At 50.8% G+C, this 69,871-nt stretch overlaps 1 protein-coding gene, 1 long non-coding RNA gene and 1 pseudogene across 5 annotated transcripts; 2 read left to right on the top strand and 1 right to left on the bottom strand.

The window, feature by feature from the left end:
• Positions 1-295: 295 nt before the first annotated feature.
• LOC149124645 (peptidyl-prolyl cis-trans isomerase A pseudogene) lies at positions 296-2,462 on the bottom strand (annotated as a pseudogene).
• Positions 2,463-15,958: 13,496 nt separating this feature from the next.
• Positions 15,959-24,646, top strand: LOC149124644 (uncharacterized). 2 transcript variants are annotated; one of them, XR_016213351.1, is made up of 3 exons: positions 15,959-16,092; positions 23,733-23,791; positions 24,511-24,646. It is a non-coding gene; the product is annotated as an uncharacterized LOC149124644 (long non-coding RNA). The 2 variants fall into 2 exon arrangements; XR_016213352.1 differs by lacking the exon at positions 15,959-16,092 and adding an exon at positions 23,473-23,604.
• A 10,446-nt stretch (positions 24,647-35,092) lies between these two features.
• On the top strand, positions 35,093-66,169 carry ALOX5AP (arachidonate 5-lipoxygenase activating protein). 3 transcript variants are annotated; one of them, XM_002720606.6, is made up of 6 exons: positions 35,093-35,184; positions 35,800-36,087; positions 43,238-43,337; positions 53,070-53,140; positions 56,568-56,649; positions 65,696-66,169. In XM_002720606.6, exons 2-6 carry the CDS (start codon positions 36,018-36,020, stop codon positions 65,856-65,858), a joined length of 486 nt encoding a protein of 161 aa, XP_002720652.1. In that variant the 5' UTR covers positions 35,093-35,184; positions 35,800-36,017; the 3' UTR covers positions 65,859-66,169. The 3 variants fall into 3 exon arrangements, 2 of the variants coding, with proteins under 2 accessions (XP_002720652.1, XP_051687704.1); XR_016213349.1 differs by lacking the exon at positions 35,093-35,184 and having other exon boundaries at positions 35,898-36,087; positions 53,074-53,140; XM_051831744.3 differs by lacking the exons at positions 35,093-35,184; positions 35,800-36,087; positions 43,238-43,337 and adding an exon at positions 52,750-52,967.
• Positions 66,170-69,871: the final 3,702 nt, after the last annotated feature.

Below are 69,871 nucleotides of genomic sequence, written 5' to 3'. Positions count from 1 at the left end.
TGTGTCTGTGGAGGTCCAAGAACAAGCTCTTTGTGTATACGGAGGAAAAACTGTACTTTCAGGATATTCTAACACGTTGAGTTGATGGAATGGAGGTTTTTTTTTTTTTGATTATTTACATTTTTATTTCATAGCATGACTTTCACTCTGCCATCCTGCTAAACTTGGAGGGAAAGTAAGGAAAACATGGAACCCCAAAAACTGCAGTGCGAGTGCGAGTGTCATGAGAAGATGGGATGGAGGGCGTCTCCCGAGCCACAGAAGGAATGGTCCAGTAGTTAAGATAAAGCAGAAATTAGATCTGTGAGAGCTGCCCACCATTGGCAGTGGTCTTGCTGGTATTGTCATTCTCAGACCCAAAGTACCCGACGATTTCCATACTACCCATGTCCTCTTTCACTCTGCCGAAGACTGCATGCTCGCCATCTACCCATTCAGTGTGGGCAGTGCAGATGAAAAAACTGGGAACTATCTGTGTTGGGTCCAGCATTTACCATGGCCAAGATGCCACGGCCTGTTTGCTTTGGGATGAAGTTATCATCGAATTTCTCTCCAAAGATGGACTTGCCCCCAGTGTCATGGTTGTGGAGTCACTGCCCTGGCATGAAAACCCTGGAATAATCCTAGGAAAGCAGGAACCCTTGTAACCAAACCCTTTCTTTCCGGTGTTCAGAGCATGGAAGTTTTCTGCTGTCTTTGGAACTTTGCAAATAGCTCAAAGGAGACATGGCCCAAAGGCTTGCCATCGATGGCAATGTCGAAGATCACGGTGGGGTTGACCACGGCTGCCAGCAGCAAAGGTGTCTGCAAGGCTGGAATAGAGATTTTTTAAAAAAAGATTTTATTTATTTACTTGAGAGTTAAAGTTACAGACAATGAGCGGGAGAGATAGAAAGAGGTCTTCCATCTGCTGTTTCACTCCCTGAATGGCCGCAATGGCCAGAGCTGTGCTGATCGGAAGCCAGGAGCCAGGAACTTCTTCCAGGTCTCTCACATGGGTGCAGGGGCCCAAGGACTTGGGCCATCCTCTACTGCTTACCCAGCCATAGTAGAGAGCTGGTTTGGAAGTGGAGCAGCCAGGGCATGAACCGGCACCCATATGGGATGTTGGCACTGCAGGCAGAGGATTAACCTATTGCGCCACAGTGCTGGCCCCATGGAATATTTTTAAATGTGGTGTCATTTGTAAAGATTTATTATTGTCACAAGGTTGAGAACTCCATGAAAGCAAGGCTCACATTCATACCCCACAGCTGTCACATAGTGTGAATGTGTTATGGTTTGAACAGGCATTGGCTTCCCACTGTGAGATGTTTATACCCTGAAGTCTTTTGTTAAGGCTCAGTGGATTAACATAGTAGTTGATGGATTAGTTGGTGGTGGAGGCGTGGTCTATGGTATCTGAGGTGGGGCTGTAGGAAGTGATTGGATTGTATTAGGTTGCTAGGGTTAGGGTGCATCCCTGTGGTCAAATCATGAGGGCTTTAAATAGAGACTCGCAGAAATGGAGGATGAGTGTGCTTGCTGTGTCTCTCTGCTTTCTGGCTCACTGTGTGACCATCCCTCTCATGCTGTCAGCCACTGCCAATCTCCATGAGATGCTAGACCAATGTGACTGCCAGATCTTAGACTGTGAACCTCCAAAACGAAGCTGAAGGAAGTTGTCCTCTTCCCAAGAAGCTCCTCACAGGTGTTTGTTGTAGGAATGAAAATCTGGATAATGCAGCGTGCTAAAAGAAAGATCGTCTCCCCTTTCAGTTAGTCCAGCCAGTAACCCCCATGGGAAGGAAGGCACAGGCCACTCTCAATAAACCTTTGCAGAGCTTCCACTTCCCCGAGCGCTTTGTCAGGGACTGAGTAAGACCATGGATCGGTCTTGGATTTTCTGCTTCAGGAATTTTCAGTATTTGGAGGCAGATGCGTTGGAGAAATCACCTGACCTGAGTGTGGTGAGTGTGACAACAGAAGTAAAGACGCCAAGTGCTCCAGGAGAGGAGGAACCCGTTCCAGCCACCAGGAGCTGCAGAATGAGCTCCACAGGGCAGGTAGGGTTTTAGCGGAGGATCATGTCTAGTGGCTATTTTGCCGGATATTGGATGGGAAGGTGAGAGTCAAGGTTGAAAAGTATGGCAGCAGGCTCCAAGGAGGCACACACTGATCTGTGCCTCCTGGTACTCAGGCTGTTGTGTAGTCCCCACTCCCCAGCATAGCCCCCTCACACGTTGCTTCAAGGTTGGTATGTGTGACCCACTGGTTAAGGTGGAGTGGTGATCTGTGACCTCTAAGACTAGCTCATTGAAGATGCGGCCGCTTCCCTTACTGGGTCTTGAAAGCCTGCTCTGGGAGAAGCCGGCTGCCTTGTCATGAGGAGGCACAAGCATCCTAGAGAGAGTCCACATGGAGGAGGAACTAAGTCCCCTGCCAATAGTCAGTACCCACTGCTCTCCATGGGAGTCAGCCATCTTGAAAGTGGATCCACCAGTCAAGGATTCCGATGATTGTAGCCCTGCCCACACCTTGACTGAAACCTAGGAGAGGCCCCGAGCTGGAAAACCCAGTTAAGATCTTCCTGGATTTCTATACTGCGGAACCATCAATGTTTCATTGTTGCTTTAAGCTACTAGCTTCTGAGACCATCTGCTGTGTAGAAATAGATGATAAGAAACACAGGCTGGGCCAGTCAGAAGCCAGGAGCTTCTTCCAGGTCTCCCACATGGGTGCAGGAGCCCAAGGATTTGGGCCATCTTCTTCTTTTTTTTTTTTTTTTTTACAGGCAGAGTGGACAGAGAGAGAGAAAGGTCTTCCTTTTGCCGTTGGTTCACCCTCCAATGGCTGCCGCGGCTGGCGCGCTGTGGCCGGCGCACCGCGCCTATCCAAAGGCAGGAGCCAGGAGGACAGAATCCGGTGCCCCGACCGGGACTAGAACCCGGTGTGCCGGCGCCGCTAGGCAGAGGATTAGCCTAGTGAGCCGCGGCGCCGGCCTGGGCCATCTTCTATTGCTTTCCCAGGCCATAGCAGATAGCTGGATCAGAAGAGGAGCAGCCGGGACCAGAACCGGCGTCCATATGGGATGTCAGCACTGCAGATGGCAGCTTTACCCAGTATGCCACAGAATCGGCCCTGGGAGGTCTTCATTTACAAGGAGCTGCACATTGTTGGGTGTACAGTGGGGGGTGATGCTTTCTTGAAAGACAGTGATAGATAAATACTGAGGAAGGGTATAGTGTGGGTGGTCACCAGGAGAGACTGGGGGCAAGGAAGTGATCGAGGAGGTCACTGGGCAGTGGGAAGGCAAGAGAGGGTCTGAACTCAGTGGGCAGGGAAGGGGGCATCTCAGGAGTGCGGTTAACAAGGCAGTCAGTAAGGACAGGAAGGGAGAGCAAAGTATGACTCCTGATTCTGAGCCCGGGAACGCGGCTGTCTTGGTCCACTTCCAGTGGCCATCACAGAATACTCAAGACGGGGTCATTTCTGATGGAAAGAGGTTATGGAGGCTGAGAAATCAGATCTGGCATCCATATCTGGGAGGGCCGTGTGCTGCTTCATCCCAAGGTGGAATATGGATGGAGGCCAGGTGCACACAGGAGAGACGAAACGCTGGGAGCAGCCTCCGTTTCTAACAAGTGGCTCTCCCCATAACAAATTCAGCCCCTGGATTTGCCCCTGGCAGGACAACTCACTCACTGCCCTGAGAATTAGCCTGGTCCTGTGAGAAAGGTGGCAGTCCATTCCTGAGGGTTCTGCCCCATGTCCCACACAGCCCCGACTTGGCACCTCCCTCCCAGCACTGCCCCATGGATGAATTAAGGCTCCACCACCACTGGCACACACAAACACGGCAATGGAGGAGCCAAGATTCCTTTTATCCAAAGAGGAAACTTGGAAGTGAGCACTGGCAGGGGGGACAGGGCTGGGCAGGGGTAAAAAAAATGGGGACTGCCCCCCCCATGTCTCCAGAGAAGCCCCTGACTCCAGAGCTTGGCGGCAGGCAGGACACCAGGCTCCTTCCCAGACTGGGCTGTTTGTGACTTCGCTCCCTGAAGGCCAGGGCTGTGCCATGCCACAGCACATCGTCCTTGCCACCACGTGTTCCCCAGTGACGTCGCTGCCAGCAGTAGTTTGGCTTGCAGCCTTTCAGCGCTGAGGAGCTGTGTCCACCTCCTGGGGCGGCCAGCCAGTGATCTTCAGGGCAGGGAACTTCAGTGGGGCCGTGCCAGGCTGCTGGGGAGACAACGCCTGGCCTTACAGAAATCCCCCCCGCCTCTCTCTCTCTCCCTCTCTCTCTCTCTCTCTCTCTCCCAGCCAGCCAGCCAGCCGGCCAGCACGGGGCTGCCAGCCGCAGTGCGAGCAGAAGCTAACAACCCGGCTCCCGAATCCCAGGTGGGAGGAAGCTTCCACCTAATTGCCTTCCACGGCAATTACATGCAGCCTGAAGGGAAGACCTGGCCAGGGAGTGTTAGAAAAGCTCCAGGATGTAAACATGGCTTTTAGAGATCTTGGAAACAGCCTGAGCAGAAACCTCTTGGGATGCATAACATGCTTGGGTGCACCAAATAGAACCTGCTGTGGGGCAAAGGAAGAGAGCATTAAGGGAAGCTTGAGAAAGAGTGAGTGGCTCTCAGATGGGGCCTGCACCCTGGCCGTAACACTAACTGTAACACTAACCCTAACCTGATCCCGAACCCGAACCCTGGGGAAGCAGACCTCGGTGCACGTGCAGGGATTTTTAAGGTGTGTGTTTTCACTTTTATGACAACCTAAACCGACTGAGCTAAGCGTGGCCTCAGCTGTCCAGCTGTCCCCTTCCTTCGTGAGTACTCTCTTGCCACGGCTGGACCCATATCCGTGAATGCGTTTGTAATCATTTTGATGCCAAGCGGATCTTTCTAAAGTCACGTGGCCTCACGAAGAAAGCCAAGAGGCGGATTCAGTACAGGAGTATTTCAAGTGAAGGTCGGATGATGCATTAGCCCCCTAGTGAATACAAGTGTGGCAGCACCTCCCAACAAGAATACCTGGGTGTTGGGGCCAGCGCTGTGGCACAGCAGATAAAGCTGGCACCTCCAGTGCTGGCATCCCATGTGGGCACCGGTTCGAGTCCTGGCTGCTCCACTTCTGATCTAGCTCTCTGCTATGGCCTGGGAAAGCAGTAGAAGATGGCCCAAGTCCTTGGGTCCCTGCACCATGTGGGAGACCAGGAAGAGGCTCCTGGCTCCTGGCTTCAGATCAGCACAGCTCTGGCCATTGCGGCCAAATGGGGAGTGAACCAGCAGATGAAAGACCTCCCTCTCTGCGTCTCCATCTCTCCCTGTGTAACTCTGACTTTCAAATGAATAAATAAATTAAAAAAAAAAAAAAAAAAAAGAGCACCCGTGTGGACATTTGGCTTGGCGGTTGAGATGCTGGTTAAGGTGTACCTGGGTTCGAGGTCTGGTGCCAGCTCCTGGCTCCAGCTTCATGCCGGTGCAGTTCCCAGGAAGCAGTGGTGGTGGCTCAAGTGACTGGGCCGCTGCCATCCATGTGGGAGACCTGGCTTGAGTTCCAGGTTCCTGCCTTTGGTCTTGGCCCAGCCATTGCAGGCATTTGGTGAGTGAGCTAGCTGATGAGCTCTATCTATTTACTTCTTAAACACACACACACACACACACACACACAACCACCAAGCTGCCTGGGACAGCCAGGGTCACCTTCATGGCTTGAAGGGAATTAAAATTCAACAAAACAATGCCATATATCACTCTTTCTTTCTTTCTTTCTTTCTTTCTTTCTTTCTTTCTTTCTTTTTTTTTCTTTTGAGTTGCAAAATGATCTTATTTATTTATTTTATTTTATTTTAATTTTAATACTTCTTAATGGATTCAAAGTGATTTTTAGATACAATTATTTAATTTTTTAAAGATTGATTTTTTTTATTTATTTGAAAATCATAGTTAATGGGGGAGAGGTGGGAGGGGGAGAGACACAGAGAGAGAAAGAGATCAATCTTCCATCCGCTGATTCATTCCCCAAATGGTCTCAATGGCTAGATCTGGGTCAGACTAAAGCCAGGAGCCAGAAGCTTCTTTCTGGTCTCCCACATGGGTGCAGGCGCCCAAGCACTTGGGCCATCTTCTGCTGCTTTCTCAGGCACATTAACAAAGAATTGGATCGAAAGTGGAGCAGCTGGGACTCGAACCAGCACCCATATTGGATGTTGACATTGCAGGTCTCAGGCAGCAGCTTACCTGCTATGCCACAGCGATGGCTCCAGATACAACTGCAGCCGGCGCACTGCGCTGATCCGTTGGCAGGAGCCAGGTACTTATCCTGGTCTCCCATGGGGTGCAGGGCCCAAGCACTTGGGCCATCCTCCACTGCACTCCCGGGCCACAGCAGAGAGCTGGCCTGGAAGAGGGGCAACCAGGACAGAATCCGGCGCCCTGACTGGGACTAGAACCCGGTGTGCCGGCGCCGCAGGCAGAGGATTAGCCTAGTGAGCCGCGGCGCCGGCCTAACATTCTTAACTATTGCTTTGACAAAGGTATAAAACAAAGTTTTACAAAATTCTACTTGCAGCAATACTGATATACATAGACACTCCTTTTTTCTGTTTTAAACTTCAGCTCCCACATATAAGAGAACATGTGGTATTTGTCTTTCTGGGTCTGGCTTATCTCACTCAACATTATGTCCTCCAGTTGTGTCCATTTTGCTGCAAGTGGTAGAGTTTCTTTCTTTTTAAAGCTGAATAATATTTCATTATATATATATACATACACACACACATATATATATATATGAACACCACCTTTATCTGTTCGTAATGATGGACACTTGGGTTGGTTCCAAATTTTGGCTATTGTGAACAGTGCTGCTGTAAACATGGTGGCACAGTTATCTCTTTGATAAAATGTGTATCAATGTCTTTTGGGTGTAGTGGGATTGCTGGACCATATGGCAAGCCTATTTTTGGTTTTTTGAGAAATGTCCACACTGTTTTCCACAATGGCTGCACTAATTTGCATTCCCACCAACAGTGTATAAGTGTTCCCCTTTCTCCACATCCTCCCCAGCATTTGTTACTCTCTGCATTTTGGATCTCAGCCCTTCTGACAGGGGTAAGGCGATAACTCATTGTGGTTTTGATTTGTATTTCCCTGATGGCTAGCGATGTTGAGCATTTTTGCATATATTTGTTGGTCATTTGTATCTCTTCTTTTCAGAATTGTCCATTGAAATCCTTTGCTCATTTTTCAATTAGATTAGTAGTTTGTTGTTGTTGTTGTTGAGTTTTTTAAGTTGCTGATATATTTGGGATATTAATCCTTTGTCAGATAGGTGGTTTGCAAATATTTTTTCCCATTCTGTTGGATGTCTCTTCACTCTTTTTTTTTTTTTAAGATTTTTATTTATTTATTTGAGAGGTAGAGCTGCAGACTGAGAGAGGGAGAGATAGAAAGGTCTTCCATCCACTGGTTCACTCCCCAGATGGCAGCAACAGCTGGAGCCAGACCAATCTGAAGCCAGAATCCAGGAGCTTCTTCCAGGTCTCCCACGCAGGTGCAGGGGCCCAAGCACTTGGGCCATCTTCCACTGCTTTCCCAGACCACTAGCAGGGAGCTGGATCAAAAGAGGAACAGCCGGGGCATGAATCGGTATCATACGGGATGCCAGTGCCACAGTTGGAGGCTTAGTCTAACTAAGTGCTATTACTCAGTGCCACCCCCCCCCCCCATAGAGTGCCATCACTCTATTGATTCACTCTGAACTAATGTGGTTACCTGGAATTTGGGGATATTGAAATTTGGCATTTAAGCTGCAGCCTACCACCTGGCAGAATAGGCCGATAAAATGTACAACCTGGCACAAGTCAGTTTGAGTAGACGGCCATGGAGGGGTGAAGCTGCACACACTTGGTTCTTCTCCCAGACATACAAAGTGGGGAAGTCCAGTCTTCTACCCAAGGGAGAGTGTGAAAGAGCAGGGAAGATGCAGCTGGAAACCCAGTTGATCCTTGAGAGTCTAGAACAAGAATTATTCTGAACCAGAGCCATTTATTGTCCCCCAAAATAGCAGTCCCAGTGGCTGCTGAGCTGGGGTATGATGGGTACCATTTCCAAGAGATCTGTGATTCCACCTAAAAAGAGAGGGAGAGAAGTTCTCCTTTTGGAGGGAGTTTATTTATTTATTTTTAAAGATTTCTTTATTTGAAAGACAGAGTTATGGAGAGAGGTAGAGACACACACACAGAGAGGTCTTCCATCCGCTGGTTCACTGTCAAAATGGCCAAAACGGCTGGAGCTGGGCCAACCCGAAGCCAGGAGCTTCTTCTGGGTCTCCCACACAGGTGCAGGGGCCCAAGGACATCTTCTACTGCTTTCCTAGGCTATTAGCAGAGAGCTGGACCAGAAGTGGAGCAGACAGCACTCGAACTGGTGCCCATATGGGATGCCGGAGCTGCAGGCAGTGGCTTTACCCACCACGCCACAGCGCCGGCCCCTTGGCGAGAATTTAATCATCGCCATCAGCAGCAGCATTGCCATCATCAAATGCATTTACTAGGGGTCTGCCCGATGAACCTCAGCGGGCTTTAATGACAGAGAGTTTATGTTGTGTGCTGGAGAATATTTTGAGATTAGCACCTGTGGTCACATCGCTAATGATGTGATGGCACACTTGGAGTCTGCCCTGGATGGCGTGGTTCAGATGGACAACTGCAGGATTTGTTCCTGAGCCTCAGTTAGGGCTGGGCTGCAGGGATAGAGGATTTTCAGGCCAGATGACAGGACCAAGTTTCGGGTGAAAAATGGGCTAGGGAAGGGACCTGCAACAAGAAGATTCTGTGTGGCTGCGAAAACTGCTTTGTGCTGAGTCCACTCCACACTGCTGCAGTATATAACTGCTGGGAGTTGGGGCAGGGACAGAAACAGCAGAAGAGCCACAGAAGGAATCAAAGCAGCAGGTAGAAGGCTCCTTCTCTGCCCCCAGCAAATTTGGCTCAGGTGGTGAGCCTTGTGCACACCAAAGATGCTGTGCCTGTGGCACACACACCTGGCTTCCAGGCTGTGGATTTCTTTTCTTTAAATTACTTTTAAAACATCTGTTTATTTGAGGGGAGAGAGAGAGAGGGAGAGAGAGAGAAATCCCACCTGCTGGTTCTCTCTCCAAATACCTCTGATGGCCAAGGTAAAGGAACTGGGCCTGGTTGAAGCTGGGAGCCAGGATCTCAGTCCAGGTCTGTCTGGAGTCAGAGCTGGGGACCTAACCCAGGTTCTCCCGTGTATGTGTGGCAGGGGGCGGGGGAGGTCTTAACTGCTAGGTCAAATGCCTGCCTTGCTTGTGAATCTTGAAGGTCCTCCCCACACTGCCTGAAAATGCTTGATAGCTCACCTGCCCCTGGCTCTTGTATTTCCCCTTGAAGCAAGCACATGTGGTCCCATTGCTCCCAGACAGGATTTGTCTCAAAGCTCAGTCTTTTGGTAGTCATCCACCTGTCCCAGTCAATCTAACTAAACCATGGGATTAATTCAATTAGTATTGCTATACTTTTGAAGATTTAAGGACTTATAGAGGGGCTGGCGCTGTGGCGTAATGGATAAAGCCACCGCTTGCAGTGCCGGCATCTTATGTGGGTACCGATTCAAGTCCCGGCTGCTCCTCTTCTTATCCGGCTCTCTGCTATGGTCTGGGAAAGCAGTGGAAGATGGTCCAAGCACTTGGACCCCTGCACCTGCGTGGGAGACCACGTAGGAAGTGGCTCCTGGCTCCAGATCAGCTCAGCTGCAGCCATTAGCAGCCATCTGGAGAGTGAACCAGCGGAAGGAAGATCTCTCTCTCTCTGTCTCTCTCTCTCTCTGCCTCTTCCTCTCTGTAGCTCTGCCTTTCAAATAAATAAATCTATTCTTTTAAAGACCTTATGGAGAGAGGTGACACACTGTCTCCTGGTGCTGCTTCATTTCACGATGACCTATCAGTTCCTCTGGTGCTTCTTCCCTGAATCAGTCAGGGGTTGCATGTGGCTGTAATGGAAATCTGACTGCAGAGTTAACCCAATAGAGTATTTTTAAAGAGAGTTATTGTGTATGTGATACCAGTTGCACAGATTTTAAGTATACAAGACAGTGAGGTTTTATTTTTATTTTTTTAAAAGATTTTATTTATTTGAGAGCGCTAGAGTTACAGACAGAGGGAGGTAGAGACATAGAGAAAGGTCTTCCATCCGAAGGTTCACTCCCCAAATGGTCACCACGCCAGAGCTATGCTGATCTGAACCCAGGAGCCAGGAGCTTCTTCAGGTCTCCCATGTGGGTGCAGGGGCCCAAGGACTTGGGCCATCGTCCACTGCTTTCCTAGGCCACAGCAGAGAGCTGGATTGGAAGAGGAGCAGCCGGGACTAGAACCGGTGCTCATATGGGATGCCCGCACTGCAGGCAGAGGATTAATCTACTGTGCCACGGTGCTGGCCCCGGTGAGGTTTTATTTTTTTTTTTAATATTTATTTGTAGGCCGGCGCCCTGGCTCACTAGGCTAATCCTCCACCTGTGGCGCCGGCACACCAGGTTCTAGTCCTGGTCGGGGTGCCGGATTCTGTCCCGGTTGCCCCTCTTCCAGGCCAGCTCTCTGCTGTAGCCCAGCAGTGCAGTGGAGGATGGCCCAGGTGCTTGGGCCCTGCACCCACATGGGAGACTGGGGGAAGAACCTGGTTCATTGCTTTGGATCAGCACGGTGCACTGGCCGCAGGCCGCCAGCCGCAGCGGCCATTGTGGGGTGAACCAATGGCAAAGGAAGACCTTTCTCTCTGTCTCTCTCTCTCACTGTCCACTCTGCCTGTCCAAAACAAACAAACAAAAAAACCATCCTAAGCCTCTTACCCTCAGCCTCTAATTCAATCCCGATTACCTCCCCAAAGGCCCCACCTCCACACACACACACAAAATATTTATTTATTTATTTGGAAGCCAGAGTTAGAGAGAGATCTTCTGTTCATTGATTTGCTCCCCAAATGGTCATAATGGCCGAGGTGAGGCCAGGCCAAAGCAGAAGCCCAGAACTCCATTCGTGTCTCCCACATGGGTAGCAGGTCTCCAAATACTTGGGACATCTGCTGCTGCTTTCCTAGGTGCATTAGCAGGGAGCTGGATCCGGAGTGGAGCAGCCAGGACTCGAACTAGTGCTCCTATGGGATGCCCGTGATGTGGGTGGCAGTTTAAACCTGCTGCACCACAACATTGGGCCCACAGTGAGATTTTAGAAAATTATTTTCAATGAACAGCATAACTACGTACTTATAGGATGCAACTCATTTTGATATAACTATATGCTGTCTAAGGATCAAATTGCTGTTTGAAACATTCGTCATTTGTGTTGGGAGCCTTCAAAATCCTTTCTGGTAGCTATTTTGAAATGTACCAGGAATTACTGTTGGCGATATTTCACTGTTATGCTATGGAACACTGGAACTTATCTGTCCTAGCCATCTAAATAACTGTAGTCGCACCCAGTGCTCAGCCTCGCTCTACCTGCCCTGCCCCTGCGCTGCCCAGCCCCGGGGAGCAGCCACTCTTCTGCCTCTTCTCCTGTGAGGTCAGTTTACTTAGCAGCCACAGGAGCGAGACCTTGCTGTGTTGTCTTTCTGTGTCTGCCGTATTCTGCTTTGCAGAAGGCCTTCTGGGCTCCTCCATGCTGCCGAAAATGACAGAATTTCAGTATTCAAAGTCGTTCCATCAGAAAATATCATTGGTGCCCTTAGGGAATGATGCCATTTCCCTTTCCTGTTAGTCTTGGCTGCTTCTGTTGGGACTTCTCTTGCCCCAACATTGTTTTACCTGTGTAATGGAATAATATAGGAGGACTTCAGAAAGTTCATGGAAAATGGAACTAAAGTTTAATGTGATACAAGAAATTTAGACTTCATTCCTACTTTTCTCATAATATGCATTTTTTTCATGAGCTTTTTGAAAACCTTTTGTGTGGTATTGGGCTTCTTTGTGCTTGACATAATGTTTCTGAGATCCATTCATGTTGTTGAATGTAGCAGTGAGTAGCATTAGTATTACTGAGTAGTGTTCTATTGAATGAGCAGATACTTCGAGAAGTTCACGGGAGGGGCAGGTGTGTGGCACAGCAGGTAAGTGACCACTTGGGATGCCCAGATCCCATATCAGAGTGCCACGTTCAAGTTCTGGCTACTCTGCTTCAAATCCAGGTCCCTGCCAATGGGAGGCAGAAGATGATGGCTCAGCTACTTGGGTCCCTGTTACCTGTGATGGAGACCTGGGTTGAATTCTAGATTCCTGGCTTTGGCTCAGCCCAGCCCAGCCCTGACTATTGTGGTTATATTGGGGGGGTGGTGAACCAGTAAGTGAAAGAACTCTCTCTGTTGGTTTCTCTGTCTCACCTCCTTTTAGATAAAATGAAAATAAATACATGAAAGTTAACAGTTCTTGAAAAATGGAATTAAAAGTAAAATTCTTTTGGTGCAAAATGTTTTGGAAATCTACGTGGTTTTTTTTCATAAGAGAGGATCTTCAGAAAGCTCTAGGATGTATATTATGAAAAAATGGATACATTATTTTCTATTTTTTTGTACCAAAAGAAACCTATCTTTAATTTTATGGTTCACTCTCCAAATGCCTGCACCAGCTGGGGCTCCTCCACTGCAACCAAAGTGGGGAGACTGGGACTCCATCCAGGTCTCCCACGTGGGGGCAGGAGCCCATTACTTGAGCCATCACTGCTGTCCTTCAGGGTCTACGTAAGCAGAATGCTGGAATTAGGAGCTGGAGCTTGGAAACCCATCAGGCTTTCCCATGTGGAATGTGGGCATCTTAGCAGAACTCTTAACTGGATTGGATTCTTGATACCGCTTTCCATTATATTTTTGAAATCCTGTGTTGCTACAATTAGTTTATTCTCTTGCTTATTGCTGAATATTTGGGCTATTTTCAATTTTTGCGTATTATGAACAAAACTATTAGAAACATTATTATGTAATTCTTTTATCTCATATGTTTTCATTTTCTGGAGCAAAGAACCAGAAGTAGAGTTGTTGGGTAATGAATAGGTGCCTATTTAATATCATAAAAACTACATGGCAATTTTTTTAAAGTTGCACTATTTTATACTCCAGATGGCAGTGTATGAAGGCTCTAGTTTTCCCACGTGCTCATCAACACTTAGTGTCATCATTTAAAACATTTTAGCCATTCTTGGGGCTGGCGTTGTGGTGAGCAGGTTCAGCCATGGCATGCGATGCTGGCCTTCCAGTGCTAGTTGGAGTCCTGGCTGCTCCACTTCCAATCCAACTCCCTGCTCAATGTGCTTGGGAAAGCAGCAGAAGATGGCCCAAGTGCTTGGGTCCTTGTGTCCCCCTGGGAGACCATGGTGGAGTTCCTGGCTCCTGGCTTTGGCCTGGCCCAGCCCTGGCTCTTGCAGCCATTTGGGGAAGGAACCAGTGGATGGATGATTCTCTCTCTCTCTCTCTCTCTCTCTCTGTCTCTGTCTCTGTCTCTGTCTCTCTCTCTGTAACTCTGCCTTTCAAATAAGTAGATCTTTTTTCAAACTTAAAAAAATAAAAAAAATTGTTTTAGGTATTCTAGAGTCACTATTATAGGAGAAATTAATGAAAATCTGAAGAGGGGCTTAGGCCATCTTTCACTGCTTTCCCAGGTCATAAGCAGGGAGCTGGATCAGAGGTGGAGCAGCTGGGACATGAGCCAGTGCCCATATGGGATGCTGGCATTGCAGGCGGTGGCTTTACCCACTGTGCCACAGCGCCAGCCCCAAATCTTCTGATTTTTTTTCCTGTGTGTTTTGCTACCGCCACAGAGAAAAGAACAGCGACTTAGGTGCCAAAATTGATGTGTGTGATTTTATATGCTCTCTCTAGTCCCAGCATTCTGACAGCTCCACGTTGTGTGTGTGTCCGTGTGAAGCTGAGGAGAAAAGTCTCCTCCCTCCACTCTTCAACACACCCGTTCGTAAATCAAAATGTCCACCTCCTTGTGTGTGCACTGGCATGTTGCAGCATAGGCTCACCGGGCCAGCTTTTCCTGGGGCTGTTTGGAATGTGCCTTTCGGGCAGCCGGTGCGTTAGAGGATTTCCCCATGGCTCTCACATCCAGCAACGTCTCTAGTGCGCGGCATCGGGACCCACATGTGGCCCTACCATTAGGGGTTGCCAGGCTTAGCAGATAAAAATGCATGCTGTATTTGGGACATACTTAAACTAAAAAATTATTCATTGTCTGAAATGAAAATTTAATTGACTGTCCTATATTTTGCTGGCTGAGGCTATTTGCAATGTAAGCAGCAATCTCTCATTCAGGCTATTGGGTTCATTTGCAAATTTTGAATCTCTGAACAGCACTTATGGCTTTACTACCTTAAAGCAGTCAGTGCCCCCTAGAATCTCAAAGCCAGAGGAAGCAGCATGGCAGGCGTTTCTTCTCAGATGGTTCCATGGGTCCAGCCTGTGGTGCAGAGCTTGCTTTTCATGTGCAAAGGATCCTAGCAAGCTGGCTGAGAGAAAAACCTCACCACGTCTCAGAGCAGGCGCTTGCTGCAGTTTCCAGCGTGGATCTCCTCCCTGGAGTGTTTGTAAACCCAGGTACACTGCCTGCTGCCGAGTCATTTATTTGTTACCAGCAGTGTCGCATCCTTGTTCCAAGGAGACACAAAATTGGGTGGCAGTAGCCGGGGAAGAACACAGCATGCCTCAGCCAGAACAGTTTTCCATTTTGTGGGGGGATGAACAGAAGCATAAGCAGGTGCCGACAGGAGGAGATTAGGGGACAGTAAAGCATCTGCTTGAGCTGGCACCACCCATGTAGGCTGCAGGGCTGGCTTCCAGAGCTGCCAGAACCAAGTACCACCGCTGGGCCGGCTCACACACAGGGATGCGTTCTCTCGTCTCCCTGGAGGCTGGAAAATCAAGGAGACAGCAGGGCTGTGCTCTCCAAAGGCTGCAAGGGCCGAATCTGCTCTGTGCTGCTCTTTGAGCTTCTGGTGTTCCCAGCAATCCTTGGTGTTCCTTGACATGGCTCTGGCCTCGGCCTCTGTTGTTGCATGGCACTTTCCCGGGTATCCGTCTCTGCTGCTGCTTCTAAGCACATCTGTGCTGTTAGATCAAGGGCCCGCCCTGCTCCAGCGTGAGCTCATACTCAACAAGTTCCGCTTGGAGCAGGCTTGTTTGCAAATGAGGTCCCCTTCTGAAGTTCCAAGGATTAGAACTGAACGTCTTTTTGGGGGACACAATTCAAAAGACAACAGCTCCCAAGACATGTCCTAGAGTTTGTAAGGTGGGCCAAGCCCAAGATGCCAGGATTATGATTTTGTAAGGTCCGCGAACAAAGCGGTGTTACTAGGAGGAGCCCGTACTGCTTACATCACACTTCCCTGGGCTGCTGCTCTGGGTGACGACTGAGGATTCCACTGTTAGGCTAATGCTGCAGTCAGACACTCACTGCCTCCGTCCAGCTGGCCCCGGAGCCCAGCTCCAGGTGGTGAGAAAGAAGCCAGTGAGCAGCCTGGGAGTATTTGGGTCCTGGTTCTGGATGTGCCTAGGGCCATCTTCCCTCCAGCCATGGGCACACGAGCCCACACAGCTTCCTTTTTGCCTCCCATTGTCTCCAATCCTGAGCTGGCAAAGGGTGGGTAGAGGGGTGACTCTGTGTGCACTCAGCAAAGCTGAGAATGAATTTGTCAAGACCCAAGAAGGTGCATCTTATGGGGAGGTGGGGTGGTGGTTGAGAGGAGCATTCTTTGTTAAATAGGGGGAGGGGCTGGGACCCCGGGCCCTAAGGACTTGAGAGGCTCGTGGCAGGAGAGATCAAGTGGAGTGACACAGGGGCTGGGAACCTGGAAGTGTCTACATGTGGCACTGTCCTTGCACCAACTGGAGTCTGCCAGGCTTCCTCCCAGCAGGTACAAGGAAGTGAGTGAGATCATGTAGCAATTTCTGGCCCTCCCACATGAACCCTGGCACCCCAGGTAAAAACTCTAGCTCCCCAACCCTTGTTTGTGGAAGGCCGGTGAGGTGAGGGGCACTCAGGAAAGAAGCACCTGCCCCTGTGGAGGTGAAGGGCCCACAGTGTGGCAAGGACTGCGGAGGAGGTACGTGGGCTCCCGCCATGGGGTAGCTCCACAGCCCCAGGTTCCTTCACTCCATGCTTGGTCTCCCTCTTGCTGCAGCTCTGGGAAAGGGGAGGGGCGACCTCGCTGGACGGTGCTGCAGGAACTTCACTGTGCTCTGGGACCTTGTCCAGCTCCAGGAACCACATCCCCCTTTGGCATGCATGGGAGAATCTAAAAACTTCTGGGTCTTGGAAATCTTTAGGCATGATGGGGAGCCGTGAGAACAGAGGTCATCTGTGTGTGTAGTGTGTAGTGTATGTGTGTTTCCTTGTGAATTTTGTGTGTTATATGCTATGTGTGTATATGCGCTGGGTGTATGTGTGTTGTATGGTGAATGTATGTGTTATGTTGGTTGTATGTTGGGTTCGAGTATGTGTGTTGGGTGTGTGTATGTATTGCATATTGGGTTTTAGGTATTTTGTGTTGTGTGTTGGCCATGTTGGGATTGAGTATGTGGTTGTGTGCATGTGTATATTGCATATTGGGTTTTTGAGTGTTTTGTGTTGTGTGTTGGCTGTGTATATGTGTATTGTGTGTGTTGGGTATATGTGTGTGTTTTGGGGGCACTGGGAGTTGGTGTGTATTGTGTGTGTGTGTATGGTGAGTGTATGTGTGTGCATCTCCTACCACACCTCCTACAACTCTCACTTGGGTGCCTGGGCTTCGTGCGATGGTTCTAGGAGCCAAGACTTTGGGGGTGGGCAGGGCAGTGCTGGGCAGCTGGATTTGCTTCCAGCTCCACCTATTTCTGAACCAAGTTTTTTCTAAAATTTTGTGCCATCAGTCTGCAGATTCCTAGAAAAACAGCTAAGCGGTTCCTCTCTGCTGCGCATGAATAACCCATCCCTGGAAAGCTGCCCTGCAGGACGCGGCCCTGCTGAACAAGCAGGAGGGGAGTGACGGCAGCGCCGACCTTCACGGGAGAGACCCGAGCTCAGTGCTGAGAGCCAGGAAGGCTTTGAACACCTCCCTGCGCCTCTGGGGGGAGAAGCCAGGCAATGCCACACAGACAGACGCGTGGGCAGGGCAGAGCTGTGTCTAACTCCCCATAGAGAAGCCATCCCAAGTCCCAGGACGGAGAGCTGGGGACCAGAGTCAGGGACTGAAGGAGTTAAGTGTGGCGCACCGTCCTGTGTGGGAACCTGTTGGTGCCCAGGGCAAAAGAGTCATTTCCCAAGGTATCATTTGCTCTTTCCTGTTCTCCTGCCCCTGGCCCCTGCTCAGGATGGCTCCAGCTGGCGCCCGGGTTCCTGCCAGGCTGCTGGCAGTGCGTGCCCCCAAGAGGCTCTCTATGGACCCAGCATGTGTTTTGCAGGCTGCTGAAGGCTCTCACAGGCGAAGATCCTGGCGGTGCTGTCGGGGCTTTGTGGCCTCTAGAAGACAGCTGATGTCCCCAGCTTGCCAGGGAGCCCTGGGCCCTTGGTGGGATGTCTCCACTTAGCTCACAGACCACCTTCCGCCCTACCCCGGTGGCTCCTCCGGGGCTGAGCTCTGTGGAAGCCGCCCTCGTGCTGGGAAGGACCTGCCCTTAAGGATGTGTTCTGACCCCTAGGACATTTTGAAAAGCTCTCCATTGAGTTTCTTTCCACAATGCATTAGCAGTCCTGGGCAGGTTGGCTTTATATATATATATATATATATATATATATATATATATATAGTTGTTGTTTTTGTTTTTTGGTACTTATGTCCAGACAAGTAACTCTTTGACCTCTAGGGTGATCCTTGGACCTCAGGGTTGATCCCTTCCTAGGCGCCAAATGCAGCATTCAAAATGGTGAGGGGAAGAATATGGCCAGAGTTAAATAAGAGCATGCGTACTCAGTGGCCTCCTAGAAACATCTCTGTGCTGCTACGCTTGGGGCAAATCTGCCTGCTGCTGCCCTCAGGGCTGGGTTCCCTTCAGAGCTGAGATGCTTCCAGGGTGCTGGAGACAGGGGCTGTGGCAGGGTGGTGCCCACCATGTGCTAAGGAAGAGGTCCTCAAGGACCAGGGGCCTCCCGTGTGGGGGTGCTTTCTCCTCTGTAGCATCAAGGACTTGGGCTTGTGTGTGTGCCTGTTTCAAATTTTTGTTTAGATTTATCTGTTTATTTGAAAGGCAGAACAAGTGAGCAAGCGTGTGAGAGAGATATCTTTCATCTCTGGGTTCACTCCCCAAATGGCTGCAATAACCAGGATTGGGCCAAGCCAAAGCTAGGAGCCAGGAACTCCCTCCTGGTCTCTGACATGGGTGGAAGGGGTCCAAGCACTTGGGCCATCTTTCGCTGCTTTCCCAAGTGCATTAGCAGGGAGCACATTAGCACAGACTCAGAGTGGTAGCTGAGACCTGAACCAGTGCTCTGATATGGGACACCAGTGTTGTAAGTAGGGGCTAAATCCACTACTGCAACGTTAGTCCCTTAAGTTTTAAATTTATTTTTACTTTTATTTATCTTAAAGACACACAACACAGAGAGAGAGAGAGAGAGAAGAAATATTCCATCTGCTGGTTCACTCCCCATCTTCACATGAGTGGCAAGACTAAACTATTTGAGCCGTCACTTGCTGCCTCCCAGGGTGCACATTAGTAGGAAACTGGATCCAGAAATGGAGCCAGGACTTGAACCCAGATCCTCTGATATGCCATGTGGACATCCCAAGCAGTGTCTTAACCAGGGTGCCAAATGCCTGTGCCCTGGGTTTATTTTGTGTACTTCTCGAGTGAGTGAACGATCGATCATCCTCTGTTGTTGGCTTGGGTTTTTTGTTTTGGTTTTAATTTGAGAGGCAGAGTTACAGAGAGAGAGAGAGAGACAGAGAGAGAGAGAGAGAGAGAGAGAGAGAGAGAGAGAGAGAGAAAGGTCTTCCATCTTCTGGTTCACTCCCCAAATGGCCTCAGTGTCTAGAGCTGGGCCGATCTGAAGCCAGGAGCCAGGAGCTTCTTCCAGGTCTCCCACACAGGTGCAGGGGCCCAAGGACTTGGGCCATCTTCTACTGCTTTCTCAGGCCATAAGCAGAGAGCTAGATTGGAAGATGAGCAGCCAGGGCATGAACTGGTGTTCATACGGGATGCAGGTGTCATAGACAGAGGCTTACCCTGCTACGCCACAGCGGCTGCCCCTTGGCTTAGGTTTTGAATAAAGAGCGTAGCTTCCCCTTGGCCCCTGGACCCAGCTACAGAAACTGCTCCCCTCTCCCCGTCCCCTCCCTGCCTGTGTCCTGCTTTCTGTACCTGCCAACACTTGCAGCCACGACAAAGGGACCACCCGTCCCCACAGAGCTCATGTGGAGTTGTTCTTCTAGGTCCCAAGTGGGTTGTGAGGCTCCGGTGTCTGAAGATGGCTGTTCTCAAGCTTGGCTGTCAGCTGGAATCACATAAGCCATGTCTGAGGCTCATCCCTGGGTTTTCTGACTTAACACATGGAGCGCCAGCAGCCTGGCCAAGACAACTAACTAACTAACTAACTAACTAGCTTCCTTCCTTCCTTCCTTCCTTCCTTCTTCCTCCCTCCTTCCCTCCCTCCCTTCCTTCCAAGATTTATTTTATTTACTTGAAAGGCAGAGTTACAGAGACAGGTAGACACACACACACACACACACACACACAGAGGTCTTTCTTCCTCTGGTTCACTCCCCAAATGGCCATAACGGCTGGAGCTGGGCTGATCCAAAGCCAGAAGTCAGGAGCTTCTTCCGGGTCTCCCATGTGGGTGCAGGGGCCCAAGGACTTGGGCCATCTTCTACTGCTTTCCCAGGCCATAGCAGAGAGCTGGATCAGAAGTGGAACAGCCGGGACTCGAACTGGTGCCCATATAGGATGCCGGCACTGCAGGCTGGGGCTTTAACCTGCTGTGCCACAGTACTGGCCCCAGTGACAACTTTTCAAAGCTCCCTGGGTTTTAATGTGCAACAGAGTTTGCGAACCTTTGATGTAAGACCTTGTTCCTCCACGTGGACTCCACAGGACAATCGCATCATCAACTTAGCAGAAATGCAGATCAGGCCCCCTTAGACCTACCAAACCCAAATCCACATCTTAGCCAGGGTCTTGCTTATCTGCATGCACATTCAAGTTTGGGACGCACTGCTTTAAGAGGGTGGGGGCGGAATCTACCTTACTAACGATCTCTGTGCTCCTTGGCCATTGCCCGATATGTCAGCCCCTCCAAGAGCCCTGTTCCTTGGGCAGTAGCAGTCCTTGAACGTTTAGCCACCTGGGAGTTAAAGGGGACACCTTCCACGCAGCACTCGTCTCCCTTCTAACGCCAGCTGCCAGTTCAGGGGTCCCCTGGACCATGCTCAGTGGTCCTGACTGCAAGGGCCCACAGGACTGACTCAAGGCTGTCACACCCAGGGTTGTGTTACCAGAAGCTCAGTCTCTGTTTCCAGTGTTGAAGCAAAGGTGTGGAGGTGGAGGAAAGGGAAAGTTTAATCTAGCTGTGGGTGAGGACGACAGCCGGTTGACATTTTGAGGGCTGCCGTCCTGTGCAGTTAGGAGGGTCTGGGGTTTGTCCAGAGGCTGCAGAGGAGATGGGGCCGCTGAGCCCGCTGTGAGCCCGGCGCTGAAGCCCGCTGCGGCTCTGCCAACAGGTGTCTCGGCCGACGGTACGCTTGCTTGGGAAATTTACTTGATGGTTTGACTTCCTCCGGAGGAGGGAATCGCAGGACAGTCTGTGAAACTCAGCAGCTGCAAAATGTTATTTGGCTGAGGTCTCAAAAGCGTCAGAGTGTTGTGGTAAGAGATTCCAGTGTTTCATTAATCACGGCGACGTCCACTCAGCCCGGAGCCCACGCGTCCTGTAGCTGCCCGTGCTGCTTCCTTCCCTCTGTCCATTCTGTTACCATAAATTCAAGCTGCCAGTCGTGCCCACCAGGCAGGCCAGATCACTTTGCAACTTCAGCTGGCTTTCTCAAGGCCAGTTTCTGGAATTCACCAGCAAGCATCGTTTGTTTGAAGACACGCTAGTCAGTCACAGGCTCGGTAGTCCTCAGAATAGGAAAAGGAGAAGAAAAATGGCTTTGGTTTGGTTACAGTTACGATCTCTTATGGGGCAAGGACACAGGCTCAGCAGCCAAGGCACGGAGACGGGACTGAGTCCAGGAAAGCGCTCAGTGCACGTAGATGCTGTGGTCTCCTCCCTGTGGAGTCCCGGGCAGGGCCGCTCTCACCGCGTCCGTGTGAGACTGTGTTCCGGGAGGACAGAGGCGCCTCAGGTTGCGGTGGGGTTACATCTTAGGAAACCACTGTGAGTTGAGAATATCCTAAGTGGAAAATGCGCTTAAGCCACCTCACCCAGTGCACATCACAGCTCTGCACCCTGCCCGGCCTCGCTGTGCCCCCTTGAGACTGTGGGGCTGGCTGGGAGCTGCCAGCACCCAAGCCCAGGAAAGATCCAAAATTCACAACTCTAAGTGTGGTTTCTACTGAATGTGAATAACTTTCCCACCACTGTGAAGCTGAAAAATTGTAGGTTGAACCAGCTTAAGTTGGAGACCCTGTGTATGGCCTAGTTGGGAAGCGCATGAGGATCTTTGGGGTCCAGAGCCTTTTTCAAAGGATGTATTTATTTATTTGAAAGGCAGAGAGGAAGAGAGAGATTTCATCCATCTGCTGGTTCATTCCCCAGGTGGCTGCAACAGCCTGGTTGGGGGCAGACTGAGGCCAAGAGCCAGTAACTCCATCGGGTTTCCCACATGGATGCAGGGGCCCAAGGACTTGGGCTATCATTCGCTGCCTTGCCAGGTGCATAGCAGGAAGCTGGGTTGGAGTGGAGCGGCTGAGACTTGAAACTGTACTCTGGTATGGGGTGCTTGCGGAATGCTGGTGTTGCAAGTGGTGGCTTAATCTGCTGCACCACAGCATCAGCCCGTGGGGTTCAGAGTCTTTACTGGGCTTAGCCACATGAGCACAGCTCACTGTGCACATGGCCAGTGTCAGTGTGCAGGCCCACAGTCCTGAGTCTCAATCACACGCCGTTAGGTAGAACCCAATGCCCCAGCAAAGAAAGACAGCCCCTCAGGCAGGACACTCTGAGGGCTTAGCATCCCCTCCAAGAGGCCAGGGCAAAGGCAGACCTCTTCACTGTACACTCCGTTCTGCTCAGTCCTGCTCCCGAGGTCTCTGACTGCCCTCCAGCCCTTCCTCCAGCCTTCTCTGCTTCCCTAAGCCTTTCCCCATGCCCTTTGGGGACATGCCCACCTCTGTCTGCATCGCTGGCATCCTATGTGGGCGCCAGTTCTAGTCCCAGCTGCTCCTCTTCTGATCCTGCTCTCTGCTGTGGCCTGGGAAAGCAATAGAAGATGGCCCAAGTGCCCACATGGGAGACCCAGAAGAAGCTCCTGGTTCCTGGCTTTGGATCAGCCCAGCTCTGGCCATTGTGGCCCTTTGGGGAGTGAACTAGCAGATGGAAGACCTCTCTCTCTGTCTCTCCCTCTCTCTGTCGCTCTACCTCTCAAGTAAATAAATAGAATCTTTACAAAGGGGGGGGGGGGACGGGCTGGCGCCGCGGCTCACTAGGCTAATCCTCCGCCTTGCCGCACCGGCACACTGGGTTCTAGTCCCGGTCGGGGCGCCAGATTCTGTCCCAGTTGCCCCTCTTCCAGGCCAGCTCTCTGCTGTGGCCAGGGAGTGCGGTGGAGGATGGCCCAAGTGTTTGGGCCCTGCACCCCATGGGAGACCAGGAGAAGCACCTGGCTCCTGGCTTTGGATCAGCGTGATGTGCTGGCCACAGCGCACCGGCCGCGGCGGCCATTGGAGGGTGAACCAATGGCAAAGGAAGACCTTTCTCTCTGTCTCTCTCTCTCAGGGTCCACTCTGCCTGTCAAAAACAAACAAACAAACAAACAAAAACAAAAGGGGGGTATTTCAGCACAGTATCTGCTACACTTAGGACACATTAATAGGTGTTAGAGATTATTTTTATTATGATGATGACTCGAGCTAGGATCTCAGCTTCACCACATGTTCACCCTGGGATCTTTCTTGGTCTTCTCATCTGCAAACTGGGGGCAGTGGGGTGATAATGCCTCTTCATAAGCTTATTGTAAAGATTTAAATGAGGCAATGTGTGTAAGGTTGCATCCCTTTAGTTTCATCCAGTAAATGTTCTCTTATTTTTATCCTCATCTCACCTTATACTTTTAAAAGTTATTGATTGATTGATTGATTTGAAAGGCAGAACAACAGAGGGGGAGAGAGATTGATAGGAAGAAAGATGTTCCTCCCACAGTTCATTCCCCTGTGTGAAAATTGAGGCCAGGCCAGGCTGAAGTCAGGAGCCAGGAATTCCATCCGAGTCTCCCACATGGGTGCCAGGGACCCGACTGCCTCATCCGTGGTCTGTTGTCTCCCAGGGTGCACACCCACAGGAAGCTGGATCAGAAGCGGAAGGGCGAGACTCCAGCCCAGACAACTCTGATATGGGATGTGGGTGTCCCAAACAGCAGCTTGCCCCACTACACCACAACACTTGCTCCCATCACTTCTCCTTCTTCTTTTGTTTATTCCCTGCGGTAGGTATAGACTTAGGGAACTAAGCTTATTACAAACCTTTGTAAAATGACCAGGCCCCTTAGGGCCTTTCCAAGAGTCAAACATTGTTTAATGAATAGTCTCTGTTAAATCTGTTTTGACTGTGCAGGATCATCTTGTGCTGTGTCTCAGTTCGTTGGCTGATCTAGATGAGTGGATGAGTTCCAGGTGAGTGAAGCAACTGTTCAGGACATTCTGCCGATAAACTCGTGTCGGTTCTGATTTGTGAGTGTGACTCAAACACAGCCTGGCAACAGTGGAGCTGTAGTTCAAATGCTTTGTTTTCCTCTCTGAGGATACTTTTAAAATGTGTGTTTGCATTTGGAAAATGCTATGTACAAAGCCCTCTGGTTACCCAAAAAGATCTTTAACAAGCTTCGTATACAGTATGAATTGTATTGTCTCGCAGGATATGTGAAAACATCTGTTTTCCTTTGAATGCACAGTAAACATGGAAGGATCTCTTGGGATATCGTTTAAGTCGACGTAATGCAACATTCAGGAATGATAAACAAAATATAATCACAGTCATCAGGGCATGTGCACATTTCATATTAATGACACCGGAGCCTTATGTTTAATGCAGTGTTAAAAGTCGACAATGAACCATGGTGGAGTCAGGAAATTCAATTAAAATTATCACAGTCATATGAATTTAGCCACATCCTGTATTAGTTATGAAATCCATTTAACACCACAAGCAATAATGTTTTCAGCTAGTTTATTCAAAAGGAAAATAAGAACAAAACCACTAATGCCATGTATCCTCTGTTAATGGGGTCAGGCTGATTTCTGGGGAGCGAAACTTGATTTCTACATATTTGAATGGCCAGTCATTTAATCTGAGTAGTGCATTTCCTTGCTTGTTGCATAATTTCTCTCAACAGCAGAAAGACAGAACAGAAAACAGAGGAGCTTTTCTCTTCCCCCTACTCCTCCCTGAGAGCTGTGGGTAGAGTACTGCCTGCAGTGTCAGCATCCCATATGGGCACTGGTTCGAGACCCGGCTACTCCACTTCTGATCCAGCTCTCTGCTGTGGCCTGGGAAAGCAGTAGAAGATGGCCCAAGTCCTTGGGCCCCTACACCTATGTGGGAGACCTGGAAGAAGCTCTTGGCTCCTGGCTTCGGATCAACCCAGCTCCAGCCATTGCCGCCATCTGGGGAGTGAACCAACAGATGGAAGACCTCTCTCTCTCTTTCTCTCTGCCTCTGCCTCTCTGTAATTCTGCCTTTCAAATAAATAAATAAATCTTAAAAAAAAAAAAAGGATAACCAAAGTCAAGAAAGTGCTAGAACTTCAGCTACCCTCTCAAATGCCCCTGACCACGTACTGTAAGAATGATGATAGAAAAGTGGTCTCTAGAAGGACTTCTTGGGGATGGCACCTGTGTTCATTCAGTTGCTCAAGTCAGAAATCTGAGAACCATTGCTGATCCCTAATCCCTCACTAAGCTTTGTAGCTACTATTTAGTGAACAGGTCTCAGTTCCACTCGATTCTGCTGAATCCCCTTGCTACCATACGAGTTTAATGGGCAATCATTTCTCCATAGATCTCTGGAACACACTCCAGCCACTCTTCCTCTGTCCTACAGTGCTCCTCCTCTTAAAGCCCCCAGGTGACTTCTCTCTGACCAGGATCACTTAATGGGACTGGCAAGGCCCTTTGTGATGGACTTCCCCAAACTCCTCCCTCACCACTCTTCAATCCAGTTTCCAGATGAGTGGCGTTGTTTTCAGTTCCTCAGCTGCTTGGTGACTATCGTGTGCTCAGGATCGTTGAACACAGCATCTCCTGTTTCCTTGTGTCTTTGCCAAGGCACCATCTCCTCTGGGAAGAGTTCTCTGATACCCTCTGTGAAGAATATTGAGATGGTTGCCTACTCAGCATCCATTTCCCATTCACCCAAGCTCTGTGCAAGGCAGTAATGTGCCCAGCTGAAAGACTGTATTTCTAGTCTGTTCTGAAGCTAGGAGTGGTCATGTGACAGCAACCTGGCCAGTGAAATAATTGTAGAAGTTGAAGGGTGAGATTTCCAGGGAAGCTCTTCAAAGGAGTAATTCCTCTTTTCTCATTTTACTCTTTCTTCCCTTCTTCCTAAAATGCAAAACAAATGTCAGAGGCTCCAGAAGCCATCTTAGACAATAAGGTGATGTTAAAGTGGAAATAGCACCTTATGATGGTGAAATAGAAAAGACATCTGGCTCCTGCATGGCCTTGGAGTTGCCACACCTGCCCTGGTTTACCTATCAATGGAATTAATTTGCATGAGAGAAAACAAACTTTATGAGTTTAAATCCTTGCTAATTTTTTTTGTTTGTTTATAGCTAAATGAATTTAATCCTAACATTTTAATACTAATTGGATCTATTGCTTAGAGCCAAGCCAATAAGTCTTGAAGTTGGGTAGCGTCATTTCTCTTTGTTCTTCCTCAGTTTTCTCTTGGCTATTTTGGGTCTTGTGCCTCTTTATATAAACTTTAGTGTGAAATGTGCAAAGATAATTTCTTGGGATTTTATTGAATTGTATTGAATCTGTAGATTGAGTTGTGAAGAAATGACATCCTGATAATATTGAGTGTTCCTATCCGTGAACATGTATTATGTATCCATTTATTTGGTTCTTTCTTGGTTTCTTTTATTAGAGTTTTTAATTTTCCTCATTTATAGTTTGCATACATTTTGTTAGGATTATATCCAAATAGATTATTTTAGGGGGTTCTAATATAAATGGCATTGTGCTTTTAATTTCAAAATACCAGTTGCTTATTGCCGGTATAAAGGAAAGTGATTGACTGTTGTGTCTTAACCTTGTATCCTGCAACCTTGCTTTAATTGATTATTAGTTTAAGGAGTTTTCAATTGATTCTTTCAGAATTCCTTCACAGACAATAATGTCTTTTATTTCTTTCTTCCCAATATGTATATTTAAACTTATTTTTCCTGTCTTATTTCACTAGCTAGGATTTCCAGTACAATGTTGAAGTACAAAAAGAAATTATGCCTTGTTCCTTAATTTAGTAGAAAAGCTCTGGTTTCTCTTCCGTAAGTCTGAAGTTCACTGTAAGGTTGTGTGTGTGTGTGTGTGTGTGTGTGTGTGAATGTTCTTTATTATGCTAGAAAAGTTCCCTGTATCCCTAGTTGTCTGAGGATGTGCTGGCCATTGAGAGTGCTCACATTTCTATTAGCCAGTTGGTAATTTATGAGAGGAGCAGGGGCTGGGGCAGAGCCCGTGGCAGGTGAGATCCAGACCAGCAGAAGGCCACATCTCCTCCCTGCAGTTCTGCCATCTCCCAGCTGATCATCCTGGCCAAGTCGTGTGAGCCTCCGGTTCCTCTTGTAAAATGCGCTAAATAAGGGAAGGCATGCAGAGGGCTTAGATTCTGGGGACATGACGAGTCCTCAGTGGATTTTTGCTGTTACTGTTTATTCTTGGGTGGGGTTCCTGTCCCAGGATGTCCTGCCCTGTGCCCTAGGACCAGACTCCAAAGGCCATTCCATTCTCTCTTGATTTGAAATACTTAGTCCCTAAGACTTTTTCTGGGTAGTAGGTATATAATTTCCTGAGGACTTTTCTCTGAATTCCCAACAGAATCAGGAAAACTCCTATCTTTTAAGTGATTGGTTGCTTTTTAAAGATGGTTTATATTTAATGCCTTCCCTTAGATGTCATTTTTCTTGTTCACCTTACTTCTTTTGGAATGGAGCAGGTAGTCCAACCTCCTGGCTGAGTGGCTTCTGGTGAAGATGGTGGAGGACCTGAGACCAGGAGCAACTTCCAGCAATTTCTTTGGTTGTTTTCCATAGATGCAGAATATATTTATTGTTTGGGCCAGTCCAGGACATAGGTCACCTGACCTTAGAATCACAAATGGATGATTGTACCACCCTACCTAAAACAGAGGAACAGTGGTTATACAATGAGATATTAACTAACGTACCTGGTGTGGTCCCAGTGGCAGCATTGTTGGTCCGTGTAGAAAGGCGAGGTGACGAGCTTCCCAGCACCTGCTACTTCTAACCTATCTGAAATGCAAAGCCAGGAGCCTCTACAATCCGCACATTCTATATGTTAGCTCCTATGAATTTCTTTGTTGAACCTTTACTAAATTATTTCCATGCAATACACTCTTACCCCTAAATCAAAAATGACTAAGCTGACTAAACATCCATGGGTTTTTGAAATGCTCACTTAAATTCAGTGATATTGAGGTGTAATTTTTTAAAATATGTATGATTATTTGAGAGGTAGAGTTACAGACAGAGGGAGAGACAGAGAGAAAGATCTTTCATCCATCCCAAATGGCTGCAAAAGCCAGAGCTGGACTAATTCGAAGCCAGGAGCCAGGAGCCTCCTCCAGGTCTCCCATGTGGGTGCAGGAGCCCAGGCACTTGGGCCATCTTCCACTGCTTTCCCAGGCCATAGCAGAGGGCTGGATTGGAAGAGGAGCCACCAGGACATGAACTGGTGCCCATATGGGATGCTGGAGCTGCGGATGGAGTCTTAGCCTACTAAGCCACAGCGCTGACCCCTTGAGGTCTAATCTCCATACAATAAATGAATCCATTTTGACAAATATGTGCTACCATGTAACAACCCCAAAATAAAGATATAGAACATATTCATCACCCCCAGAAGATTCCTTATGAGCTTTCCCAGTCCCTACTGTTTTGCTTTCTCTCTATGTAGATTATACTGGCCTTTCTGGAGTCCCATGAAAATGGAATCACACAGCACCCACTCCTGGTCTCTCTTCCTTCATTCAGCATAATGCTTTTGATTCATCCAGGTTGTGCACACCAGGAATGTCTTGTTTTTATTTTTTAATTTTTTAAAATATTTTATTTATTTATTTGACAGGTAGAGTTACAGACAGTGAGAGAGAGAGAGAGAGAGAGAGAGAGAGAGAGAGAGAAAGGTCTTCCTTCCGTTAGTTCACCCCCCAAATGTCTGGTGTGCTGTGCCGATCAGCAGCCAGGAGCCAGGTGCTTCCTCCTGGTCTCCCATGCGGGTGCAGGGCCCAAGCACTTGGGCAATCCTCCACTGCCCTCCCGGGCCACAGCAGAGAGCTGGCCTGGAAGAGGGGCAACCGGGACAGAACCTGGCACCTACATGGGATGCCGGTGCTGCAGATGAAGGATTCACCAAGGGACCATGGCGCCGGCCCCATCTTATTTGATTACTGGATAGTTCCCTTGTTGAATGTACTAGAGTTTGTTTATCCATTCACCAGCTGATAGACATTTGGGTGTCTGCTTTGGGCCATTTTGAAGAAAACTGCTATAAACATTATAATACAAGTCTTTGTGTCAACGTGAGGTGCATTTGTACCTCACAAAAATTCTGGGGCCTGCCACTGCTGTGAAATTTCCCAGCGTTTCTGGGCATTTCTGCACATAAAATGTGAGAATATGTGTCCCATACAAATACCCAAAAAGCAACTGCAGCAGGGTAAGATTGCAGTAATTAAGTGGACAAGATGTTCCATCCTGAGAGCATCCGCCCACTTCTTTTCCCAGCAACCAGTCCCTTGCCCAAAGGGCTTACAAACATAAGGCCATGGGGACAGGGCTATGGATGGACACAGCAACACGGCTTTCCACTTGCTAAGTGTAATTTGGCTGCCACCACTGCTGAGCATTTAACTGCCAAGAATAGAAATCCACACCAATATGGCATGAGCCCTTGGGGTAGAGGAGGTGACTACAAAGCCACCTGGTGTTGGGCTGAGCACCCTAGGCCACGTCCATCATGGAAGGGGCAATGCTTTCCTTCATTGGAATAGGTGTTTTCTGTGGGTATGGATTTGCCTTCCCTAACCTCAGTGCTGTGCCAGGCCCACCATCTCTGAACAGAATTTTGTTTGTAATGAAATCCCACCCACCGTACCTCTGTTCAAGGCAGTGATTCTACTACAAAAGCAGGACAGTGGCTTCACGATCAAGGTCTTCTTTGATATTCATTGGGAGCAGGTGGCTTGATTAGCAAGTGGAATGGGTTTTGAAAGGCTCACATATAGCACAGCTGGGTGTCCAGCCTTTGCAGACCTGGAGTTAAGTCCTCCAGGCTGAAGTACAGGCTCTGAGCCACCTCTGCACGATGCTACTTCTCCCATAGTCAGAATTCGTGGGTCCAGGAATCATGGGTTAAAATGGAATGACTTTTCTTACTGTCGCCCCTGGTGTGGGCTCTGCTAGTCTAGAAGAAAGTTCCTAAGAGAGTAATAATGTTGCTGTAAGGGAACCCACAATGATTCCAGGAAATTGGAAGGTGAGTTTGCTCTCTCCTATGCCAGTGAAGCAACAGGCAAATCCACCTCACAGGGGGTGGATTCTAATTACCAAGGGGAAGTCAGACCACCACTAAGCAATGGGGGTGAGGAGCATGCACTCCATGTTTGGTGATTAATGTCAGTGACAAACAACATAATAGCATAGGACTAATAAAGGTCTAGGCCATTCAGGAATAAGGATTTGGCTCACCTCACCCAGGTAAGAGGCTGTGACCGCTGAGGTTCTTACTGAGGCAAAGGAAATATAGAATGAAGAGTGGAAGAAGGTAATTGCAAATATCAGTCAACAAACACATAACTGGTTTTAGGAATGTGATGGCCATAGTATTCGCCTTTTTCATGGCTGCGAAGGCTTTCTCCTATGTTTTCTTCTAAAAGCTTTATCTTTCTAGCTTTAGGTTTAGATGTAAGGCTCATTCACAGTTAGATTTTCTGTGATTTTTGGGAAAGGTCAGTGTTTCTTTCGTATGAGCATTCATTTGTCCTAGCACACTCTGCTGAAGACTTTCCTTTCCCCATTGAATTACTTTATCACACATCAGCTGAGCCTAAATGAGCAGCACAATGCTTACTCGCCTTGGAATTGAATGTTCTCAAGATAGCATGCCTGTTACCGACCTCCTTTCCTTAGACAGCCTGTAAGACAAAGCCAAGATGTGAGCAAGGGGTCCCATGCCTGAGGGATCAATGCCTAAGGGATCCCATGCCTGAGGGATCTCATGCCTGAGGGATCCCATGCCTGAGAGATCTCATGCCTAAGGGATCCCATGCCTGAGGGATCTCATGCCTAAGGGATCCCATGCCTGAGGGATCCCATGCCTGAGGGATCAATGCCTAAGGGATCCCATGCCTGAGGGATCCCATGCTTAAGGGATCAATGCCTAAGGGATCCCGTACCTAACCTTTGCTTTTGTACTTGACACACCATCGTGCTCCCTCCCTTAGGGCGTGCTTGCCTAATTTTCCTGCAGACCCTTAAACAACACGATGTTGTGTGTGTTTGTGATGGGAAAGGCAAGAGGATTTATGGATGCCGTCTTGGTCGCCTGCTGTCATGTGAGAGTCATGGACATCTGCTTCTGTTTGTCTGTACCACCCTGATATGGCCAGTTTATAACCTGAGGGTCTAGCGAATGGCAATCATATCTACAAATGCCATTTTGATTTGTAAAGCATGTAGCTCAATGGCCTGACAGGCACTGAACCAATAGCATTTAAGGTTATAGCGAATTCTCTCTGCCGGTTTCCTCACCTGTAGAGTGGCCTGAGGATCATCCCAGGTTGGTTCTAGTCCATATGGAGCCACAGACTGTTCATGGAGGGAAAGGCCATCGGCTTGTTGCCAGGGAACTGGAAATAACACTTCAACAAGGCCGCTTTGGGTCTCTGAGACCATCAGCCTGTGACTGCCTTGTCTGTGTTCATAACAGTTTTTCACATCAGTATTGGTCTGAATGTCCTTTATCTCAACCGAAATGGAAAGGAGGTGTTTCCTAACCATCTACAATCTGTGCCTTGTAGACCTGGATTTCTCTAAGCCCCGCCTCTCACTGGCCCCACCCTGTGTGCCTGCTCCCTCATCACCTGTGGACAGGTGAATCCCAAAGCACAGTGAGGGCAACCTTGACTGGGAAGCAAGGGGAAGAGATGTCACCTGAGGTGGAGACGAAGGATCCATGAATGCTGCTGCCTGACAGTTGGGTGTAGTGGCCTCATGTTGCCATGGTGATGGAGGCGCACCGATGCTAAGTGTATGAGCAGCCCCCATGCTTTTTAATAACAGCTGGTCAGTGCCACTGCTGTCCCCTGCCGAGTGGCTGCTTGGCCCCAGCTGTCCTGCTCTCTGTTGACAAATGGTTGTCCTTCACAGTCAAAGTACCAACAGTGCTCTAATTAATGAATGTGCTAATTATCCTTTCCTACTCCCAGCACATTTGTCTAACTAGCCTGTCACACACAGACAAGTGCAGCATATGCATGAGAACTGGGGGCCACGGAGTGCGCTCGGCAGGAGAGGGTGGGCTCGCGGGCTCAGAGCTCTGGGATGGTTCTTGTGAAGCCACATTTAACGGGCAGGAGTCTCTGGGATATGTGACCTCCTGTGAAGTGTGTATGTTTCCTTCTTTGCTTTACTTTCCTTTTTTTTTTTTTTTTTAATCACTCTTTGGGGCCAAGGAGCCACTGCTTCGTTAGCCAGCCTGTGACTGGATTGCCAAGTACAAGTGCAGAAGGACTGGGCAGACTCCGGCTCTGCAGATGGCTCCAGAGCAGCGCTCAGGGTGGTTTGAACCCCAGACCCTGAAGCTAGACAGGCCTGGGTTTGGATCCTTGTTCCCCTCCTTACTGGGTACGCGAGTCCCTGACTGTTGTTTAAGACTTCTGAACCTCAGTTTCTCCATTTGGGCAGTGGGGGAGGGGTGATAACTTAGCCCCTAGACTCCAGGGTTGCACTGAGGAGGCAAGGGTGGCGCTCTCAGGACAGTGCCCCTTTCAAGCCAGGGCCCCAGGACACAGGTGCCCAGGGCCTCTGGATGCTGGACTGCTCTGGGCTGTTTCCGGCCCCGCCCAGAGCGGGCGGTGGGCTGCAGGCCCTGCTGGGCCTGGATCCCAGCGAGGGAACAGCGCCCCTCCCCCGCACCCCTCCCCCTTTCCTTTTCACTCTGTCTCAGCAGCTCTCTATTGAGATGAATGGCATTTCTAGAGGCTTCACCTCTGGTAAGTGTTCCTCTGCGGCCGCAGGCAGAATCTTAATGTGTGCACTGTAATTTAACGGACATCTTGGCTGACTGTTAACAGCTCTTCCTGGGTGAAGGGGCCACGCTCCACCGGCCAGGCCTCCATGGGGATCACTGCCCTGTGAGTGGCTCCGGGGAGCTCAGAGCGGGGCCTGAGCCTCCCGCCAGGTGCCTTCGGGGCCTTCTAAGGTACAAGTGGCTGGACACTTACCCTGCCTTGCTTACGGGGCTTGGAAATGCTTGGGACACAGGCAAGAGAGGCTGCCCCCAGTGGATGGCTGCGGTGCCTGGTGCTGGTTAGATTTCAGGGCCGTCCTGGGCCCCCCAGTCTGGATCCTGCACATGCTGTGTTCTGTGTGCTGCAGGTCATGCACAAAATTTGTACCCCACAAATACAAAAGCTTGAGTAGGAAGGAAATGGGGATAATCTATAAAGACACCAAGGCGTAAGAGAGAGAAAATTCTTCAAAAACTGGACATTTTAGCCTAGGATTGCACGTAGTGGGCAGTCACAGCATCGCAGTACTCCCGCTTATCCGTCTTTCTTTGGGAGACTCCCTGTCAACCCTGTGATGCTGTGGCAGTCACCAGCGTCTTCCATCTTCCTGCCCTCTGACTCAGTTCCCCAGGCTTGGACACCTGGCCAGCCTGTGCCCGCAGGGCCGCCCTGAGAGTTTAGGTTAGAGAAGGCCACTCTGGACAGGGGGAGGAGCTGTGAGAGTCCTAGGTGGACGTATTTTCCACCTTGGGGAGAATGCTTGTCTGGGAGAGAGGAAGTCTGACCTGCTAAGAGAAGCTGAGGGGGCCAGAGGCTGAGAGGGAGACAGAGAGAGAAGGGTGGTGAGGGAGTGCTCCATTCACAATGACTCCATTAGAGGGAGGGAGAGGGAGAGGGAGAGGGAGAGGGAGAGGGAGAGGAAGAGAGAGAGAGAGAGAAATCCACTATCTCCAAGCCCATCCATCTCTGCCCATTTCCACTTTTGGTTACTCAGTTCTTTGAGTTCTTTGAGCCAGTGCATTTCCCTTTTGCCTGAGCTAAACCTAAGTTTTATTGCCTTCAACTGGATGACTTTTTATGGGGATTGACCTTCATTTCTGACCCATTACCACTAAGATATGGCAACTATTAGAAGATATTAATTATTAGAAGGTATTAAACTCTTCATGAGAGTTCAGACTTCTTCGCTATCAAAACCTAAATATCCTCTGAAAATTAAAAAAAATTGTACCTACAAATGAGATCTCACTCAGGTCAACACACTAATCTTGCTGGAGCATAGTCCCTCTCCAATCCTGTAATAGCTATGGGATGGTTATTTTTTTGTGTCAACTTGACCGCGCTAGAAAATGCCCAGAGGGCTGGGATGTGTGTGTGTGTGGCTGCTTCTAGAAGAAATCAGGATATGGATCAGTGGACCGGGTCAGGAGAACCCTCCCCACCCATGCGAGCCGACATTCTTGAATCCACTGAAACTCAATAGAACAAACGGGAAGGAAGGGCAAGTTTTCTCCTCTCTGTGAATGACTTAAGACACCTGTCTCTTCCTGGCCCTGGACCTTGGAGCCTGGATTCTCCAGCTTTCACACCCAGACAGCCTTGTACCACTGGCCTCCCTGATAATCAGGCCCATGGACTCAGACTGGTCTACACTGCCAGCCTTCCTGCCTCTCCGGCTCACAGATGGTAGATTGTGGCACTTCCTGCTCTCCACAACTGTGTGAACCACTTCCCACGATAAATCTCCTTTTGATGTATCTCCATATCAGCTCCATTTCTTTGTAGACTTCCACCTGTGCAAAGTGCACCAGACACTCAGTGCCCAGGAGCAGCATGACCGGCCTGACCTGCCCTGGCTGCTGGCCTCAGCAGTCCAAGCTCTACATGCCATCCCCCCTCCTCCTTCTAAGTTGAGCCCAAGATGCCCATGCTGGCCCCTGCTGCTCTGGGATGAGGCTGTGGTCCCTTCCCCCACACTGACCTCTCTTGGGGTCAGATGCTGCCCCAGCTGCCTCTAATTACAGTGGCCAATGTTTTCCTTTGCAGTGGGATTTTGATAAAAGTGCCTCTTAATCAACTATGCCAAAGAGCTGAGTCTGGGACAAAGGTGGCAGGAATCTCGCACTTTCTGCAGCGCCCAAGGGGTTGCTGTCAACACAGAGAGAGGCCTCCTATATGATGTGTGGCTTCCACCCAGCCCACCCCCAAGCCCACTCTTGCACTCTCACAGACGCTGGTGCCTCTCCACTCTCACTGTCAATGAGAAGAATTCCAGGGTAGGCATTTCCATAATTGCTCTGAAAAGCCAGTGTTGGACGGTCTTGTTTGGAAGTTCTCCTTCAAGGTAATTGTAACTCCATTTCTGCCCCTTATGGAATTCTTTGGTTTTGGTTTTAGTATTTTGATCTAGTTCTTGTATTCTTCTCATTTCTTTTATGCTGCAGAAAAGAAGACATCGTCTGCTCTCTACTCATCGTCATTCATTTATTCACTCATTCATTTGTTCATTTATGTCTTATGTGGCTGGTATCCCATGGTGTGTTAAGTGCTCATTTTTTTCCTAGGAATTCAAGATAGAAAGGACAGGGTTCAGCATACCTCTTTCTGGTGCTCTATAAAAAGTTTCATTTTCCCCTTTTTTTAAGGTTTATTTTATTTATTCAAAAGACAGAGTTACAGAGCGAGGTGGAGAGAGAGAGAGAGAGAGAGATCCTCCAGCCGCTGATTTACTCCCCAAATGGCCACAACGACCAGAGCTGAGCTGATCCAAAGCTAAGAGCCAGGAGCTTCTTCCAGGTCTCCCACATGGTGCAGGGGCCCAAGGACTTGGGCCATCTTCTGCTGCTTTCCCAAGTGCATCAGCAGGGAGCTGGATAGGAAGTGGAGCAGCCAGGACTCGACTGGTACGCATATGGGATGTTGGTGCTGTAGGCTGGGACTTTAATCCACTGCACCACAGCACCAGTCCCTCCTTTGTTTCTTTGTTGTTATCAGAGATCCCTGCATCTCCCAGAGTCTGGGGTCCTCAGGGGGCTCAGGTTGCTCAGGGTCTTGGGTCTGAGATTCATTCTGGAGGCTGTGAGGGAGGCACCCCCTGGCATTAGTGCTGGCCCCTCAGTTCCTCCCCCCAGCACCCTGTTTCCCCTGGCAGGTTCCGCACAGCCACAGCCTGGGCGCTCTGGCTGATTTCAGAGAATAGGAAGGAGGGGAGGAAGAGGAAAGAGGAGGAGGCAGCTGTGTAACCGTGCCGGGGCCTTTGGAAACTCTGGTGGTGAAAGACGGAGTGCAAGCCCTCACTTCCCCTTCCTGCACTGCGCAGGCTGCCGAGCCGGGGCCACAGCAGTCCTCCCTCGGGCACCTGCAGCAAGCATGGATCAAGAAGCCGTGGGCAATGTCGTCCTGCTGGCCATCGTCACCCTCATCAGCGTGGTCCAAAATGGTAAGGGGATGAATACCTCCTCCCTCCGGGGAGATTTTGTCTGATGGTTGTTCCTGAGTCAGCCTTAGACAGGGGTGTGTGTGTGTGTGTCTTTTCTCTATGGCTTCCTTTCTATTTAAATGTATAGTGGGCTACTATAATACTTTTTTTTTGTAATATTTTTTTCTCTAGCAATGTATCATTTTTGAAGCATTTTTTCATATGCATTATGTACTTAGAGAGAGAGAAACTTTTCTCTTTGGGGTTTGCATCTCCATTAACCCTATTATCAATTAAGAAACCAAGCAGGGTACCCAGATCTGTACCCTTGCAGAAAGACCTTGTAGGATGGTCTTGAACTGCTCCCTAAATTTGGACTTAAGACTGTCTTCACAAGTATTTCCGGCGGTGCTGTGTTACAGTTTATTTAAGATAAGAGAAGAGTAATTCCCATGGGTGGCTGTGGCGGCTCAGTGGCAATAACTTAACAGGGATGCATGGTCACATGTTTGCATGCAGAGCACCTTTGGGGTGTCCTGATCTCGGGCCCCATCTTGAGCACAGACAGATGCTGAAGATTTTGCCTTCTGGGCTCAGGGAGAGGCACCCGTGGGCCTCACACACCACAGGGGCATAACTCTGCATTCCCTAAGTAATGTCCTGGATGGAGCAACGCTGGGCAGCTACCTGGCCCACACATTTCCATAGGAAATCACTCAACACTGAGTTCTAGCTCCAAGGGAACAGGGCCTTCTCTGGGCTGCTCGCTCCTCAAGCCATTGCTGTCCCATACAGACCTTCCGTGTGCACTTGCAGAGACCCTGCTGTGTGCCAGGCCTTGTGCTGGACACATGGAGGCACATCAGTGGAAAACATAGCTCTGTTCCTGCCTTTGGGGACAGGAAGGGACAGGTAGAAGCCAGCAGCCACCCCTTCAGCCTCTGTGAAGGCAGCTGCATGGGAGGGTGGCTGGGCAGTGCTTTCGTAGCTCTGGGTGAGGTCCCTGTCCCCTCTACTCATCCATGTGACTGGCGGACATCAGAGGACCGGGGACCCCATGCCCTGCCTCCTGCTTCTGCGGCTGGGGCTGGGCTCAGCTGGGAAGTTTGAGTTCACTCTTACCCACCTCTTCTCAACTCAGAGTGAAGTTGTGGGCTTACAGGGCTCCCCATGGTGGGAACGGCGTCTTCACCTCTCCCACTGGAGACGTCCCAGGGACCTGCCCTGTCCTGGTGAGCCCTGGGCTTCCGCACTGTGGCTTAGCAAACGCGGAGCACACTGGCAGTGAACTGTGAAATTGGTGATCATTTTTGTAATTTGGGATCAAGGCTTTTTCAGTGGCACAAACGGGGGAGGGAGGTGGGATTGTTGGTGGGAAGATGTCTGGGCCCTCACAGCCAGTCTCAAGACCTTGACTTTCTAGACAGACCAGGACAGCGGCCAGGATGAAGGATTCCTGGCCGGGGAGATACAATCCTGGAGCAGCAAGGCGCAACCCTGTGGGGCTGGGCAGATGGATGGCTGCGGTGTGAGCTGGAGTTGGCAGCGTGGCCCACACATCACTGCCCCTGTCTTCCCAGCTCCTGGGAGCCAGCCTGGGCAGTGGGTGGCCAGAGTGGCTGTCCCTCCGGAGTTCTGGGAAGCCACGGAGGGCCCCTTGCCCACCTGACAGTAGTTTAGACTAAGCCACTTCTGGGGAGAGACCTGAACCTCCAGGGGATACCAAGCTTATCTGTGAGGACTTTCTGTAACTGTTAAACGTGCCTGTGCAGAACAACAAGAAAATTCAAATAACTGGGGAGGTAACACCTTGACTGGTTGCTAGCTGTGAATTTTTAGGATCACAAGCAAGTCCCGGCCCCTCTTTGCAATTCTAATTCACCTCAACAGTTGCAACCACAGACCTACCTTACAGGGTTCCAAAAAATATGCAAACACTCTTCTTTCCTCCCCCTCCACTCAAGATGCCCTGGGAGCGGTAAACAACATTTCCCTGTGGTTACCAGGCACCGCCCACACTCTCCCGAGCCACAAGGGTCCATGGCAGTGTCAGGTTCTGTGCTGTCTGGACACTCTGCGGGTCTGATCTTTCTGATGGGCAGAGCCCTGCCCGCTTGGTGCAACTTCCTCCTCTGCCTTCCAGATGTCCTTTAGTCATCAAGATCTTTGAAACCAGTGGCACTCTTCCAGTTTGAACCAGCAGAATGCAGGCTTGGCAGAACACAACACGTCCCAAATACGCTATGCTGGGCCAGAACTAGCGCAGCTTGGTTTCCAGGGGGTTGTGACAGGTGCACCTCCCGTGAATAATGTGCAGGGAGCTCCACCTTCTCCTGCCAGGGGCCGGCAGCTCTGCCCTGTAGGAAACCTGGGAGATGCATGTGCGTGGTCTCCCCTCTTGTGACGGTCTGATCGGTGATTTTTTTTTTTTTTTTGACCTTACGATGATGTGAAAGTGCACACAGCTGACTGTTGTGGCTTTCACCTTCAGGACTGTGTTCAGTAAATTACAAGAGCTGGTCCACACTTCGCTGTAAACATGGGCTTTGCGTTGGATAAGTTGGCAGTATTCTGAGCATGTGTGAGGAAGACAGGGCTAAGTGAGGACGTTTGGGGGTTAGTATGATGAATACAATATTTTCAACTTATGATGGACTTACTGTTATAACCCCATCGTAAGTTGAGGAGCACTTGTATTTGGGTAAAGCGTTCTTCATGGGAAACCAAACTCATGACCTCAGGAGGAGAAGGTGAGTGGGGGAGGGGCCGAGGGGCACTGGACTGCGTGTGGTGGCACAGGAAGGACCCCTCAGGCAGACACTGTTTGTTCTCAGCCGGTCCAGTTGCGGGGGAAGGAGGGTGTCAGGAGCTAACGTCGCCCTCTGTCCTCCTGGAGAGGCGGCCTTCTCCACGTTGGTTCTTACAGCGAGGCCAACAAGGGAGATGCAGTGGCCCTGTGGTTGAAAGGGTTTGGGAGCCTTGTGCTACAGGGGGCAATGGAGCCTCCGACTCTGCTGTTCCCACCCCAGCACGTGGGGGCACCCCATCGGAAGACCTGGCAACCCGCCCCAGGGTTTGACGGGCTCTAGAAGCAGAACCATAGACCCAGGCTGCTCCCTGCACAAGGCCTCTTCTTCAGCTCGACAGTCCGGTGGGGTGGGGGTGGGGGGTCTTACAGCCCTGAATCGCCCTTTTCATTGTTAGATGCGTGGAGAGCGTGCTATGCATAGGATTATCTCATTGCATTGTGCACCCCATCAGATATTTGCTATCATTTATTCCTTTCTTACCGGGAAGCAAAAGGAGGCCAGAGAGGTGAAACTGTTGGCTCAAAGTTTCAGAGCCAGTGGCAGTGAGCCATAGTTCCAAACCTAAACATCTGGCCCTAGAAAGTAGGCGTGTCTACCGCCTCCACTTCATTCATTCACACGCTCGCTCCTCAGGGAGTCCTCTCTTCCATGGAGCTGAAATCCACTGCCTGTACCTCCATCCAGTGGCCCTGGAACTGTTCTCTGGGAAAGCTTAGACTAAGCTGTGCCTTCTGCTTCTGTGTGTGCAGCGTCATCTGTTACGTCCCTTCTTCAACATAGCCTTTCTCATGTGACTCAGTTTCCTTGGTGTTGAGTCACTTCTCCTCTGCTTGTGTTCTTTCTGAAATGTAGACAGGTGTTCTGAGACCCAGATGCCAAGTCTAGTAAAATCATTTGTCTATCAGTTATCCTTCTGAGGATTTGTATCACACTGCTGACTCATCTTACTTAGCAGTTAACTAAAACTTCAAGATATATTTTTTAAAGATTTATTTATTTATTTGAAAGTCAGAATTACAGAGAGACAGAGAGAGAGAGAGAGAGAGAGAGGAGAGACAGAGAAAGGTCTTCCATCTGCTGATCCACTACCCAAATGGCCACAACAGCCAGGCTGGGCAGGGCCAAAGCCAGGAGCCAAGAGCTGCTGCTTTGTCTCCCACGCAGGTGCAGGGGTCCAAGCACTTGGGCCATCTTCCACTGCTTTCCCAGGCCTAGCAGAGAGCTGGATTGGAAGTGGAGCATCCAGGACTTGAACCGGTGCCCATATGGGATGCAGGCAGAGAATTAACCTGCTGTGCCACGGCATCAGCCCCTCAAGATTTTACATGATCTTGAGAAAGTTGTTTAACTTCTCTGATTCACAGTTTCCTTAACAGAGAAGTGGAGTTATTAATAGCTTGCATTCGTGGTTGTGGAAGGCATTGCGTGAGATCACATAAGCGAAGCAACTGGCAGCACCCAGCGGGCGGCAGACGCTCAATAACTGTTTGCTGCCTTTTCTCTGTGTGTGTCTCTGTCTTGTGCTGGTTTGGGCCAAGATCAGTGTGTTAATGGTCTTTGCATGTGTGGTTTCTGTGAGGTACTGGAGGAACACAGGGGTTGGGAGAGAGAGGATGGTGGGGAGGAAGCAAAGGTAACTCACTTTGGCATTTTTAGCTTAGAGACAAGGAAAGCTGGAATCCGAGGCAATACTGGTCTGAGACAGGCTTGGTCTGCTTTTGTTCTTGGGGCAGGAAATAAACACAGGAAAGACTGAAGAAGGAAAAGACTTGAAGACGGTGGCAGAGCTGGGGTGGAGACCACGGGTGGCGCGCTTAGGCTTGGGAAAGAGGAAGGGGTTGGTTTCTCTGAGCATCGTGGGAAGAAGTTGCAGCCGGTGCAGAGAAGAGCAGGCCCGGTGTGCAGCTGGGTGAGGTAATAACCTCTGACTTTCGTAATCCTGGCCCTGCTGCCGTGTTCAGGGGCCGGGGACGCCGTCTTGGCTTCTGGAAAGAAAACTACCAGAGTTTGTGATTGTGGCTCCGTGGTTAGCAGAGACATTCCGAGACAGGTGGACTAAACGCTGGGGAGCTCATGGAATCCTGCAGGGAATAAAATGGCAGAGACTTCCTCATCGGGCCAGCTCGAGGTGAATTCCCAGCCGCACGGCTCCCACGGCTGGGATGACTCTGAGAAAGGCGCCTCACCTCCCTGAGCCATGGGCTCCTCATTTACAGGGTGGGCACACGGCCACCCACTCCACGGAGCTGGCGCAAAGCTCCGCCAGGAAATATAGAAGGGTTCTCAGAAAAGTTCCTGACGATGCATATGAGGAAAAAAAGCTACGCATGGCTCTCTGAATTGTTTGGGGTCAAAAGCAGCTTGTCTTTTCGTTCTGTTTTGTGATGAACTTTTTGAACTGCGCTTGTAGGTCAGATACACACTGGAATGTCTGCGACATGGTGGGTCGCTTCAGACAGGCCAGCCCCGTGCATTCGCTGACCACGGGCACATTCCTGCAGAGGGGGTGTGTTTTTGCCAAGAAGAAAATTCCCGAAAGCCTTTTCTCCGTGTACACCACTGATAAGGCCGCCTGCTCATGTCTTTGTGAGGGGGCCGATGTGTAGTGAGTGAAAAGGACCCTGTGGGTGGATCCCTGACGATCACCCCCACCCCTCACTCTTGAAATAGGAGTCAAGGAATAACATAGGAGGGAGGAGAGAGGCCTTCATCCCCCACCACCCAATCAAAGCCTCGGGAGTCTGTCTCCTCGGCGTCTCTCACAGGCCCACAGCCGTCACCTAACCAGCCCCATCTCATCTCCACATTCTGGGTCTGGCTGCTCCGCCACTCCAAAGACAGAGTGGCTTTCTGATTCTGCTCTTCCTTAGCTCAAGGCTCTCTGTAGCTCCTGGTGCTCTCAACTGGGACTAAAGTCTGAATCTCTTTACCCAGTTCCCAGCAAGGTCACAGGCAAACTCCACGGGCCCTTCTCAGGCATCATCTTCTTCCAGGCAGGGTCCATGGTTGCTTTCTCACCGAGGCTCCCTCCATCCTCTGGACCGAGCACTTCAAACGACCCCTCACCCCATTCTACTTTCCCTTCGCTGCACCGCTCAACACACGCTGTCACTGTAGCTGCCGTCTCCTCCTCCACTGTCCTCGGCAGAACAGAAGCTCCTGGGGCCAAGGCTCTTTGTCTGTCTCGTTCTCAGACACAAGTGAAATGTCTGGTGCCCGGTGAGTGACAACAGATGTATATCACAGAAAGAATCATTCTCCAGTGGCCTCAGCTGTGGTTCTACCAGGCCTCACTCCCCAGCCTCAGCCTCGGCTTTCTCCCCTTCTAAGCTGCTCATACCGCCGAACATAGACAGCTCTTGCCTTTTTTTTTTTTTTTTTTTTTTTTTTGGCAGTTAGACAGTGAGCCAGGAGCCAGGTGCTTCCTCCTGGTCTCCCATGCATGTGCAGGGCCCAAGCACTTGGGCCATCCTCCACTGCACTCCCAGCCACAGCAGAAAGCTGGACTGGAAGAGGAGCAACCAGGACTAGAACCCAGCACTCATATGGGATGCTGGTGCTACAGGTGGAGGATTAGCCAAGTGAGCCACAGTGCCGGCCCCCAGCAGCTAAAGCCTCTTAACCTTGGCCTATCCCGTTGCACTTGAGCAGGGTGATCCCCGCTGGTACCCCCTGCTCCCCCATATAATTCCTACGTGTTCTTCAGGCTTTATCTGAGGCATCATTTCCTCTAGGGATTCATCTGTTGACTCAAACATGGAATTCAGCTGCCTCTCGCGAGCCTTGGTAATACCAGGGATGCACTTGATCTCATTCTGGCACGAATCCCTCTGCGGTGTCATTCCTCCTTTATCCTGTGTCCCTTTCTTGGGAGTGTAAAGTCCTTGAAAGTGAAGGCTGTGACTTGCTCACGACTGCGTTCCCAATGCTGCACAGTGATTAGCAGGCGGCAGCTGCTGAATACATTGCTGCTAAGTGACATCTAATGGAGGACATTTAGGGCTGTTTGGAGGTCAAGGAAGGTAGCATTTAATGGTCTTGTAAGGCAATGAAACAACACTATTTAAAAGGCAGAAAGAGAGCGAGAGAATCTCCCACCTCTCGGCTCACTCCCCATATGGTAAGAGACTGAAATTCCATCTGGGTCTCCCACATGGGTGGCAGGGTGCAAGTGTTTGGGTGATCCTCCACTGCTTTCCCAGGCACATTAGCAGGGAGCTGATTTGGAAGAGGAGCAGCCGGGACTTGAACTGGCACGCCTATGGGATACCAGTGTCGCAGACGGTGACTTAACCCACTGTACCACAACACCTGCCCCATTCGTGCCCGTCTAACCAAATCCAAACCTTCTTCTCTGGCAGGATTCTTTGCCCACAAGGTGGAGCATGAAAGCAGGAACCAGAATGGGCGGAGCTTCCAGAGGACAGGGACCCTTGCCTTTGAGCGAGTCTACACTGCCAAGTGAGTCCAAACCCTGGGTAGGGGCACGGGCGTGGGTGTGGGTTGAACTTCACCTATGAGATTTTGTGGACATACTTCATTGTCTCAGTGTATTTCTGATGTTAAAAGAAAGGAAGTAGGGATATTGGGGGTGGGGGAGGTGATTTCTGCAACTCCAGAAATGCCTGCGTGAGTCACTTTGCCAGGGGTTGACCAGTTCCCTGCAGGGTTAGTGCAGAGGCCCTGCCATGAAATCACTCATCACTTTGGCTCAGACGCAACAGGCAGGACACAGCAGCAGTCCTCAGCTCCCCTGCCCCTTGCTTTCCTGGAAATCTGGGGGTGATGTCAGCACATTTCACAACCAGGTCTCCTTGAGCCACCAGGACAAGAACAAAGAGGACAGAGCATGGTGCAATGGCCTTTCCCTCTCTCAACCTTTCCTTTTGAATAAAAAGCACTGTTAGAAAACACCTGACCAGCTCTGGGAGGGTGAGTGCAATCTATTTGGGATGCAAATTTGAATGAGTCTTATTCAAACACTTGCTTTTCTTTTATGCAGAATGAATTTAAATAGAGATTTGGCAGGAGCACCTGGGCCTGCTGCTCTTGTCCTCCCCCTCCCGCCCCCCCAAGACTGGAGCCAGTCACCAAGGAAGGGCCAACCAAGGGGCCATCAGCTCCCTCCCAGAGGTGACTCTGATGACCAGAGAGATCCTTCCAAATTGGGAGCCAGGGCCAAATCAAAGGAAGCACATTTATTTTGCATCATAGGAACAGTATAGGCAAGCTCATGGACTAGAGTTCAAAGGCTCTGGCCCTGAGGCTCTGTGGGAGGACCTGGGAGGAAGGGAGTGTCTCCACAGGGACACCTCTATCTTGTCCTTTGGAAAGCTGGCTTTTGATAGGAGGGCCTACATGTCACTCAACTTCAGCCCTGTGCCTCATCAGAGTACTTTGCGTTTTCTCAGTGAGGCATAGGCATGGTGGGTTGGCAGGGGACTTCTGGCAAGTGTTCATCATAGGCCCCTTTTCTCCCCCGGCTTCCCAGTTGCCCTGCCAACACTTTCTGGACCACTTGTGGACATGCTGGTGGGGTCATCGCAGGCTGATGTCCTGGCTCCTCTTCCTCTGTGGGCCCTTGGCTTCTCCAGGCTGTGTTCAAGCTCTGCCTGTGTGCAGTGCACCCCAGAGCCCTCACCCCACATTCTGCCCACCTGCTCTGGGCCCCTCCCTCGCACCAAGCTCTCCTGCCCTGAGTCATTCCAGCAGCCTGAGCGGAAGGGAATCCTTGGCTGCACTCCCTACAGGGAGATTTCCACGGGAACATCTGGGCCATGGGCATATTAGTGCTCAGCATCCATTGGAGAAAGTTAAAGATGTGGTTTCAGACACGCTAGGCCCGTTTGACGAGCACAGGGGAAACAGGCCATCGCATCTGCACCATTTGCAAGGGGAGCAGCAAGAGCACTCTGCTGACAGGTCCTGGGAACAGCAGGTACAAGAGCGTGCCTTTGATCAGGGGCAAGGTCAATGTCTCCAGAAAGCATAACCGAGCCTCAGCCCATGGCAAAGAGCAGAGCCCCCGCCCCAGAAGATGGCGTTCTCCCCAGCTCCCTGGCATTCTCCTGGACCCCTTGGCTCTCCCATTTTGAAGTGACAGTGGAATTTCACTGTCCCGGGGTAGAGGTTGACTTTCTACTTTGCAGGCGACGAAGATGAAATGGAGCAGACGGGGGCCGTTCTGTTCCTGCCACTTCCCCTGAGGCACGAACTAGCTGTGGCTAAGAAGCCATTGTGTTTACACCTGGCCTCGCCAGCTGCCAGCCTCCAAATTGCAGAAGTGCCCTTTGGTTGGGGGTTGTGCCGTGCGTCTTGGTGGGGGCTGGGAAGTTCTGTAATCAGGCCGGGGTCTCAGAGATAAGGAGGCCAGAGAGCAGAGGGCTGGGGCACTGCTGCTGCTCAGGGCTCCCCACTGTAGCCCAGGCCTCAGAGACCCTGTGTCTGCCCCACTTAGCCTCTGTGGGAGGGAGGGGAAGGAGGAAGAGGAGGAGGACAGAATGGCAGGGAGAGATAGGAAGTAAGGTGGTGGCTGCGGAGAGAACTTTCTGTAAGATAAAGGTTGCTCAGACTCCGCTGTGGTTCCCTTACAAACACCACTTCCTCCCTAGCCCAGCAATGCTATGCAGGGGCCTGCAGGATTGTAAAAGGGGGCCAAAGACCGGCACAGCAGGCAGCTGCCTATGTATGGCAGAAGCCAAGGCACAGAGTCTCCAGGAAACCTCTGGGAAGCAGGTTTTGTGGCTTCTCTGGGGGCCTCCAGAGGCAGACAGAGGGTGCAAGATGATCTATAGGGGTGCAGGAAGACACGAACCGTATTTAATCTTCCTATCCAAAAAGTGAGGAATGAAGGCTTACTCACTTTTCATATACAGAGAGTAACACATGTGGTGTATATAATTCATACATAATATACCTGTCATAAGGTTGCATAATCAAAAGTTTTGGTTGACAGGGTGTGGGATCATAAATGTTTAGAGACCGTGGATATAGAGGGAAAAACAGTGTAAAGGATGAGTGATACTGGGGGATGCATATTTCTCAGCATAAAATACGACTGGTGGCTGACAAAGATGGCTTGACAATCTGGGGTAGTTGATTAACAGATAGCTCCGCCAGTGTGGTCTGTCAGCTCAGACGTGGCCTTGACTGATGAGTCTTTCCATCACTTGTCTCCCGCCAGGACAGAGCTGAGTCAGGTGTGAGAGCTAAGGGGAGCTGACCTTGACTCTGTTCAGTTGTATAAAATGTAGCTTGATGCCGTTTCCAGCTGATGCACACAGCTGGAATGGTCTTGGCAGAAGTCTGGTTCCGGGAGAAAAATCCTGGTTAGCTGACCTAAGACTCTTCCCCATGCGTGCAGGAGAGCATGGGTTGCAGAGAGGAGGTGGTCTCTGGAGATGTGTGATTTCCTTAGATGTGTGCCAAGGAGCCCAGGTTCGTGGGTTACTGACAGGTGTTACCGGGAAGAGCAGGTTCTTTATGGCCAGACTTTTTTTTTTTTTTTTTTTTAATTTTTGACAGGCAGAGTGGACAGTGAGAGAGAGAGACAGAGAGAAAGGTCTTCCTTTGCCGTTGGTTCACCCTCCAATGGCCGCCGCTGCAGCCGGCGCACCGCGCTGATCCGATGGCAGGAGCCAGGATCCAGGTGCTTTTCCTGGTCTCCCATGGGGTGCAGGGCCCAAGCACCTGGGCCATCCTCCACTGCACTCCCTGGCCATAGCAGAGAGCTGGCCTGGAAGAGGGGCAACCGGGACAGAATCCGGCGCCCTGACCGGGACTAGAACCCGGTGTGCCGGCGCCGCAAGGTGGAGGATTAGCCTATTGAGCCACGGCGCCGGCCATATGGCCAGACTTTTTGAGAATCTTTAATGCACTAAGAGGCCCTTTGATTCTTGGTTCTCCAAGAGAAGAAGGGCTTACTAACCCCAGACCCTCCCCCTTGGTTGCCCCTCCCCCTTTTTTGCAGAACATATTAACAGTTTAGTGTTTCACAAAACACATTATGGGAACTGCCGCCAGTGCCACTGCTCCCCTGCCTCTCTTGGCATCCATCGAAGGTTCAGATTTAAGCGGCGTAGACTTGCAAAATTATTTGAAGGCGGCAGGTCTACAGTGATCCTATTGATTAGTGTCAATATTGTTGTTAACAGTATTTCCTCACTTCAAATTGATTCAAACTGATTAATGGAACATCAAAGTGTTAAGTGGAGAAAAACGAAAGGGCAAAGAGTGAGTCATTTTCTCCATGAACACATCAATCGTGGGGCGCAGCAGACTAAAGTGCTGCAATATCTGCTACGCAGCTCCTATGCGAGCTCCTTAAAAAATGGGAGCCCAATGGGTTTGTCAGTTCTGTTTCACAGAAGAAAATGACACGGGGTGAGTGTTTGGCACAGTGGTTCAGACACCACTTTGGATGTCCGCATCCCATGTTGGTGTGCCTGTGTTCAAGCCCTGGTTATTTCCAGTCCTGACTCCCAGCTGACGCGCGCTCTGGGAGGCAGTTGAGATGGCTGGAGGACTTGGGTCCCTGCCACTCCCAGAGGGGATCCAGAGTGAGTTTTGGGCTCTTGACTTTAGCTTGGTCCAAATGTGAGCATTTGGGGAGTGCAGCAGTAGTTAGGTGGAAGATTTTCTCTCTCTCTCTGTCTCTTTGCCTTTCGAATAAATAAAAAAAATTCAAAAATGAAACAACGAAAACTAGAAAATAGCACAGAGCTAAATCCTTAATAATAGTGCATTTGTAGGAAGGACCTTCTCTCTAGGGGCTAAAAAGAAAGGCATTGGAGCACTAAGAGCCACCATTCAGTGAGTGCTTCCTGTGAGCCGTGTGGTGCTTCCTCAAAATTTATTCTCAGGGAGGAAATTGCTAATGTCCCCCTCTCCTCTTCCAGATGAGCGCAGTGAAGCTCCATGGGGCTGGGAAGCACCCGCAATCACACACCAGTGAGTGGCAGCCCTGGTGTTGCACAGAAGTTGCATGATGGTTAAACACCACAGTGAGCAGCCGTGAGGCCCCACGGCAAGAGGCTGCCATGTCGCTGGTGGGAGGGACCAGCACCCTCTCTCGGAGGGGCTTCTGTGCATGGATTTTTGAGTGGAAGCTGCACTGGAAGTTCTGGATAGGGAAAGGGACCACCTGAGCCAGAGCAAGGGACAGGGCTTTTGAGAATACTCAGGAAACCCATTCTCCCTGAATCCAGAGCCTGTTTTCTACAGATGGGAGAGTTTCATTCAACTGAAGATGGACCATGTTTTGGCTGGAAATAACAAGCCAGAATGATGGAAGGAATGACCCAATGTCAAATCACTGGATGGTTTTCTCCCAGGAGCAAATCCCTTGGACAACTAAGGATGTTTCTCCTTTTTGTATCACCCAGTCAGAATCACTCCTTAAAAACAAACAGAAAATCCCAGAACGTGGAAGTGAGAAAAGAGCAGGGGAAGTATTTGGCACTGACAGATTTTCAAACGACGAGAGCATCAGCTGTTAGATCCCCTCAGACACAGCCTGTTCTTCAACCAGGTATAAAAGGAATTTTTCCTCTAGTTTGCTTCAGCTGGGAAATGAATCACATTTTCTCAGTCTTGAGACATTTTGCAGTTTTGTGCCTCTATTAATGTGTAAGGATGAGGTGGTGCTGGTGCTCAGAGCTGCTGTGATTGTAACTTTGGGACCTGTTTACTCAACAGCCTCGTCACCCCAGTGGTAGATTTGCATGGGCCTCCTGCCATTTGGAGTTCTTACTGCGTCCGCCAGGTCAGGGGAAATTGTGAGGTTCTGCTCTTTCTGTCCTGTGCCTGGTTTTTGGCTGTGCCTGAATCCCAGCACAGGATACAGGATTTCCCACTATTTGCATTGATTGGCTTGTCTGGGAAAGGGTCTCTGGACCATCAAAGGGGCATTGTCTCAGTCTGATTTCTGTTACTGTAATTAATGCCCCAGAATGGGTAACTTACAATGGAAAGAGGCTTATTTATCTCCCGGTTTTGGGGAGCAAGAGTCGAAACAGCATGGTGCTGACTGACAAGGGCCCCTTGACCACATCCCATCATGACCGTGGTGTGTGCGAGAGGGAAAGATCACACAGCAAGAGAGGAAGTCAAAGAGCAAGCTATTCGGGGACCAGGCTCACTCTTGTAATGACCCTCTATAAGAACTAAGCAGGGGTCCAATGAGAACAACAGCAGTCTACCCCGAGGGCAGTGCCGCCAATGACCTAGACACCTTCCAGTAGGCCCTGACCTTTAAAAGGCTCCACCTGTGAACTTCGCCGCACTGGGGGACCTGATTTTCAACCCTGGAGCCCCTGGGGACACACTCGAACCATATCCAGGCCACAGCAGGCATGAAGGCCCCCGCAGCCAGTCAAAGATGACCCGCCCAGTCTCTCTGGGTTCTCTGCAGGGTACAGATCAAGACCTGGCTGTGAGGCCCACGCTGTGGCGCAGCAGGTTAACGCCCTGGCCTGAAGTGCCGGCATCTCCATATGGACACAGATTCCAGTCCCGGCTGCTCCACTTCTATCCAGCTCTCTGTGACGGCCTGAGAAAGCAGTAGAAGATGGCCCAAGTCCTTGGGCCCCTGCACCCACGTGGGAGACCAGGAAGAAGCTCTTGGCTCCTGGCTTCAGATCAGCCTAGCTCCGGCTGTTGCGGCCAAATGGGGAGTGAACCATCAGATGGACGACCTCTCTCTCTCTCTCTCTCTTTCTCTCTCTCCTCTCTCTGTGTAACTCTGACTTTCAAATAAATAAAAATAAATCTTTAAAAAAAAAGACCTGGCTGTTCCAGAGTTCTCAGTGGTACCACTGAGGCACGTGACCCCAACAGTTTAAGAGATTTGAAAATTGCGTCTCTGCTAATACCTGTGTAGTGTGAATCACTCTGTACCAGTGGTTCTCCAACTTCAGCGGGCATCAGAGTCATCTGGAGGGCTTGTTAAAACACAGATTGTGCAGTCCTTTCTCAGGAATTTTAATTCTCTGGGTCTAAAGTGGGCACAGGTATTTGCTTTTCTAACAAAGTTCTTGAGTGTTGCTGATGCTGCTGGTCTGGGGACCGCACCTTGAGAATCACTGCATTGGACTTCGGCTCTGACAGCTTCAAAAGATCTTAGAGTTAAGGAACATGCCTCAGCCTTACAGGTAGAGGAATTAAATCCAGAGAGATTGCTTTGCCAATGACGAACAGCTAGTCAGTGTCAGAAGTGGACTAAAGGGGCTGGCTCTGTGGCTTAGCGGGTAAAGCCACCACTTGCAGTGCTGGCATCCCATATGGGTGCCAGTTCGAGTCCCGGCTGCTCCACTTCCTATCCAGCTCTCTGCTATGGCCTGGGAAAGCAGTGGAAGATGGCCCATGTGCTTGGGCCCCTGTACCCACATGGGAGACTGGGAGGAAGCACCTGGCTCCTGGCTTCGGATCAGCACAGCTCTGATCATTGCGGCCATCTGGGGAGTGAACCAGTGGATGGAAGACCTCTCTCTGCCTCTCTTTCTCTCTGTATAACTCTGACTTTCAAATAAATAAACAAACAAACAAACAAATCTTTTTTTTATTTAAAGAAGTGGACTAAATTCTGACAAAGCATCTTTTCCACTGTGTTGCCTTGCCACCTTCCTTTTATGCCTCCTGTGTCTCGTTATTTTCCATTGATGCTGCTCATCTCTTAGGTTACTTTGCCATGGATGTGCATACTCATCGTCCTGTCCTACACTGTAAACTCAAGATGACACCTGCTATTTAAATTAGTCATCAAAGAGATAGTTCCCCATACATGTCCAGATCCTAATCCTGGGAGCCCGTGAATATGTTATGCTGCATGGCAAGGAGGAATTCATGTTGCTAAGCAAATGACTTTAGCTTAAGGATTTATTTTATTTATTTGAAAGACTTACAGAGAGAGGTAGAGACAGACAGAGAGGTCTTCCATCCGCGGGTTCACTTCCCAGATGGCCACAATGGCTGTAGCTGAGCTGATCTGAAGCCAGGAGCCAGGAGCCAGGAGCTTCTTCCAGGTCTCCCACATGGGTGCAGGGGCCCAAGGACTTGGGCCATCTTCTGCTGCTTTCCCAGGTCATAGCAGAGAGCTGGGTCAGAAGAGGAGCAGCCGGGATGAGAATCGGTGCCCATATGGGATGCTGGTGCTTTAGGCCAGGGCTTTAACCCGCTGTGCCACAGCCCCGGCCCCACTAAGCAGATGACTTTAAATAGATGATCCTGGATTATCTGGGTGGGATCCCATGCAATCACAGGGGTCTTTTAAATATGTAAGAAGGGGGCTGGAGAGTAGATGTCAAGAGTTACTCAACAAGAAAGACCTAATTGGCCATTGCTGGTTTTGAGGTTGAAAGGGGCCATGAGCCAAGTAATGTAGGTAATGTCTGGAAGCTGGAGAGGCAGGAGAATGAAGCTTCCCCTAGAGTCCCCAGACAGAACACAGCCCTGCTGACACCTGGCTGTTAGCCCAGGGACACTCATTTTAGACTCCTGACCTCTAAAGCCATGACATAATACATCTTTGTTCCAGCAGCAGCAGCAGCAGGTGTCATGTGTACTCACAACAGGATGGTGAATTAAAGAAGACTGGGGGTAGGAGGGTGGGGAGGAGGCGGGCGTTCTGGTACAACAGGTTAAGTCACCCCTTGCAACACTAGCATCACATATCATAGTCCCTGTTTGTGTCCTGGCTGCTCCACTTCTGATCCAGCTCCCTGCTAATGTGCCTGGAAAAGCAGTGGAGGATGGCCCAAGTGCTTGGGCGTCTGCACCCACATGAGAGGACACAGATGGAATTCCTGGATTCTGGCTTCAACATGGCCCAGACCTGGTTGTTGTGGCCATTTTGGGGAGTGAATCAGCAGAAAAGGATTCTCGGCTGGCACCGCGGCTCACTAGGCTAATCCTCCATCTGCGGCGCCAGCACACCGGGTTCTAGTCCTGGTCGGGGCGCCGGATTCTGTCCCGGTTGCCCCTCTTCCAGGCCAGCTCTCTGCTGTGGCCCAGGAGTGCAGTGGAGGATGGCCCAAGTGCTTGGGCCCTGCACCTGGCTCCTGACTTCACAGTGCGCCGGCCGCGGCGGCCATTGAGGGGTGAACCAACGGCAAAAGAAGACCTTTCTCCCTGTCTCTCTCTCTCTCACTGTCCACTCTGCGTGTCAAAAAAAGGGGGGGGGGAGGGATTCTCTCTCTTTCTCCCTCTCTGTCACTCTGCCTGTCAAATAAATAAATAAATGTTAAAGAAAAAAAAAAAAGGAGATGATGGTGGTAAACACTGGTGTCTGGCACAGAATACAGCCCCTGAGGATGAAGACTGTGCCCGCACACAGGGACTGTGCCATCAGCAAGCTAACTTTATTAGCTTTTCTGAATTGACCTTAATCTGCCTTTTAAAAAATGAATTTATGTATTTAATTTTATTTATTAGACATACACACAGATTTTTTCATACACTGGTTTAGTCCCCAAATTCCCACAACAACCAGGGCTTGGCTAGTCCAAAGCCAGGAGCCTGGAGCTTAAACTGGGTCTCCCCTATGGGTGGCAGAGACCCAAAGACTTACGCCATCACCTGCTCCCTCCCAGGATGTGCATCAGCAAGAAGCAGGGATGGGAAGGGGACCTGGGGCTTGACCCCAGGCACTCTGACATGGTGCAAGGGCAGGCATCCCACTTGTGTCTTAAATGCTGCTCCATACACCTGCCCCAACCCTGGTTGCTTCACTGCTCGAAGAGCACCTCTCCTCTCCTTCCTGCAAATCTGGGCTGATCTGTGTGTCTGACAGGAAGGTTTCCTTAGCAGGGCTCTGCTGCCTTACCACCCCCACCAGACTCAGCCACACCCTTCTGTCTGCATTGCTCACTTTGCAATTCCAAGAAGTGTGCCCGCACAGCGGCACAGCGAAGGAACAGGAAGCCTGCCAAAATGAATACATCAAGAAACCAGGGCTCTGCTCGGCTTCCCTGTAGGAGCAGAGCAAATGGATTCTGAACATGTGTTTGCTTTACGCTGCGATCTGTTCCCAATGTGGCAGCCGCCTCTTCCTGGGCAGAGAGAGAAGCGGAGTTATGAATGGAGTTTGCACCTCTTGTGCGATGATGATTCTTGGCTTGGGATTTGGGGTAATTTTCAGAGCACACTGTAGCAGTTATGTTTTTCTGATTGTTTTCTCCTTATTTATGTGTTCCCCAGCCAGAACTGCGTTGATGCCTACCCTACCTTCCTGGCTGTGCTCTGGACCGCGGGGCTACTGTGCAGTCAAGGTAAGTCCGACGTCCCTTGGTGTGTGCTCGCTCTAGAATGTGTGTGTCGCAGAGGGTCAAAGGGCAGGCATTTTGTTGAAAAGACTTTGCCTGACCTCCAGCTCTGACCTGCAAAGCCCTTGGAGAGAGGAGAGCCCCCCGGGATGTTGTGTTCCGGGCACGCTCTGTGCCTGTGTGGAGCGGCTGTGATAATGCATTGCTAATGCTTGCTCCCAGGTGGTTGGTTGAGAGCTGCTGTGCTGACAAGGGTGGTTTAAGGCTAAATGTGACTCAGAATCCTTAAGCAGTGTGAGCTGGGATACAAGGGCATTGTAAATGAGAGCGCCTGTGGGATCTATTCTGGGACTGCTGTCACTTGGCTCCTCTGCTAATAAGCTTCCGGGCGTGGTGGCCCTCCTTTGCACACGTGTCTGTGACACCGTCGCATGGATTCTAGGTCCCCAGCCTACCCTACGTTATCAGCATCCCACAGTCTCGACACCAGCAAGTTGGGAGAACGGCTCCATTCCCAGAGTTGATTTAAAATGGAACGGAAACCAGTGACTTATTTTCCTATCCCCTTTCACAATTTGGCAGTCAGCAGGCTTGGCCACCACTGGCACCTTGTCTGATGGTGGCGAGGCATGAACTGGCCCGGGGCCGCAGCCCAGCAGGGCCCGCGGAAAAGCCCGCAAGCAGTCCAGCAACCAACTGTTTCATCCTTATCATCTTCTCCCCACTGGGAGAAGTAGGCAGAGCAGATGTTTTCCCTCTGGTACTGTCGAGGACACTTTGGTTCAGGGAGATAACGTGATTTGGTCAAGGTGGCTCAGCAGGTAACTCACAGAGGCAGGCAGGAGGGGCGCCCAGGAGTTGGGGCTGTGAAGTATCCCCCGACTTTATGTAATGAGGTAATAAACGTACTTGGAGCATCCACAAATGCCAGATCTTACTTAATAACACAGAGACAGTGGTGGGGCACCTGCCAGAGGCAGCAGGGTTGGGGTGGGGTCATAGAAAAAGTGAGTGAAGGGATGTGGCATTGCCAAGAGCAAGAGGCACCATGGAAGTGCAAAGCAGGTGCCGGCATGGGGACCAACGGTGAGGGGCAGGCAGCGGAATGCCCCTCGGGGGCACCATCTGGCCTCCTTCTGCGCTCCAAAGGCTGTCGACAAGCTCACCACTTGCTTTCCGCTTTCTGTCCCGAGTTAAATAAGAAACACATCTGGCGTGACTTGAAACATCAAGTCGGATCGTGCTCAGGCCAGGAGCTATGGCGCTTTGTGTCTTAGATGCTACTTAATCTAGATAAATCTACAGATAAATATAACGGGAGCTAGCGGGTGTTTCAGAGCCTGGAAATAGGAATTTCATTCCCAGAGGACACCCGTGGTGGGTCATTGTCACTTTTTTTTTTAAAAAAGATTTTATTTATTTATTTGAGGGATAGAGTTACAGAGAGAGAGAGAGAGAGAGAGAGAGAGAGAGAGAGGGAGAGACAGACACTCCCCAAATGGCTTCAATGGCCGGAGCTGGGCTGATTCTGAAGCCAGGAGCCAGGAGCTTCTTCCAGCCTCCCACATAAACACCAAGCACTCTGCTGCTTTCCCAGGCCATAGCAGAGAGCTGGATCAGAAGAGGAGCAGCCGGGACTAGAACCAACTCCCATATGGGATGCTGGCGCCAAAGGAGAAGCGTTAGCCCACTACACCACAGCAGCCGCCCCCAGAGATTATAGCTTTTCAGCTGCAAGGAAGCCCGGAGATCTTTCTACCGCAAACCCTCATTTTACAAGCAGGAGCCTAAGCCGCCAAGGATAAACGTGTTGCTCTAACTTCATAATGCTTGAGTCTTGATTTCTACTGCCTGGTGTTCCCAGTAGCCCAGGACCCCATGGAAGCCCTCACTATTGCCTGCAGAAGGGCCACATGTGTAGCTGTTTTCCACCTGAGTGCCATTGGCTTTGTTCAACTGAGCCCCGAAGGTCAGAGAAATGAGCCACCTAGATGGGAAAACCCAGGCAAAACTTTGCCCAAGGCAGATAGTGGCGCAGGAGGAATTTCACAGCGGTGCTTTTGGGCTTTGGTTCACTCATCTCCAGGTAGCAATTGTGTTTGGGAAGGAGGTGAATCGGTGGGCAAGCAATGGGTGTTGAGCAGTGACAGACTGGAGGCAAGGCCAAGGACGCTCACTGCTGGGGTGCGACCCGGGGAGCTCACTCAGCCTGAGTGTCCTGGTTGGGAAACAGAACCCTGGTCTTTCCGGCAGCACTCCTGCGATGAGGAAGGCGATAACGTGCACACAGCCCTGGAAACAGTGCTTGGTGTGTAGCAGACTGGAGACTGCCAGGATTGGCTGTTTATGACTCGAAGAAATGGCACTTGCTTGCGGTTCCGTCTGATGATGGAAGCTCCGTAAATGCTGTCAGTGACGGTGCCGGGGTGGTGATAAAGTCTCGAATCAGAAAGACTCATTTCAAATCTCGCTTCCTTTGACCACGTGACTATTTTCCATATGCCAATTATTTCTTTTGGAAGGCAGTAAGCACCAGGCAGGATGCCAGGCCCAGAGATGATTCAGGAAAAGACAACTGGCCTCCATAGAGGTTTCAGTCCTAGCCAGAATTTGCCCCTTTGTCAAACGGTGACCCTAACATGTCCCTCAGCAGGTGTCTGGAAGGACTGGAGACAGGGAAAAGGGGTGTGACTGGCGTGTAAAAATTGCTCGTCAAGACAGCTAATTTGATATTTGACTGATTCTTGGAGGTTTGCAAATTGCCTTTATTTGCACAGCCCTGTTTTGCCCTTAATCCCTAACAGGTTGGAAATCTGTAATCAGGCCCTTAGTCAGATGCAGATGGAGCTTACCACGAGCCCCAGATACCACCAGTCCTGGTGGGTCCGGGTTTTCCAGCCCCCAGCTCCCAGGTTGGGAGGCAATGGGATTCTTGGGGCGCTGCTCGAGGCTGTTGCTGAAAGGGCTGGAACAGGGATGGAGTCTCCTTCCTTGGAATCTTCTCACACAGCAGCCATTCTTCAGGCCCCGTTAAGGGATGCACTGCTGGGAGCCCCCGGGGTGAAGGGTGTGCTTTGCAGAGGGCCAGCCTCAGAGCTGAGCTCAGGGTTCGAGTTCTGCCTCCCAGCCCCTCCTCGCCGACCGACAGCGTCATCCGGAGCCAGCTTTCCCCATCTGGAAGTAGAAACGCCAGTTACTACATGGGAGCATTCGTGGTAGGTGATGGACAGGCAAGTGCTTCCTGAGTGAGGCCCGGTGCAGGCCAAAGGAATCGCACTCACAGGAACGTCCTCGGGTTTCCTCCAGCCCAAGGGCTTCTATCTGCAGAACCCGTGGCCTTGGCTAGATTCTGTGACCACCGTTGATCGCATAGAGGCCGTGTACATATTGTGCTGAGCCAGCGCGTCACAGGTGTTTTCCTTCCTCCACTTAGTCCCGGCGGCCTTTGCTGGCCTGATGTACTTGTTCGTGAGGCAGAAGTACTTCGTCGGCTACCTGGGAGAGAGAACTCAGAGGTAAGTGAGGGACTGTTGAGGAACCGTGGGAGTGATTCGTGCTTTCCGAGCGGGAAGAGTGGTAGATGATTCCAAATGATGTAGGGACTAGCGCTGATGGCTTGGGATGCAGGGCGGGAGGCAGCCTGGGATCCATCATCCTCTTCTCCTTGAACTTAGAGGTCTGAAAACACAGCTGGGAGACTTGGCTGGATTTCCCATGAAAGCATTCCTCCATCTAGCCTTGGAATTACAAAGGGCGCTTTAATGCCGGCCACCGCACATTTCTGTACCTACAGTCTGCAATGACTGTTTTATGTCAGGCTGCCCCAGCCTCGGGGGAGGGAGCCACTCCGCTGTTCATCTAGAGAACCAGATCTGAAGCCTGCACCTTGTGATGATTTATTTTGAGCTACAGCTTTTCCAAGAACCTGCAGCAAGATTAAAAAAAAAAAAGTTTATTTAAAGACAGAGAAGAGAGAGAGAGAGAGAGAGATCTCATCCATTGATTCACTCCCCAAATGCCTATAGTAGCCAGGGCTGGGCCAGGCTGAAGCCAGGAACTGGGAAGTTAACCTGGATCTCCCACAGTGAGTGACAGGGACCCAACTGCTTGGTCCATGCTCCCAAGGCATGCATCAGCAGGAAGCTGGAGTTGGAAGCAGGGCTGGGACTCAAACCCAGGTGCTTTGCTAGAGGATGCAGATGTCCCAAGAGGTGTCTTACCCTATGTGCCCCATGCCCGCCCCAGAGAGAATGCTGAGAACGTAAGATGCGTGGGGAGACGCTGAGACCATGACTATAAGCAACCATCGAGTTGCTTTTAGATATTGCCAGAGAGAAAGCTCCAAGGCAGCCCTGTGCTTTTGTGACATCTGAACTGGGAAATCTGGATTTTAGTAAAATAAACAATGCTACTTATAGAAGACCCGTTGGAGTCCCAGTATGCCATTGTTTCCGTAGCGACTAGAGTGCCTAATGGACCAGACGGGCTTTGAGAGCCAGGAATACATCCTGGGAGGCTGCCACTCCATGTGCCAGCCCCAGCCATCCTGGTGTGTGTCTGCCTCCCATTCCGGCTTTTACAATAGCACATTCTCTAGTGGTTACTAGGCTCCCAGTGTAGACAGCATCGTTCAGCAGTGACAAGGGCAGTGGCATGCTCCGGAGGTTGGCAGAGGAATGCTGGGAGCCTGTGAGGTTCAGGGACTTCAGGGGTTCACGGGGAGCAGGGATGTAGTGGGGAAAATGACCACTGGCCTAGCGATCCCTCCCCCCCAGCCCCTTCTCTCCCCACCAGTGGCGCTCTTATTTACCCATACACCTGCAATGCTCTGTCTCTCTCATTCTTACCCACAGTGTCCTAAATGATGCTCTCTCTTCTCCATTACCCTGATGACCTGTTGTGAAGAGAGAGGGGGCAGAGGGTCCAGCATGGAAACAAAGCGTTCTCTGTTGGACTGGCTCCAGGTGTCCGCAGTTGTATCTTCCTCCCGCCGAGTCCCAGAGATTGGGCTCTGTCACCCTTCTCCATTCTCCTCTTTACCTGTCACCACCAGCTCGAGATCCTGCAGTTGCTTTAATCCTGAGAAGATCTGCTGGGCATGACAAAATTTGTCCGCCTACCCAGTGGCCCTTTAAAAGATATTATAGACTAATCCACTCTTTGGGAATAAAAAGAGGTGGCCAAAAATGTACGATAGAGTATAGACTTGTAAGAAATCTTACAAATATTCGATTTCTCTGGACCTCATTGGACTATAAATGGCCTGATCTCCTGAGTCCCGCCCTCATCTCCCCCATTAGATGATGAGTAGTATCATCAATAGAAATGAATAGAATAGAAATAAATAGAAATATCTCCTGGAGGAAATGTCTAATACGAATCTAGACCAAAATTCAGCCTGAGCTAGATGCAAGCCTGGGGGTATTATGGTAAGGGGAAGGGGTTTTCAATTCTGCCTTGTAATATCCTCTTCAGTTAGACACCCGAGAGCCCCTGTGTCCCTGGGCTGTGCCACCCTTGGGCTTTGCGGATACCTAACACTCCAGTGCCCTTGGGATCTGCTTTTGTCCTTGGCTCACCAGCCTGGGAGAGGATTGTTCATAAAGAGCCTTCTTCCAGGATTTCTCTCTTGGACTGCCGATTGCCTCTGCTCTCTTCCCCAAAGTTGCTTTGGCCCTGTCCAGTTCAGACTCTCTGGTGTCATTTCTGGTGTGACGGGTGGGTGAGCCATCGCTGAACTCACCGCCCCTAGGAAAGGGACTTACTTCAGGTTCCAGGCTGCCCCGGGGAGGGGGGGTGCTGCTTCCTTCTCCAGTTCTCCTCGAAGTTTGTTGCTCTTATTTGCATCCCTTATCCTGCTCCCGAATGCTTTCCTCTCTGTCCTGCTTAGTTCATCCGTGGCATGATTACTACGTAGTAGTTACAGGTGAATCCGGGTTTCTTCCCTTGCATTCTAAACCACCACCCGTGCCACACTCAAGGGCAACCAGCTCAGTATTACAACACTATCTGCTTCTTATCATCTGCCTTCCCCAGCTGGCACTAGGCTGCCGCCTCTTTCTGTGCCTCAGAGCCCTGTCCCCTGTGGGCGCTCCCACAACATTCCTCTTGACACTCTGAGGCTCTCAGCTCCATGGTGGCTGCACTACAACACCAAGTCACCTGTCAACAGCATAAATGCGTTTCTCACAGTGCTGGAAGCTGTGACTTCCAAGGTCAGGGTGCTGGCCATCTTGGTGTCTGCAGAGAGCTTTCTGTATCCAAGATGGCGCCCGGTTGCTGCATCCTCTTAGAGCGAAAGTCCAAATGGTAAAAGGGGCTTTTTAAGGTCATATTGCCATCCATGAGGGCTCACCCTCATGGCTTAATCATCTCCTAAAGGCCCCACCTCTTAATGAAGTTGCAACCTAGAAATTTTGAGCGACACTTTCACGCCACCGCCATTGGTTTCTCTTGAGGCTGATGAACTCAGGCCACCCAACTCTACCTTGTCCTGGGTTGCTTGCTTGGTCCTTTAGTCAGTCAACACTCATTCGGTGAGTGTGCACTGATGGCCTGCATTGATCAGGGCTCATTCCAGGCCAGAAGCATTCAACTTACTAAGATATTAATGGATTTACTTTTCAAAAGGTAACAAGACTGATCCCTCGTAGTCAGTTAGTCAGTTCTTCTTCTTAGAGTCAGTATTTCAGAGTCTCCGGGTCCCTCCAAGTGTGGACCGTACTATTTCTCAGCAGAGTGTGAGGGCAAGCTGGCTTTTTCTGGGAGCCCTGGGGTGCATGTGGATATCAAGGATTGTGTTTTTCAAACTGATAGCTGCCCAACAGCAGTATCAGAATCACTGGGGTGCTCATAACCTAGAGATTCCTGAGCCCCGCCTCCAACTTCCAACATCAGATCTCTTAACACTGCCCTGCACTGTAATACATCCTTCAGGTCATTCACACATACACTGCGGCTTGTGAATCACTGAAGGCTTGCATACTTTTTTTCTTTATTTTTATTATTTGAGAGGCAGAGAGATAGAGAGATAAACAGTCAGACAGGGAGCTCCCTTCCCCCGGGTTACTCCCCAAACGACCAAAACCACTGGGGTTAGGCCTGGCATAATGTGGGAGCGGGCAACTCAATCCAGGCCTCCCATGTGGGTGGCAGGGATCCAAGTACTGGAGCCATAGCAGTGCCTCCCACAGTCTGCACAAGCAGGAAGCTGGAATCAGGAGGTGGAGCTGGGACTGAACCCAGGTGCTCCAGTGTGGGGTGTGGGTATCCTAACGCTAGGTCAAACCCCGCCCCCACGCCTCTTTCCCCCATACGAGTCATTCCTTTGACACCTATTGATGGAGGGCCTGATTGATTGGAAACAGCCGGCTGCAGAGTGGAGACCACACCCTGCTCTCACGGAACTTGCAATTTTTCTTTCCTGCAGAAGTCACCAGGTCTAAAGTGACATTTCCCTGTCGACATGGAAATCATTTTAAAACCAGAGGGACTGTAAAGTGTTATGCTCCTGCCTTATATCTTGTGTACATTAAGGGCTGCGGTGAGAAGCGGTGCTGTTGAGGCAGGGGAGGGCAGTGACTGGCTGGGGTCCCCCAGGGCTGGACCCCGGGGTCTCTGGAGCTGGGGTTCACCACCTCCCACACCACAGCCTCTCATCCCTGACATTGTCAGCACATTTTAGATGGGATTTTGCTTAGCAAAATGCCTTTCATGTTTTTTTTTTTCTTTTCCTTCAAAGATTTACTTATTTGAAAGGCAGAGCAACAGAGAGGGAGAGAGAAAGAGAGAGAGAGGCAGAGAGAGATTCTCTATCCACCAGTTCAGTCCCCAAATGCCCACAACAGCCAGGGTGAGGCCAGGTAGAAGCCAGGAGCCGGCTGGCGCCGCGGCTCAATAGGCTAATCCTCTGCCTAGTGGCGCCGGCACCTTGGGTTCTAGTCCCGTTCAGGGCACCGGATTCTGTCCCAGTTGCCCCTCTTCCAGGCCAGCTCTCTGCTATGGCCCGGGAGTGCAGTGGAGGATGGCCCAAGTGCTTGGGCCCTGCACCCCATGGGAGACCAGGAGAAGTACCTGGCTCCTGCCTTTGGATCAGCGCGGTGCGCCGGCCGCAGCGGCCACTGGAGGGTGAACCAACAGCAAAGGAAGACCTTTCTCTCTGTCTCTCTCTCTCACTGTCCACTCTGCCTGTCAAAAAAAAAAAAAAAAAGAAGAAGAAGAAGAAGCCAGGAGCCATTCATGTCTCCCACACGGCAGGGAGAAAGATCAGATGCAGAGAAGGGATTCGAACCTGCACTCCAGTCTTGGCTACCAGGGCTGCAATTGGCAGCTCAGCCCCCTTTGCCACAATGCCGGACCCTTTTGTGTTTTTGTGTCAGTTTTTGCTGTGTGTGGAGGGCCCATTTATTTTAAAACTTATAACCAAATCCCAGTCTGCGGCCGCAGCTCACTAGGCTAATCCTCCGCCTTGCGGCGCCGGCACACCGGGTTCTAGTCCTGGTCGGGGCGCTGGATTCTGTCCCAGTTGCCCCTCTTCCAGGCCAGCTCTCTGCTGTGGCCCGGGAGTGCAGTGGAGGATGGCCCAAGTGCTTGGGCCCTGCACCCCATGGGAGACCAGGAGAAGCACCTGGCTCCTGGCTTCAGATCAGCGTGGTGCGCCGGCCGCAGTGCGCCAGCCGCAGCAGCCATTGGAGGGTGAACCAACGGCAAAGGAAGACCTTTCTCTCTGTCTCTCTCTCTCACTGTCCACTCTGCCTGAAAAAAAAAAAAAAAATCCCAGTCTGCAAAGCCTGAGGGTGGCCTCTGGAAGCCAGTGTGGTACAAAGAACAGGACGCCAATGTCGCACAGGAAGGTCTGAATTCCCTCTGCTTCTGCCTGGCTGTGTGCCCCCAGGCAAATCACTCAACCTCTCTGCTCTGTTTCCCCAGCTGGCAAACAGGTTGATAATGCAGCCTCACGCAGCGCTTGTGGGAATGCAGAGACTTCACAGACAGGCAATGCCTTCCCCACCCCCCAACAGATGCTTAATTACTGAATTCGGAGCTTCCCACCCATTGAGAGAGAATTATGCACCAGCTTTCACAAACGACAGAGAGATGTCTGCGCTGTTCAGGGGTTGCGGATCATGCGTGTGCACCGCGCAGGGCCCTGCTCTTCCTCGTGGGCTGTGTCTCGCTGCAGCTTCCCTGTGTCTTTGCCTGGGCCGGGGGACAGGTGCTTCCTCTGCACACACCATGCCCACCTTCCGGGCAGCAGCCTCATCTCTAAGCCTGAGAGACTGAATGATGCATCCAATGAGGGGCCCGCCTTGGGGCCAAGGTCACCCTGAGCCCTGCAGGGGAGGGAGCAGGTGCCTGGGTGCTTGCATCCCCACCTGTGCCCCCAGGAGTTAAAACGCCATTGTCCTGGCTGCTGTGGAATCCTACCTATGTCCCCATACAGCTCTCCATCCCCAGACACTGCCATTCCCTTCATCACCAGGGCTCGATCGGTTTTGTTGTGAGCCTAAAACAACTTGGCAGATCGCTTGTTCTTATTTCTGTCATGAGCACGCCGTGGCCTCGTGCATGTAGATAAATCTGAGCCAGCACGAGGCTTGACTGTTCACAATTTAAGTTAGCGGCATCCTCTACTTGCACTGCTTCATTTCGTTTGCACTTTTCTCGCCGGCACTCACAGGTGACTGTTATTTCTGCTGGAGCTGCCACAACTAAGGCCTGTAGACTCAGAGGCTTAGGTAGCGGAAATGCAGTCTCACATCTTAGAAGCTGCAAGACCAAGTTCAAGGTGTTGGCTGTTGGTTGCTGTCGATCCCTTCTCCCTGGTCTGCAGATGGCTGCCTTCTTACCTTGGGGGCATGTGGGCATCTCACCAGGACACCTGCCCTATGAGATCAGGGCCGGACCATAAGCCTGTGGTGAGCCTTATAGAAGAGACCTTGACCCCAGGAAGGGCGTGGAAAGCGGAGTTGTTGATCCAAGGGTACAAAAGTCCGATAGACTAAGGGAATCCGTTGCAATGACCCACTGCATGGCGATGGCTATTAATAATGATGTGCGGCCTGTTTCAGCATTGCTGGAAGATTACACTTTTTTTTTTTTTTTTGACAGGCAGAGTGGACAGTGAGAGAGAGACAGAGAGAAAGGTCTTCCTTTGCCGTTGGTTCACCCTCCAATGGTCAGCGCGGCCGGTGCGCTGCGGCCTGCGCACCGTGCTGATCTGATGGCAGGAGCCAGGTGCTTATCCTGGTCTCCCATGGGGTGCAGGACCCAAGGACTTGGGCCATCCTCCACTGCACTCCCTGGCCACAGCAGAGAGCTGGCCTGGAAGAGGGGCAACCGGGACAGAATCTGGTGCCCCGACCGGGACTAGAACCCGGTGTGCCGGTGCCGCTAGGCGGAGGATTAGCCTATTGAGCCGTGGCGCCGGCCCAAGATTACACTTTAATGTCCTCGTGCCCCCCAAAACTAAGCCAATAGGGAGATGAACGTGTGAATTCACTTGATGAACTCTTTCCAAAATGTGCAGATGAAAACATCCTATTGTGTCCCATAAATCTACACAGTTATCACTCATCAGTTCAAAATAAATTACTAAAAAGCAAGACTGCATCTCCAAGTGGAACCCCCAGTCTCAGGGACTGGGGCTTAGGACTTCCACATACAGGGTTTGGGGGAGGCACCATTCAGCCCACAGCACCCTGCTTTGGGACCAGTTCTGTTCCCCAGCGAGGAGACAGAAAGCTTCATTTCCTGTTCAGGGCTCTGAACAGGAAACCAACATGAGACAAATGGAGCTGCCCTGGAGCGGAGGTGGCCTCGGGCCAGCAGAGCCTCTCACAGATCTGGGTGTCCCTGGGTCACTTAGGGAGCGTGTCAAAATGCAGCTTCTGCTTCACTAGGTCTGCGAGGGACCTGAGATTGCCTGTTGCTGGTAAGCTCCCAGCCCGTCGCTGCTGGTCCACGGACTGCACTTGGAGTAACCAGGAGGCTGATCCCTAGCTGCCCAGACACTTTCAAGCGCTTGCTGTAGGGAAAAACCCGAGTTATACTACAAACCTATGGGGCGGCCTGCCAATAGGTACCATCTCCAACATGAGGCCCGTGCAGGGCAAATTCTGTGCCTCTGTGCACCAGCAGCGAGAAGTGGGGCTCAGCACGCACTGACCTGCTCGGCCGAGTAGGCTGTTCTGATTGCCGCTTGCTGCCCTTGCTGACACGTTTGCTGACAGCTTGTGAGTCATGTGACTGGACTTGGCAGGCGCGCTAGCACCGCTCACATGCATCAGGGCAGGGTCCTGCAGGAAGAGAGTGGAAGCCAGGCTGTCTTATCATGCAGTCAGACGGCCACATCACCCAGAGGCGGTGCCTCCCACCCCCGCTGATGCTCTGCCTGAGCAGCCTAGCGCTTACAGCCTTGAGATCGAGAGGGAAACAGGAATGCAAAGTGTAAAGGCCCTGGGGTATGCATTCAAGGCTCCAGTGAAGATGCCCACTTCACACGTGAGAGTGCCTGCCTGGGTTTGATTCCTGGCTCCAGTTCCAATTCCAGCCTCCTGCTAATGCAGACCCTGGGAGGTGGCGCTGATGGCTCAAGGCGCTGGGTCCCTGCCTGCCACCCACGTGGGAGACCTAGATTGAGTTCCTGGCGTCTGGCTTCAGTCATGGCTCAGACTTGGCTGTTGTAGGCACTTGGGAAGTGAGCTGACAGATGGGAGATCCCTCTGTGCGTCTGTGCGTCTGTCTCCCTGCCTCTAGCAGGGGTTGAGAATGTCCGGCCTGCAGCCCATCTAAGGCCTGGGAAATCATGTGGCCTGGCCCTGCCGAGGGAGCTGCAGGCGGGGCTTGAAATTCAGTCCATCCGTAGCAGCCTCATTTTCAAGTTGATCATCTTGTGTGGCCCGCAAATGATGTTCTAAATATCCCAGTGGCCTTTGATAGAAAAAAAAGTTTTCCCACTCCTCCTCTAGAGTCTAAACAAACAAAGGACCAAAAGGACCTGGTGGCCATCACTTGCCCAAAACTGAGTGCCTGGCTCTCATTACGGAGAACATGGGTTACTTCCGGGCAGCCTTGGGAGAACAGGTTGAACGCTGAGATGCTAAAGTACCCGTTAGATCCCACCAGCTTTATCAGCTCATTTAAACCATGGCTTCTAGCACAGTCCTGCATTCTGCACACAGACAGCAGTGAGGGGCTTATGGGCACCCCCTGAGAGGGGCAGCTATGGCAACAAGGAGAGGGTCCCTCAGTGAGGAGAGAGCCTTTGAGCCACAGTGCTGGCCTCCGTCAAGCGTCAGGGGGCTGAGCCCTGGGAGGATGTGCTTTGAGGTGCAGAGTCTCTGAGCCTGCTTTGAAATGTGATCCACGGCCAGCGATAGCTAAGACACTTCCAGCCTTCCTAGGCCGTAAATGGAACGTTGTAGAGTAAGAAGCACTATCAATTAATCCCCATGTACCCGAGGACGGTCATGTATGTGTGTGTGTGTGTGAGAGAGAGAGAGAGAGAGAGAGAAATCCGTGCATTTATGCCGCAGCTGCCGTCTCTCTCTCCTTTCCCAGCACCCCTGGCTACATCTTCGGGAAACGCATCATTCTGTTCCTGTTCCTCATGTCCCTGGCCGGCATACTCAACTATTGCCTCATCCTCCTGTTCGGCAGTGACTTTGAAAACTACATAAAGACGATCAGCACCACCATCTCCCCTCTGCTTCTCATCCCCTAGCTCTCTGCTGCATTCGGGGCCGTGCGCTCATGCGATCGATACCTCGGAGCTGTCATAACTCAGAGCTTTAAAGGATCCTGCTCCTCTCTGGGCAGCAGTAAATCTAACCACCATCTGGCCCTCACGGCTCCAGTTAACCTTGCCTTTCCGAGAAGACAGTTTTGTGTCAGCTCCGCCCCCTTGAACTTGGCAGTGGCCTCAGTTTTGTTATTCAGATCCGTTCTGTGTAGCTCTTGGCTTATCCTGCTCACCCAGCATGTTTTGTGACCAGATACATATTTTCCAAAAATAAAACACGGAGACTTCTCGCACGCTGCTGGTTGTTTTTGGATGCACAGCTGCAGTTGAGCACCTACGTTGTTTTCTTCAACATAAATGGTGACAGTGAAGAGTGCACAATGCTTCCTGTGGGCACATGCACACATCAGGGAGCTCACTGATCGTGCACCCTCTCCCCCTCCCACACACACCTTATGTGGATTAGGTTGATACCTTTATGTGCTAACGGCGAGTCACATACTCTCCGTATCATGCAGTTTAGTGGGTGCTGTTTGTCCCTGTGGGAACATAATGTAACGCCAGGCCCACCCCAGGTGACCCCAAACATTGTTTGCACAAGGGAATAAATGAGTGGGTGAGTGAATACAATCCACGTGTTGAGCCACTGCCCCTGTCGTGGACAGATCTGAGGGGACCCCATTGCCATCAGATGGGTGTCACTTGTCCCAAAGAGCACAGCTTGGAGGATGGCAAGCCGTGGTCGAGAGTCCAGGACACCCAGGAGAGAGAAACCAACTCCTCCGTGGAGTCAGCTGCCCCGGAATGAGTCCTCGAGGGAAACATGTCCCTCTTTGTCCTCTGAATATCAGGATGATGACAATCTCAGGAAGGAGGGAGCCCCTCCAGCGCTCCCCACTCCCCGAGGGGCCTGTAGAGGGGAGCGAAGCTGCTGGAATGTGGAGCCTGGCATGGTGTGAGGTCGGGGTCCACGTGCTTCCTGTGTGACCATCAAGGTGAGGGCATCTCACAGTTCAAGGGGAAGGCCCGGTCTTGGTCTGTCCCATGCTGCTCTAACAGAATTCCCGAGACTGGGGTAATCTACAAAGAACAGAGATTTAAGTCTTAAACTTCTGAAGGCCAGGGCATCCAGAATGGAGGGTCTGGGAAGGGTCTTCTTACTGCTGTGTCATTCCATGGCAGAACGCAGAAGGGCAAGAGAGCGGGCATGTGTGTGTGCGTGCGTGCGTGATCACAGGTGTGTATGTGTGCGTGTATGCATGTACACAGGTGTATATATGTGCATGGTCACAGGTTGTGTGTGCATGGGCACAGGTGTGTGCAGGTGTACAGGTGTTGTGTGTGCCTGTGTACATGTGCCCAGGTGTGTGTGTGTGCATGTGCCCAGGTGTGTGTTCATGGACACAGATATTGTGTGTGTGTGCCATGTGCATGGATGGGCTCAGGTGTGTGCATGCATGTATGCATGCACACAGGTGTGTGTGTGCATGTGCACAGGTGTGTGTGTACATGTGAGAGAGCGAGGTGAGAGAGAATGTGTGTGTGTATGAGAGAGAGCGTGCCAAGCTCGCTGTGAAGCCTGTTTCCGCGGTAATGAACTCACTCCTGTGACAGCAGCATGAATCCTTCCATGAGGGCTCTTAATCACCTCTTAAAGAGCTCATCTTTCCACACTGCCACCCTGGGGATCACGAGTCCAGGACATCCACACGTAACAGGTCCCTGCTTTGCTTCCCGGACCCACCAGATGGTCCAGGCTGGGACCCCCACCCCCCGCCGGGCTCGCACTGCCAGGGCCCACCCAGCAGGAGCCTCTTCTCACCCTTGGCCCCAGGACAGTGGCTTCTGCTTCCACCCTCGTAGAGGGCTGGACTCTACTATCCACTCCTGCCTCTCGATTCCTCCTGGGGGCTGGGAGGCACGGCAAGACGCAGAAGGAAGAGGCCCCAGGACCCCCTTGTGGCTGGGCTGGAATTCGAGGGTGGGAGGGGCTTCGGTCATCCCCAGTTCCCCTGGAACTGAGGGCTTCCTGGAAGTGGTGCTTTCAGTTTCAAAAGTGGGGAAATGAAGAAGAATCAGTCACCCTTGTGGCTGGCCAGGCCAGGCTATGCACACTGGAACCTGGTGGCACCTTAGAGACCAGGTTGCCCACACCGACCATGGGGCTCCAGAGCGGGGAGGGGCCCAGCAGAGGCTCGCTGGGGGAAGCCTCGGGGTGGGGAGAGTCACGGCTGATGGGGGGAGTAGAAGATGCTTCATCATTGTGGTGAGGAGGGTCTCCGGTGCAGAGCTGCACTCCCTCGTCTACACAGCACTGCGTAGTGGTCAAACGCTCTGCGGGACTTCCAGCCAGGGAGCTCAGCCACTGCTCACCCCCTTCTCCCTGAGCCCTAGTCATGTATGTTAAACTGGGATAGCCCACGGGGCTACAGCGAAGCAATCGAAATGTTTGGCACATAATATGAGCTGAATAAAAGCTACTCCTTCGGATGGGCACGTTGTACTGGTTTTCTATTGGGCGGCAAATTCTCACAAGCCCTGCGGCTCACAACCACACCCCTTTCCATCTCGCACCTTCCCTGGGCCTCTGCTCATGGTCCCTCCAGGCTGTCATCGAGGTCTGGTTGTGGGCAGAGTTGGGTTCTCTGGGTTGCGGGAATCCTACAGGAGTTCATACAACTTGCTCCACAGCATGGCGGGTTCTGTCTTTACGGTCAACGGGAGAGCGTCCTCGGTGCTTTCTCTAGCTCCCTGTTTAAAGGACTCACATGAAAACAAAAAAGGACTCACCTGCTTGTTTTCCCCACCTGAGTGCCCGGTTCCGTGCAGTGGTCTGTCCACGTTCACCCGTGTGCCTTTCCCCTCGCCTGGCCCAGTCTACGCGCTATCATGGAACGCCGTAGGTGGGTAGCCTGTAAACAAGAGAAGCTATTTCTCACGGGGCTCAAGCTGCGAGTTGAAGCTGTCGAGGGAGCCGCTGCCTGGCGCCCGGTGAGGTCGCAGCTCTGGCTGGCACTTGCTGCCTCCCTGGTCTGTCCTCAGCGGCCGGCCGGCTGGAGGCAGGAACCCTGATTCCAGCTCCCACACCCTCCTACTCAATCACTGCTCACGGCTCCCTCCCTCTCTGTAACTCCTGATGCTGGGGCCTGCAGATCCGCGTTCAGGAGAGCGGGCAGGAGAGGGGCTGCTGGTCGCACGCGGCTCCTGAGCCCCCCACGCGCGGCCCCCCTGACTGAGACGCGCTGCAGACGCACCAGGCACGGGAGCTTTTGAAGATTTCACAGCAACAGGAGCAGAAAGCAAAGTGTCTCCTTCATCTTTTCCTGTTGGTTCCACATTAAAACAGTGATCTTAGGGACATACCGTGTTCAATAAAATATGTGATTAGAAATAATTTTATTTCTTTATAAAATTTTTAAAAAATTAGAAAGCAAAAAAGAGTAGTAAGAGTCATAAATAATAGTGATCCTTCTTTAATTTTTAATATGTCCTGGCTGATGCACTGGGAAGTTTAAGTTTAACCAGGGAGCATTTTAGTCCATTCGGGCTGCCTGAACAAAGTACAGTCAACCATATATTTCTTTATAAAATCCTTAATGTGGCTACTAGAAAATTTTGAGTGACATTTGTTCCTTCCATTACTTTCCTCTTGAATAGCATTCATTCATAAGTTGGCAAGACCTCAGGGCTGGAGAAAAGGCTGGATCTTGTTCTAAATACTCATCGCTAAGTATGATTTCTTCTAGAGAATTTGGAAAAAGTGTGCTGATGAAAGTTTCCACAATCAACAAACTGGTCCCATCCAGTGTGGATAATGCTCACAGTTCCCTGACGCTTGTTGCCATATGATCATGAGACTGTTTCATTAAGCATTTCTGATCACAGATGTGGTGCATCATTAAAATAGCATTTTTACGGTCAGCTGAGAGGCAAGGGTTATCTGACTAGGGTGAGAGAAACAGGTTGTGGAGCTGCGGTATAAATGAAATTACCAG

The sequence above is a fragment of the Oryctolagus cuniculus genome, chromosome 9, assembly GCF_051225735.1.
Source record: "Oryctolagus cuniculus isolate XC-2025 breed Fujian yellow rabbit chromosome 9, ASM5122573v1, whole genome shotgun sequence".
NCBI classification, from domain to species: Eukaryota; Metazoa; Chordata; class Mammalia; order Lagomorpha; family Leporidae; genus Oryctolagus; species Oryctolagus cuniculus.
Note: the sequence above shows the minus strand (reverse complement) of the source record. Positions and strands in the feature narration are given on the sequence as shown.

What these genes read in the sequence shown, in the direction of transcription:
- ALOX5AP (XM_002720606.6), top strand. Translation starts at nt 36,018, where the DNA reads ATGGATCAAGAAGCCGTGGGCAATGTCGTCCTGCTGGCCATCGTCACC. An exon ending in CATCAGCGTGGTCCAAAATG is followed by an intron (nt 36,088 to 43,237) that starts GTAAGGGGATGA and finishes CTTCTCTGGCAG; the next exon opens with GATTCTTTGCCCACAAGGTG. An exon ending in GGGGCTACTGTGCAGTCAAG is followed by an intron (nt 53,141 to 56,567) that starts GTAAGTCCGACG and finishes TCCTCCACTTAG; the next exon opens with TCCCGGCGGCCTTTGCTGGC.